The sequence below is a fragment of the Bos indicus x Bos taurus genome, chromosome 8 (assembly GCF_003369695.1).
Source record: "Bos indicus x Bos taurus breed Angus x Brahman F1 hybrid chromosome 8, Bos_hybrid_MaternalHap_v2.0, whole genome shotgun sequence".
Taxonomy (NCBI): domain Eukaryota; kingdom Metazoa; phylum Chordata; class Mammalia; order Artiodactyla; family Bovidae; genus Bos; species Bos indicus x Bos taurus.
The window spans coordinates 79,435,244-79,507,332 of NC_040083.1; the positions used below are offsets into that span (position 1 = coordinate 79,435,244).

The 72,089-nt window shown below is 37.8% G+C and overlaps 1 protein-coding gene across 11 annotated transcripts; it reads right to left on the reverse strand.

Annotated features, from left to right (window-relative positions):
- Positions 1 to 1,275: 1,275 nt before the first annotated feature.
- TUT7 (terminal uridylyl transferase 7) lies at positions 1,276 to 59,973 on the reverse strand. Of its 11 annotated transcripts, XM_027550159.1 has the most exons (30): positions 59,840 to 59,973; positions 58,130 to 58,680; positions 53,925 to 54,106; positions 53,469 to 53,585; positions 52,795 to 52,972; positions 50,988 to 51,076; positions 48,918 to 48,969; positions 47,875 to 47,944; positions 46,964 to 47,090; positions 45,472 to 45,591; positions 38,384 to 38,536; positions 34,792 to 34,972; positions 32,295 to 33,391; positions 31,796 to 31,946; positions 30,629 to 30,715; positions 29,981 to 30,081; positions 28,160 to 28,217; positions 23,983 to 24,086; positions 23,252 to 23,341; positions 22,351 to 22,464; positions 22,099 to 22,176; positions 21,312 to 21,489; positions 18,742 to 18,789; positions 18,566 to 18,657; positions 17,256 to 17,371; positions 15,499 to 15,824; positions 12,734 to 12,810; positions 12,330 to 12,393; positions 11,083 to 11,169; positions 1,276 to 2,293 (listed from the first exon to the last, which is right to left on the reverse strand). In XM_027550159.1, exons 2-29 carry the CDS (start codon positions 58,647 to 58,649, stop codon positions 11,087 to 11,089), a joined length of 4,653 nt encoding a protein of 1,550 aa, XP_027405960.1. In that variant the 5' UTR covers positions 58,650 to 58,680; positions 59,840 to 59,973; the 3' UTR covers positions 1,276 to 2,293; positions 11,083 to 11,086. The 11 variants fall into 11 exon arrangements, 6 of the variants coding, with proteins under 6 accessions (XP_027405960.1, XP_027405961.1, XP_027405963.1 ...); XM_027550160.1 differs by lacking the exon at positions 11,083 to 11,169; XM_027550158.1 differs by lacking the exon at positions 1,276 to 2,293 and having other exon boundaries at positions 6,677 to 11,169.
- Positions 59,974 to 72,089: the final 12,116 nt, after the last annotated feature.

Below are 72,089 nucleotides of genomic sequence, written 5' to 3' on the forward strand. Positions count from 1 at the left end.
CTGGCAAGCACTCGTCACTGTCCCACTCATGCAGTGTGAGGAATTGAAAAAGCTATCAAATTCATTGGACAGAATCTACTCTAGGAGTCAGAATAAAATGTACGGAACTTTTAAACATTCTTAAAAGGATATATGAAAATGGCATCCTGAAAAGAAAGATAAAAAACTAAAAGACAGGAACAGGAAGGTGATGGGTGGTAAGTTAGGTAAGTTCAAGAAAATTAAATGTACAGTAATAAAAAATTAATGTGAGAAATGGCAGAATGACACTAAAAATCAAGCCAGTCACCTGGAGATCAAGCTTGACAAGTTTTCCCAACAGAAAGGAAGGAGATGATTGGGAGAGGCATTTCAGAAAGAAAAATATTTCTGAGAAATAAAATTATGAAAAAGATATATTCTAAAACAAACAACAAAACTTAGGTGGGGAGAGACACTGGATTCACTTTTGTTTCAGACAAAAGTTAATGTCAAACCTTTGTTTGATACAAAAGGTGTAAGGAGAAATAAACACAGAAGCATCCAAACAGAAAAATAAAACCTATAAGGGAACAAAAATAAGATTGGTTGTAGTCTTCTGTGACTATGCCAGAAGACAACAGAATGGTATCAAATCTTTTCAAGGAAAGTGACTAGAATTTTATGTCCAGTCAACTTTGCAGAGCCACACAGCCAAAAAAGAAATGTGTGCGCGCGTGCAGGCTCAGTGGCTTCAATCGTGTCAGACTCTGTGACCCTATGGACTGTAGCCCACCAGGCTCCTCTGTCCATGTGACTCTCCGGACAAGGTTACTGGAGTGGGCTGCCATGCTCTCCTCCAGGGGATCTTCCTGGCCCAGGGATCGAACCCGTGTCTCCTGCACTGCAGACCGATTCTTTACCCACTGGGTCCTCTGGGAAGCCCTCCCCACTGCCGCCCCAAATAAATAAAGTTAATTTTGATATGATTCTTCTTCAGCTGGAAAATGTCTTCAAGGAATTTGTTTAAAAGAAAAGCATACAGGTGTGCTCCTTTCGAGCCCTCTTCTATCTGGGAATGCTTGCCCAGCAAGCACCCCCAGCAGCCCTCCCTATGCATTCATGCCCTGAAGTCTGTGGGACTCATCTGCACACTCCCGGGACTTGGCAGGCACTGGCTGTCAGTGAACACCAGACGGCAAGAGCACATGGAGATGGAGCGAGGAATAAAGGGGAGCAGAGCTGTACCGCCCTTAATCCTTCACCTGGTTTCCTCATGAAATTTAGGACTCTCATTGGAAAGTAAGGTGGATAAAATTACAGGTTGAAATCTTGATTTTATTTCAAAATGATAATCCGAGGCATGGCTCTGACCACTTCTGAAGGGCTCATGAATTAGAGAAACAGTTTCATGAAGGCTCCAGTCAGATCAAAATGATACCAATCAAACTTGTGATTGGTAGAAATAGCCTCTTTAATCATCAGGGATTTTAAAAGTCATCCACCCTGATTTCGGAGTATCATAAAAAGTAAAAATTACTTTTATTTTGTCATTTTTCCTTTGCAAATGTTTTTAGCAGCAACCAGGACTATTGTTTTCCTTCATTTTTATGACCATAGTATTTATATGTCTTTTCATTTTTATGACCATAGTAGTTATATGTCAACTTAAAATTAGAGAGGGAAAAAATCAAAAGCCCTTCAGTGGCTCTGCTCATCTGTAGGAGGCTCACATAATAGGTACTCATGTTCACGTTATCAATTCTACAAATATCAATAAAATAAGGTTTGTAAATCGTAAATACAGCAGTAGCAGTTCACACGTTTGACACGCTTTCACAAGGATTCAGTTGACAACAATAAATATAATTTCCCCTCTTTAAAACAAACAAAAAGGATTTATAAAGGATTAATTTACTTGGAGTTTATCAGCCCACTATTTTTAGTGTGCTCTGAAATAATTAAAAAGCTTGAAATTGTATTCAATGAATACTGGCCCATAGTTACATTTTTTTTTAAACCTGTCTTAAATACATACATCATGGCTTTCTATTGAAATCCTTAAATCTATAGGGATCTGTAGTAGGTAAGACTATATTAAACATTTTTTCCTCATTAACAATTTCATTAAGTTAAAAAAATCTGACATTTCCCTTAAATGTTAAGTCGAAGCCTGATCTATGCTGCTGTGTCCTGTGAAATGAACCTAATTTTCAAAGTGAATAGAACGCCTGAGTGGCCATTTAGAATGCGGCATTTTCCTTCCCTCATGATTCCTGCTGGGTCCTCTTCGCTGAGGCTTTTCCCTGAGTCATATATTTACTGGAAAGGCTACCTAGAGGAGGGGAAAAAACAAAACCCAACATAAATGAAACAGGCCTCACTTTATCGTAAACGCTATACAATTACTTCTTATGGTTAATTATTTACAGAAACCTCATACTTGTCACTTGTTTTGAATCAAGTCATCTGGCTAGATATAAAAAGGTATAACAAAAGCCTCGTCATATTCTTTCTAAACGCAGATGAGCTGCTAGAGTGACGTCATGTTATGACATGCATGCTCACTACTGGTACAGAGGCCAGGAGAACTTCTTAAAGCTCTGCTTTGCATCTGCAACCAAACAGAATAAACTCTAAAGAATTCTTTGGTCAGAAATAAATATCTTGTGTCATTACTCTGCAGACATGAAGCTGTGAATGGTGACATGGTAGCCATAACTTATTGATTTAAAAGAAAAAAAGGAAATTTATTGTATTTACAGCTGCAGGACAGAAATGAGGACTGCTAATTACATGCACACCACAGAACAGTTAATAAATTTTGTTTTGGAGTCAAAACAAATAGTTCAATGAAACAATAAAATTGAAAAATTCTTAAGTGATTACTTACAAGAAAGTAGTATCTGACAAAGGATATACACACATTGATTATACACATTTCAAACCAATGGTGGAAAGTATGGGTTGTTCAAAACTGGTATTTTGTCAAACAAGTAATTTTGGAAGGAAAGGGATAGAGAAGTTTCCTTCCTCACATCATACCTTTCCTCCTCACCTAATTTCAAATGAATTATAGAATTAAATATGAGAGAGTCAAAGTATAAGAAGTAGTGAATATTCTGGAGGGGGAAAGAGTTTCCTCAGTATACCACATTATGCTTTACTTATTAAAAGGGCTTTCTATTCTTAGCACTAAAGAAATTACAAATCCATAGAAAAAAGACAAATACTAATAGACAGCTGGTGAAAGAAAAAGCAACATATGAAAGAGAAAAAAAAGCATGTAAGTAGATAAAAATTAATCAATATCAGTGGGTAATCAAAGAGATGCAAAGTAAAACAAGGTATCAATTCTTAACCACTAACTGCTGAAAGAAGAGCAGGAGGACAGGTAGGTACACAGAAATTTTGCTAAAGGAATATTCATATAAACCAGAGAAACCTTGTAAAGCATGCAAATAACTCAAATGTCCAGAACTTGGAATATGCCTAATTATATTATAAACACAATAACATATTAGGTATGCAGAGAAGGATAATTAATAACATGAAAAATGAAGGTTATAAATCCTCAAGAATTTTCATTAAACTAAAAATTAATTAAAAAAACACATTTGAAAAACACCACTAATCAGATATGTATTGCCTCATTTTTGCTTATCTGTAAAATGAAGACAATAATACCTATCCCCCTTGGAGTTACTGTAAAGATTAAATACATTAATATAGGTAAAACAACCGAACAGTACCTGGCACATAGAAAGTGCTCAATCAATGCTAACTATTATCATTACATTGATGTAAAAAGATGGGAAGATTTTATCTCCAAAACTGAAATAATAGTTAATGCTCTAAAATGGGACAAGTATAAATGGCTTTTATTTTCAATTTGCCTAAACTATACTTTCTAAAATGTCCAAAGTCAACTTATTAAGTATGCAAACAAACTTATGCCCCCTCGAAAGCAAACTTTCCAAAGCAAGATATCCTGAGAGTCAACTCACAGTGAAAAATCAGTGATATGGCAGGAAGAATCAAAGTATCTATAGGTATAAATACCATATTCATACCACAGAGTGTCTATTGGTCAAAAATACCCGTCTGTGACATTCTAAACTGCATGAAGTACTGAGGAAAGGCTTTTCACTTAAGGGACAAAAATTTGTATCAGTACCTCATACTCTACATACAACCAGATAGAATCAAGATCTAAATAAGAAAAATAAAGTTTTAAAGCTATTAGAAAAAAAATATAGATGGATATCTTTACAACTTCAGGTGAGGAACAATTTCTGAAAGACAACCCTAAAATCATGAATCACATGTTCATGAAAACTAATCAGGGAAAACCAATCATCTATTTCAAAATTAAAAACTGAAGTGATGTAAGACAAGATATACTGGAGGAAAATATTTAGAATGTATATAATAATAATACATGGTATTCACAGCTAGTAAGCACATAAAAAGGTGCTCAGCATCACCAGAGTTAAAAAAAAATCCATTAGAACACCACAGTATTTTTTTCACTCATCATATTTGTATGAATAAACACTGTTGATATAAGTGGCAACTGTTTCAGCCAATGAGGGGGTATCTGACAGTATCTAACAAAGTTGAAAAGGCACATATACACATATGAAAATGCTCTACGACACAACAAATTGATTTCTCGGAACTCAAATCCTATACAATCTCTCAAATATGCTCAAGAAGACTCACACAAGAGTGTTCGCTACAACACTGCTTAACAGCAAAACACCAGACATAATCTAAATGCTCATGTACTAGGTGATGTTTACATAAAATATTTTGTATTCATAAGATGCAATACTGTAAAGAGAGACTAAATCCATATATAACATATATAAATTTCAAAATCATTTTGTTAGATATAAAAAATCAAGTTATAAAACATTCATATTATATAGTGAGTCATTTAAATTTAAAAATTCACCAAGGATATGTATATTAAAGGATACATATGTTAAAGGATACATATGTAAGAGTTTAAAAAAGAATGGGTACCTGAATTCTTATTAATAATAAATGAGTGAAAAGAAAATATGAAAAAATAAAGCCTATTCTCTAGTAGATGAGTAGTTGTTATATTATTTAGATCTTAAAAAATTTTTTGCCCAAATGTTAAGAAACCATTCTAATAATACTTATAGTTTTATTACTTATCACTTAAACATGTAACCCCCTGTGTGTGTGTGTATGTGTGTGTATATATATATATATATATATATATATATATATATATATATATATATGGGTGTGTGTGTATATATGTATATAAAAATCTCAACATACCTGAAGAAGCTTCATGTAAAAAAATTTACACATAAAAAGATAAAACTATGGGACTTCCCTGGTTCAGTGGTTGGGACTCTGTGCTTCCACTGCAGGGTTTGATCCCCTGGTTGGGAACTAAGAACTTGCATGCCACACGGTTCAGTCAAGAAAAAAAGATAAAACTACTATAAATAAAATATGAATTTTTATGTAATCTGGGGGAAGAACATGAAATTCTTAAAAATGTGTAAGCATGACTCGAAACTACCATAAAGTTGGCTAGATCAAACTACTAGAACAAGTGTATGCATGGCAAAATAAATCATAAATGAGGCTGAAAAAATAATAAACTGGTGATGAAGGATACTGTAACATATTTGACAAAGCATGAATAAATTTCTAAGTAGAAAGAACTAAAGACAAAAATGAATACTCAAAAATACCAAGATGTAACATGAAGAAATACAAATGAAAATGTGGGAAATTGTTAGCATTCAATGGTAATAACAGAACTTCAAGCAGACTGGCAAAAAAAGACTATTCTCAATGATGCAAGCGTGTGGGAAAATTGTGACTGACTCTGAAACTGTCCACAATCACAATGTGGCATTATTGGCATCACCATCAAAGTATGGTTACTTTTAAATCTATTATTCTCCTAAGTGGGATTTGTCCTGAGGAAATAACTAGACAAATATGCAAACTGGCGTTGCAGTGTTTTATATAGACAGTGGTCTTCCACCTTGGGTACATGGGATTAAGCTATTCCTGAACAGCGTAAGAGGACAAGTGGGTAGAGTTTTAAGAGAGCTGCCCACATGCTTCAATTTTTATCTGAGTTCTTTCTGAGAATGTCTTTGTGGACCAGGCTTTGGGGTGGTTCTCAGGAATCATACCACTTTCTCTTTACCCTTTCACAAGATAGAGAGAGAGAGAGACAGGTGTGTTCTAACCATTCATCTCTTAATGTGGCACATTACCCTAGGGTGAAAAAAAAAAACCCTTGGGAGGCAGAGAAGCACACAAAATGCTGGGATCTGTAGCAAAATGGGAATACATCTAATAAAAGCCCAAATTTTAGCTTTCATAAAATTGCACTGATAGCTGATGCCCATCAGAATAACTTCTGATGATACGATTTACGTGATTTTTTGGTGATTTGATTAAAAAGGAATGGAAACAACTGAGTGGCACTGCTGTGTCTCTTCCCCTCCCAGACTCCAAAACCCCTTTCTATCCCTTTTAATATGCCATTATAAAGACTAATGAGGCTTCACAATGTTTATGAAGTATAAAACAAAAAGATTAGGAATAGAAATGATTCACTGTTTCATTCATGCAGTAAGCAGTACTACTCCGAAGATAAATGAATGCATGGGATAAAAATCTCATCTAATTAAATGAAAGGCATTTTCAATAAGTAAACATAGGAAGCAATTTTTAATCAAAATTTGTAACATTGGTTTTGGTCAATTATATTCTTCTACCAACTATAAAAACAATTTAGAAGACATTTTTACACTTTGAGATTTAACAAAAAGCTGAAAAATTCAATTTATATGAACACTTTTGTGGGCCAGTCAATAAAATGCTTGAAATATATATGATAAAAATATATCATCTTAAGATAAAATTCCATGGAAGTGAAACAAAAGAATTCAAGGAGAAAAAAAAAGATGTAAAATTTCTGCAATAATATTTATATTTCATTTGATACATTTAAAAAGACTGATTTAAAAGTTTTGTTTTAAAAATGCCAGTATTTTTAAAAAAACCTCCAGAAATTACATGTTTTGCAACTACGATGAAAAACAGATGTCAACTTAAACACATACAAGGAGATTTATGGGTGGTTCAACATTTTGGGAGCGAGTATGCAAGCAAAAAAGTTTTGAAGACACTGATATAACAAATATTTGAAGAGAACTAGTTCCATTAATAAAGAATGGTTAAATACATAATGTATGTTCATATACTGGAATATCAAGAAGGGTATGAAAAACAATGATCTATATATTCACTGATAAGATCTTCCCATATATTCACTGAATAAAAAGTGCTTCTATTATTTTAAATTTACTGTCATAAAGACCACTGTGCTTTTGTTTTTAATAAGTAAGCTATAACATTCTCGTCAAGGAAAAAAGTATACATTATCATAAAGGAGAAAAGATATTCACCAATCTCTTATAGCATCTCCAATATTTAAAATTTCAAACCCTTGGATTAAAATGGAATAAACAAAGACACAGAGGTAGTTTCTTCTGAAAAATAATTTTCTTTCCAAAAAACAGTAGTGGATTAAGAAATAGAAAAATGTTAGTCTTGAGATTCTCCATACCGAACAGTTTATGACTATGGTTCTTCAATCTCCACATACTCTTCTTTCGTTAAAAGTTTTCATTATGTATTTGTCCTAGGAGTTAGACAGTCAGAGCATAGTTGGAGACTTTCTGTTAACTACAGCAATAAGAGTAGTAATAATTTATCGAGTGATGTGTGCCGGATACAGTGTAAAGGGTTTTACATATATGAAACTAATCCTTACAGTTGCCCTGTGAGCTATTAGCCCCAATTTATGGACAAGGAAACTGAGGCAGAGAGGCTCACTAACGTGACAGAGGTAACACAGCTAGTAAATGATTGGGCTGGATGTCAAACTAGAGTAAGTCTGACTTTAAAGCTCATGTTCTTGATCACAGTCCCACTCTTCTTTACTCTGTCAAAATGAGTCCACCTCTAATCAATAAAACTTACTGAACATCTAAGGCACTGTTAGTGTGTGTATGTGAGGGAGGGAGGAAAAGAGCAAGGAAACTTGTGGGATCTTCTATCTACTGCTGTCTCATTTGAGACTCAGAACAATATGCAGCTTAGTGGAATGGAGGAAGTATCAGGAGAGGAAAGAGAACCTGGTTGATTATTGGATGTGGGTGGCTGCTTTAAGCACAGCAGCCCGAGACAGATGGTGCTTTTGCCAATTTTATAAACGGGACACCTGGAGCTCAGAGGAGCTCACCTCTGTCTTCTAAGGTCAATTCAGCTATTGCGGAAGAGCAGGGGCTGTACACACTAGCAGCTTCTCCTTAGGAAACCACCCACGCATCACAGATAAATAGTCTGTGAAAAGAAAGAGCTTTCTGGAAACTTAATCCTACTTAATGTTGAGACATTTCACATAACAACATACATAACTTGTATAAATTTTTCATGGATAAATTTGACAGTATTAACAGTTGTCATTAACTTGAAGAGTTTATTAGAAAAGATAAGTTTTAACCACCTGTGATTTTTTTTTTTCCTGGTAGAAAGCAAATCTTATTTATTGCAATAACATTTTTTTTTCTGTAGTAAGCTTAAGTTTTATGGTTACTCAAAAGATTTATAAATATGTAAATCTTTCACTCAGAAGATAATTTACTGAAATCCTAGCCTACTGTCAATTGGTATTGCCATTTCTAGGTATATGTCTAACATCTGTACTTATCCCCCACTTAAGAAATTATATTAAAATTTTACTTTCAAGATGCGTAAAATCTTTAGCATAAGCAATGCTGACAGATGTCCTGCAGAACACCAAACGCCACTGGCGCCCACCAACCTCTGCTCTCAAATCATGCAGGTACTGTTCTAAGTGCTTTTACATAGATTTTGCAACAGTCCCACAAGATTAGTATTATTATTATCCCCTTTAACAGAAGAGGAAACTGAAGCAATGGAGGATAACATCACAGCTAGAAATCACACTGTGCAATCTGACGGCAAAAGCTGATATTCATAAACATCTTATCTTTGACAAAACAAATCTCAACTAAGGACGGACCAGTATTTTCTTAAGTAAAGTGTTCTGGAAATGCCTATTCGAGGCTGAAGCTTGTAAAAACAAGTCTTTTGGCTTCTTTACATCTGTTAACTATGTGACCTTCAAACTCTCAGAGGATCTATGGGAAACAACCCCACAAACTGCAGTGGAGTCTGTCTCCAATACACTTGCATTTGCCAAAGTAGCTTCCAAGGCAGCTTGTCAATCTCCTCCTCCATGTTTCATGGCTACTCCCACTGTCAATCAAATCCTCTCAGAACAGACCCCATTCTCATTTCACTCTATTTCATTTTCAGGGTTTTCCCAGTAGAACTTTTTTTATATTTAAGTCCATGCATTCCAATGAGAACAATTACAAAACCTTCCCAGGAAAGAGCTGCTCTTGCCTGTTCTTATACAATCTCCTATGTCTTCACCTTTCATGGATACCACGTTCCCCTTTTGGGTAAGTGTGACAATTCTTTGAAGATTTCTGTTTCTCTTTGGGACGTCCTACCTCAGTCTGATTGTAGAGAAACTTGATGCCATTTTGAATGTTTTTCCCAATCATTAAAAAAACACAACTGTAAAATATTCACGTATTATAAAAATAAATGCCTATTTCTAAGTAGATCATTTTATATACTTGAGATAATTCATCTTAAGAAGTACTTAAATAATTTAATAATTCAATTTATTTTCCTTGTTAACATTCGAAGTAGAGACAACCAAATGCCCTTCGCCTGGAGCTTCCTTAGCTTTCCCAGGGTGAGACCACAGCGCCCTGGCTTATTGCAGCCTGGGCTGGCGACAGCAGGGAAGAGCTCTTATCTGCTGCGGAGCTGGGGAGGCTGCCGAGGCTCTGGGAGCACTCTCTCTCAGAAACTGACACCTGATTGGAGAGATGGCTTAGCCTCTTCATTCTTTATAACTAACACAGGCATCTCTCCAACCTACAAGCAAACATTATTTGCACCTTAGCAGTAACATACAACACGTAAAAGCTGACCACAAAATAGGCGGCTTGTTTTACATTATATATAAAACTGTCAGGTTTTATCAATGAAGCTTTAAAATTTCCAAAACTTTTCTCACCAACTATACAATCAATTTAAAAAGAGTACACATGCTCTATTTCTTTTAAACAATTTCCCTTCTTTAATCCTACTTTATTGAAAATTAGAGAGGGGAAGAGAAAGAGATATTAAACAAAACTAGTTAAGTGTCTAAAGGCCAGAGGTTTGCATCATGATTTATAGTTTCATGTCCTTAAAAAAAAAAAAAGCTGAAAAAGTGATTCATTATATGTTAAAGTTACTTTGATTTTTCTTTTACTCTTCAAATTTCTCCCTTCTATTTCAGGATTAAAACTACTCTTGAAACACCAAGAGAGGCCTTCATAGCATCCTATTTTCCCCTCCCTTTTAGCATCTTTCCTTGGGCCTGGGGGGACTGGGTAGGGATGGGGGCCCTGGCACTATGCAGCCATAGCTGAGGTCAGGTACCCTATAATTCTTCCAGCACTTCTCAGCACAACTCCCTACAATCAGGTTTTTCTGCCCCCTATTTCAAAGAAATGGCTCTTTTCAAAGTCACAGTGAGGGACTTCTGTGTTGCCAAATAAAATGCAGCATTCTCAGTCCTCGTTGAACAGACCTGTCAGAAGCAATTTGCATAAAGCCAACTGCCCCCTCTTTGAGGCACTTTCTATATTAAAACTCCATTAAAAGATCAAACTTGCTGCTTCTCCATCCCCACTGTTAAACATTTTTTTCTGGGGGTGTGTTTCTGTCTCCTTTATTTTGCCTAAGCCTCTACATGCTTTTCTCTTTTCTATCTGCATGTATTTCCTACGTGACTGCAGTCAGATCCAGGGCTTAACTATCATCAATTACATACTGATCATCCTCAAATTTGTATCTGCAGATGGGACTTCTGTTCTAAATGCCAGGCTCCTTCCTATCTCTACTTGGCTATTCAATACCTCTACCACAATATCCAGCAGGTCTCTTAAAACTTACACATTTAAAGCTGAACTCTATTTCTCCCCATAATCTGTTCTTCCTCATGGTTCCTCAGCACAGGAAATTCAAACTTCACTCTTCTAGCTGCTCAGGACAAAAAATCACAGTGTCACCTCTGAGTCTCAAAATCTCACGATTTTCTGTCATGTCTTATCATCCAACTCATCAATTATCATGTCGGTACTACCTTTAAAGTCTCCAGGAGATGAGCAGACCTCACTTCCTCCATCCCTTCCACCCCTGTCCAAGCTGTCCTCATCTCTCCCCTGAACTACAGAAGGAGCCTCCTTGTTGGTTTTTCACCCTTGCCTCCTCAGCAGTCATAGTGAACCTTTTAAGACAGTTCTACCACTCCTTTGCCTCCAACAGCTGCCCCTCTCATGTAGAGAAAAAAACCCATCCCTGCCACTGCTGAAGGAGCTGTGTGACCCACAGTCGTGTACCCTGACCTCAGCTCCAGTTACCCTCCTCTCCCTCATCCGGCTTAGTGTCACCACTTGGGACAAAACTGTTTTCAGCTCTGTTGTAAGAGTCTAAATCCAAGTTCTTGACTTGCGTCTTCCTTTTACTTTGATTCTTTGCTGAAATGTTACTTTATCAGAGGCTGCCTCCTTCCCATCATTCTCTTTTCCGTTTCCTTCTTTATATTTTTTAACATCTGTCGCCACATGAAATATGTCTGTGTCTTTTCTGACAAGAAGGCAGAGTAAATGAGAGAAGGGGCTTTTATCTTCAGTATTTAGGCCCACACCCCACACTTGGAGGGGGCGGGTGGGTGGGAGGTGTAGCTTAATATTTGTTGAAGGAACCAGAAAATAAGTGACATAGTTGAGACAGAGTGTTCAGGCCCACAATTACTTTCTTTGGTGGCAAATAATCTCCATGAGGAGAATACACTGCTGACAAGACAGTGGCAATTTCAAAGCAGAAACAAAAAGTGTAGAAGAGGAACAAATAATTAGAGACTATGGTTCCCTATGGTTCCTATTCAAGGATGGTATAATATAAGAATCACCTAGAACATTTAAAAAGAAAAACAAAAACAGGCTTAAGCCTAACCCTCGAAGAATCTGATTTGGGAAATGAAGGTCGAGGGCAAGTGTATTTTTAAAAGCTCCCCAAGTTATTCTGATGTCCAATCGCTGTTAAAACCACTTATTCAAAGGAAGTGCCTCAAAAGGCATGTGGTACGCTATGCAGTAAATAAAACAACACACATTTGTTTTTTTAAAAAGCCCACATACCTGACTGGGGACTCAAAAATATAGATGTTTTTTGTTGCTTTTGGTCTTCATGTAAAAGCACTGCCTAAAAAACGAAATAGACTGGTTTACAAAGTCGAAAGGAACAGCATCTGAAACAGTCTGAAAACTGTAACCAAATCCAAGGAGAGCTGAAATTAGGCATGTGGGTGGCAGAACTTTGCAAGTTAATCGACAAGCAAGACACATCTGCAGGACCCCGAAAGGCACGCCGGGCAGCCGGTGCACAGCAAGCTCACCGCACACGGCACCTCAGGCAGAGCGGAGGAGCCACCTGAACTGCCCAGCCCCTCCCGAGCACCTGGCCCAGAGCTGCTCGTACTCAGAGTGTTTGCGGGAGAGGCAGAGACGGGAGGGTTTCCTGCTCGGGTCTGAGCTAGGTTTACCTGAACAAATGTGCCAGCTGGTCTCAAAGGGTTAGGTGAAGAAGGGGATCCAAATACACAATCTGATTTAGACAGACCTGAGAAAGAAATGAGCACTTTTTGTTCCTACTTTAAACTGAAAGCAGTGGCCCTGTTTCAAACTTTCACAGAAAGATTTTCTGTTGAGATGACAGAAGCTCTACTCAAATTATTATGTGGACAAAATTCTAATGTATTAGAAGAAATGAAATGGAAGAACATAATCTTTAGACAGAAGCTGATTATTTTTAATTGCTATTGGAGGAAATTCACCATACTTTAGCTCCACTCCTCTTTTAATTCCTTTTACTGTGTGTGTGTGTGTTAGTCGCTCAGTCGTGTCTGACTCTTTGTATACCTATGGACTGTAGCCTGCCAGGCTGTTCTGGAATTCTCCTGGCAAGAATACTGGAGTGGGTAGCCATTCCCTTCTCCAGGGGATCTTCCTGACTCAGGAATTGAACCCAGGTCTCCTGCATTGCAGGCAGATTCTTTACTGTTTGAGATACCAGGGAAGCCCTTCCTCTTTTTGTTTTACATTATGACTACCCGATTTAATATGAAAACATGGCAGTCTGAAGGAACCAAGATTCTAGTGTTTTCTGTACATTTGATAATACCTCATCCGTGTCCCAGGACATTCCCTGTCCCTCTTGATTGGCTGCTAACCTCTAGATGGCCAGGATCATTGCTCTATGTTTTAAAAATTTTGGTAGGATCTTAGTTCCCTGACCAGGGATTGAACCCAGGCCCACGGCAGTAAAAGTGCCAAGTTCAAACCACTTGACCGCCAGGGAATTCCCTATTTTTACTATTTTGAGAGCTTTACTTATTTTATTTACTCCACTTACTACTGGCAACTTAAAACTTGCTACGAGCTAGTAAGAAGAGATCCATCCAGCCGGGGGAGTGCAGGAGCATCCCTGCACCACTTTGCTGTACCAAAGAGGAAGGCAATGCCCATGTACTTCCTGCTCTGAGTAAAAGCAGATAGTGAGCTGTTCTGAAGGGGAGCCTACAAAAGGAATTTTGATGAGACTGTATTACATTTTATCTATATATACTGTTTACAGTTTCCTCATCTGTAACTGAGGATATCAAAATAATACCACAGTTAATGGGGCTCTGGTGAAAATTAGACGAGTTTACCCATGTAAAGTACTTAAATAGTGCCTGACCCACTGAAAGTGCTCAATGAACGTTAGCTATTGCTTTTAATTTCTTTTAAACATTTTACCCTTATAATTATAACATCATTTTATTCTGCTATATGTCCCTTGTGAGGGCAATAAAAGTTTGAATTCCTTAGAAGTAGGACAAGCTGAAGCTGTAAAAACATTTCATAAACATTTACACTGTATTTTAAAATTAATAATAAAACAATTTAAGAACTTTTTATATAAAGCTCATTTAAAAAAATAAGGATGGCTGATCTAAACTTTCCTATCTTAAAAAAAGAGATACTATATTGCTGATATGGTATCATAAAGTGGAAGAGAGGTATCAGTGTTTCCAGGAACGACAAGGACTAGAGTGAGTATTTTAAGGAAACTTTCAGTGCTGACGTTTTTTATGCTGTCCATGAACACTTAACAGTTGAGGACATGAACAGAGTCACTACTTTAATAAAAAAACATTATTTCTCAGGGTTTCATTTTTATGCTAAATAAATTTCATCCACTTTCACAGGTTTTTTCTGAGAAAAAACTGAGAGTGTATAAACTGCCTTGTAAACTGTAACTTACCCTCCCCTCTCCAAGGTACCCTTACTTTTAAGTCTGTTAAAAATACGCCCCAAACAGATGCTTCACCCATTTCATAGAAAAAGCAAATTAAGATCCAACAACTTACAGGGGCAAGATCTATGGATGATGTTCAACTATAGACAGAAAATACTTTCTTCCTCATTGTAAGAGTAACATGCTCACTGAAGGAATGATGAGATGCAAAGGGAATTGTCTGCAGTAGAGGCACTGTTAACTCTGTCACCCTTCTTCTACTCCCCTTTTTAGCTGTGAGCACATGTGTTTACACAACAATGTAAGTGGCTCCTGCACACAAAGTATGGTGTCCTGAGATCACTTCAGCTATGCCTACCCATGGCTCTTCCATTTCAGAAATGTACATAATATAGTTGGGAAAGCTCAAGTAAGTGGTAGCTTGTTTTCTGGTCAATTAGGTCAGCAGTCCCTAACCTTTCTGGTACCAGGGACCAGTTTCATGGAAGACAATTTTTCCATGGCCTGGGTACTGGGGGATGGTGGACGGTGGGCAGGGCGGTGGTAGTTCAGGAGGTAATGACAGCCATGGGGAGTGATGGAGAGCAGCACACGAAGCTTCACTTGCTCACCCACTGCTCACTTCCCACTGTGCAGCCCTGTTCCTAACAGGTCACAGACCAGTACTGGTCCATGGCCTGGGGGGTGCTGGGGACCCCTGTCTTAAGTTACATTTTTTAAGTACTGGGGATTACTAGGTCTTCAATTCATTGATAATCTTATCTGAAAAGTCAACCAAACTTATCCGAATCAACCAGACTGACAAGCCTCTTAAAAAAACCAGGAGTAAGTGTTTAAAAACACATAGAGAATTAGAGTAAAGGTGGGGGAGGTGGGTTTACCTTCTGAAAAACAAAATCTTATCCAGTAAATAGATCTGTACATATAACTAAAATAGTTAAGAACCCTAAAAAACAGATTTCCCTTGAGATGTGAGTGCAAACATCAAGGCATGATGGGCATCCATACCTGAAGAGCCTTTAAACTGAGGGCATTCCTTTTTAATGTGCCCTTCTCTTCCACAAATAAAACAACGTTTTTCTCTTAAGTCTCTGTCCTCCTGTCTCTTCCACTTTTCCACTGGTGGCCTGAGGATTTTTTCTCTCCCTGGCTCAGCAGCTGCCCTCAATGGCTTGGCTTTCTGAGGTGTACACTGCATGGGTTTATCTTCTTTTGTTGATACCTCTCTCTCTGTGTACTTGTTTTGAATTTCTTTATCTTCTTTGCTTCTTTTGTCTTTGTTCTCGGGGTATCTTTGGTTCAGGGTATCTTCCTGATCTCGCCGTCGCCTCACTCTGTAGAAGATATAATACTAGTAGGAAAAATCTGAACAGAAACCTAACAAAGTATTAAGACCCCTCCAGGTTAGGAGACAACTAGATACAGAAGGCATCAGAGGGAAAAATAAGAATTTAAGTCCATCTTCTCTATTAACATATTTTTGACTGGGGGATTTCTGCAGAAACTATCACCTGTGGCATTAATACGTCTCTGGTTAATAATGTGTTAAAAAGTACCCTCAGAGCTTAAGGGTGTAGTTGTTCATTTTCACAATTACTCTAATGCTGTGAAACCAGTTTTTGCAATTAGCGGAACTCCTTAATACCTACTCTGGTACTGATGTTATGAAACTCAAATTATCTTTGGAATGATTTCTTAAAACTTTCTGGCCCACTAGGGGTTGCTAAGAGTCGGACACGACTGAGTGACTTCACTTTCATTTTTCACTTTCATGCATTGGAGAAGGAAATGGCAACCCTCTCCAGTGCTCTTGCCTGGAGAATCCCAGGGACAGGGAGCCTGGTGGGCTGCTGTCTATGGGATTGCACAGAGTCAGACACGACTGAAGTGACTTAACGGCAGCAGCAGCAGAATTCTTTACTAGCACTGGAAACTTGAGACATAAAACTTTAGGTTCACAATGGAACAATGGTTAGAAGGAGCTTTGTGCTCTTAAATTGTCAAAATTATTTTTTCCTTTCCCTACAGAATCAGTGGCTATTATCTGAATAAAAAATAAAAGTAATAAATAAGAGCCTCGAATTCCAGATGGTGATTTAAGTACCATGTTTTTAAATGAGAATATTATCATCCACTTAAAAATACCACGACCACAAAACATGTCCCAAGCAAGCAACCAAAAACATCTCCCTCTGCTCTCCTGAAAACATTATCAGAAGAAAGCATGATGACCAAATCGAGTAGGTCACCACAACAATTATTAAGAATTAAAATGAATACAAGTGAAGGGTCCTATAGCACAGTACAGTATTACTGAGTCTAAATTCCCACACAGTACACCCCAGATATTGTGCATCAGAATATAACTGAGATCCTAAAAACAAACCCATTTTACTTTTCAATGACTGAAATGATTCTGGACTTCTCACTGCTGTAAAATGGAAGAATTTCAGTTTCCTCTTCTGCTCTTCCATCCTTGTTGGACAGCGTAATAATCAAATGATCAAGGGGTGATTAGGGATGTGCCCAAAATTAGGAAAAGGGATGAGGCCTGGAAGACTGTCTCCTGTACACTCAAGTTAATCCTAGCTATCTGACTTAAAGCCAGGTTTTAAATCACTTCATTTTCCTTGTAAAAAATCTCAAAGTTATCTGAGAACTTCTGGGTTTAATATAAGTTTATTTCCTGGTACAAGAGAACCTCATTTGAAAACTGGTACAGTAAGAAAATAAAAACAAAACCACCCTTTTGAATGTTCACTTACTTTCTCCTCATAGGACAGTCCTTCATGAAGTGTCCGATTTTCCCACAAATGCGGCAACATCTATCATTTGGGGCCAGCTCTCCTTCAGTTAGTACATCTGGATCAAAAAAGTACTCCTAGCAGAATATAAATACATAAAAACCTAAACTACTAATATCAGATCCAAACACAAAAACTAACCAGTATCAATCAGGGATCTTATATCTCAACACTGACAAATCATTATTTTTAATAATTATTATTATACTGTTTAAATCCAAAAATCTAAAATCACTAAGAAGTGTAATTCAGGATAGGTTTACCTGAATTCATTTTGGTTCATTCCTTTTCACCGTGAAGAACACTTTAACCCTATCTTTTCCCTCAGCACAACTCTAAACAAGAGCATTACATATGCCTGTGAGTCAGTTTCCTAGGACTTGGGGAAAACTGCGGCCAGGTACAAAAACTTCATTTTCTCATAAAAAGAAAAGGCTAAAACCTAAAAAGAAAGAAGCTATGTGTTGCTTTGCTGTGGCTTCTGAAGCAAAGTATCAGAGGAAAGGAAAGACAAGGGCCTGGATTCTAGCCTCCTTACCACTGAAATGAAGCTGGGTACCAGCAGAGGTGGCATCACCTGGGGGTTTGCACGACATGCAGTATTGGGCCCCACCCCAGACCTCCTGAATTAGACTCTGCATTTTAACAAAATCCCCAGGTGGTCTGTTAGAACAAGTTTCAGAAGCAGGGTATAGAAGACTGCCACAGTAATATCTAGCAAAAGCTAGATGCAGAGATGTGATAAAATGCTGAACATGCTTACACACCTGATAAGGTTCATTTAAAAAGTCTTAATTAGGAAAATTAATGCAGGAGAAAAACCCCTTTATTTTTAACACGCAACACTCTAGTTCCTAGCCCCTTCCCTTTTTTCTCACTGAAATGAATTTTTATAATGTAATTTTATTTTGCTTTTATTGAGTGTGGTTCCATAAAAACCTGAGTATCAGGTTATATGAGGACAGATTTTTAGCACAGGGAGCACTATGTCTCTCCTAGCTTCATTAAGGTATTTCTTACTCTTTGCAAGCAGACTGGAAAATTTAGATTTTCCTAAATCTAGGAAAATCCACCCAAACTTCACTTCTGGCTATCTCTCCCCATGCTGCTGACAAATGGCTTCAAAATAGCTATGTTTATGAAAAGGCTTTCATCGTGGCTAGACTCACCAAACTTTCGAGTATTTAGGTTATTATTGAAGTAATGTATACAAATTAGGTGCTTAAAAGGTTTTTGGAACTGGTTTTTTGGTATTTCCAACAGACACTTACCATTTTTGAGGGGTAGTCCTTTGGAAATCCTTTGACTGGAATCCCAAATACTCTTCTCCCATTAATAAATGCTTTCATTATAAAATTTGTCACTAGAAAAAAAGAGTAAAGTCTCAATTAAATGGATTAACAGGAAAAGAGAAAGCATTATTATTTAAAAACAAAGCAAAACTTACTTTTCCTGGATAATCCGGCTCCAAGATTATGATTCAAATCAAATGGATCTAAGTAAAGAAAATTAATGAAAACAAAAAAAGGATAAATAGGAAATACCACTATTTATACATTAAGTGAAGTCTATATAACAAAAAGAGTTACATACTTAAAAGTATTAAAATGAGTGCCTTTTTAATGAGCTTCAAGTCTATAATACAGCTAAGTGCTATATATTTCTAAATATATGGAAAGTTTTTCCCTAAAAGTATCCATCAAAAATTAGGATATTGCTTTATATCTGAATTCTTAAAGAGTCCTTCATATTATGAGAAGGCGCTTCATTTTGGACAACAAAATACTATTTGGAAAAGACATTTAAGTCTGATATCACCAAATCATACTAGTTTTAGAGGCATATAGAGGACACAAATACATTTAAAACATTCTACCACTGAATGTTCCTGCTAATTAACAGCCTTACAAAAAATCATTTTGGAAAATACATTTATTGGGACTTCCCTGTTGGTCCAGTGGTTAAGAATCTGCCTTCCAATGCAGGGGACTAAGATTAGATCCCTGGTTGGGGAAATAAGATTCCACATGTTGCAGGGCAACTAAGCCTGTGTACCACAACTACTGAGCCCACTTACTGCAAGTACTGAAGCCCTAGAGCCCATGCTCCACAACAAGAGAAGCCACCATAATGAGAAGCCCTTGTACTCTCTGCAGCTGCAAAGTGCCCTGCAGTCTCCGGAACTAGACAAAGCCTGTGCATGGCAACAAGACCCATGCAGCCAAAAATAAATCTTAAAAACAAAACAAAACAAACAAAACAAAACCAAAAACAAGCAAAGGGAAAACAAAACAAAACCTTTTTTGAGGATCATCTCATTACTTAAGAAAATGGAGGATGTATACAGTACATATAAGAAGAGTAAAGAAGTAAAAAGAGGCATCCTTCTGGTTGTCTTGCTATGCTTCTAATGTACAGTAACTGGGGTATACCATTTGGGATTTAGACCCACTATGAGTTTACTGGAGAAAAGCACCCTTCACTCAGTTTAACCCTATACTAATAATTGCTATAAGGTTACCTTTCTAGTAGGTTTGGTCATGCTTTCCTCTGGTGACTTTATGTGTGTGCTACATGGAAGTGTTTTTGGTGTTTGCTTGGTGTAGCAGAGATGCTACAATATTAGTTACTGTATAAACACTACAAACTACCACCATTGACATTTCTCGAAAAACTAGTCAGAAGTCTTCCTTCTAAGACAGCCTATTACTAATGGCTCATTTATAAATAAAGTTAAAAGCAAAACGTAATGAGGCTTCAAAAATTAAAAAAAAAAATTAATAATTGGCAGACCGTAAGAATCCACTGTGATAATGGAAAGGTTTAAGACAAAGTTCTGTATTTAGCTATGGGATACTAAAAAGTTATAACCATAGCCACAATCCATGGTCATCTGAATTTAATTTTGTAAGTAGTCACTGTATTTTAATAATGTCAATAAGCAGAAGTAATGACAATAGAACATCTAAAGTAATACATTATTTAGGTGATAACAGTTGAAAAAATTATAAGACTAAAATCAACAAAACATTTCAAGCATTTTCAATTCCATTTTTAAGCATTTAATCTCCATTTTGTCTTTAAAATTAAAATCACACAAATTGATCACTTACAGGTGGAATCTAAAAAATAAAACAAACAAATGAATGTAACAAAACAGAAACAGACTCACAGATATAGAGAACAAGCTAGTGGTTGCCAGTAGGGAAAGTGAAGTGTGGAGGGGCAAGATGAGCTATGGGATTAAGAGACACAAACTACTATGTATAAAATAAATAAGCAACAAGAATATACTGTACAGCGCGAAGGATACAGCCAGTATTTTATAATAACTTTAAATGGAGTATAATCCATAAAAACACTGAAACACTATTGTGTACACAGGAACTAGTATAACATTGTAAATCAACTATATAAATCAATACTGAGCAACCACTGAAAGTAATTTGGTGTATAGACAGAATAGAGGATCAAAGTAAAACCATTCAGTGTAAAAAGCAAGTCTCAGAATAATGACCACAAACATCTAAAAGAAAAAAGTGTATGTATATATAAATTTATCTGGGTACATACAAATATATATAAAGTCAATATAAAAAATCTACAAAGATAAAAACAAAAATCCCCCAAATTGGAAATAAACAATCAAATACAAACACAAATGGCCCAGGAATCCTAGCATTCAGCATGGGCAAACTAAATGACAAATTTTTGAAGCTGGCTTATCTCTACAGCAACCTTATTCTGCAGAGCTTGTTAAACAAAGATAAAGGACTTATTATGGTGAACAAAGATTTTTGGATTTGTAAGAAACCCCACACGAAGGCATCAGTCATTAAAAAAAAAAAAAAAGGAAACAGATAAGTCTGCCTGACATGGACAGTAACGGGGCAACTGCTAGGCGCATTCTGATTAGTGGCTCATGGTGGCGTGGGAAGAGCTCTGCAAGGACCAAGAGTACCCTCAACAGTTCAATCCCTATATTCTATTCAGTTTTAAGTTAGATTTTATTAGTACCTTCAATAACAATGTATTTTGATGTCCACTGTTTCTTAAAAGTTGTAAGCAGACTTTTTCTCCTGATGCTAATTACATGTTCTTTAAAATCAAATTCCTCTGTGTAGAAACGAAGAAGTCCCAACCATAGCTGCCCAACAGATTCTGTATTTTTTCCATATTCTGGCCAATAGTTGGGCTAGAAATAGAAGGAACAAGAGATATCATGCTCTATAGTAAAGTGTTAATAGTCATTTGTATCTTAGGGAATAAATCTGGATTTTAATTAACTAGAGTTAAAATATATATAAAAACAATTATAAAACTTTTCTATTTTAAAGTATCATTTACATGAGTTTATTAATCTGTACCCTATGACCCAGAGACAGAAAGTGCTCTGGGTTTTAAAGGTCAAACCTCAGAATGCATGTCTGTGGAAGAATCTAGAAATAAATTTTAGAGCCTTGGTGACACCTAGTTATTATACCTCTGTAACTCAAGAGTTTTTCTAAATTCTGTAGGAAATCACAGAGCAAATTATTTGTTCATTTAGAATAAAGCTACTTAACCTTTTGAATTATTAGTCAGTAAAGAAGTCCTGGATACAGTCCCTAGAAACTCACCTGGCTTAAAAAATATTTTCAACTTCAAAGGAATCATCTGTATATGCTAGTTTTTTTTTTTTTTACTATCACAATATAAATAAATATAACAAGTGATAATATAATTGTTGACCATCTACACTACAGCACAGTATAGCTAACTTTCAGTCAAGGATGTAAAAAATCTTTACTATTAAAATACGTACCAGTTCATCTATTTGATCAAAAAAATAAATATTCCAGCCATCAACAAATATTTCAGGTTTCTTTTCACCTTTGTATATCTGAAATTAATTTTTAAACTATTAGTATGGATTACAAACTTAGCGCATTGATACAAAAACTTGTAGGAAAATAGTAAAAATTTTAACTACAGAACCACAGAATTTTAGAGAAGGAAGAGGGCTCAAAAATCATCCAGCTCTACAGATGACAAATACAATTTCCTTTACTAATACCTCTTGAAGAACAGGAATAACTGGTGGATTCCTCTGCTGGAGAAAATATAGCACCATGAGCGTATATGCGTATGACGATAAGCTGCCTCTAGAAGCATCGCCAATATCGCACATCTGGGGGTAAGGAAAAGGAGGAACAAAGGCAAGATCACCAATGTCTTCTGCTACACTTGCAGCTCTTCTATTGTCACTAAAAGTAAGGTGCTTCTAGAGGGCACTAACATAAAAATCACACTTTTCAAATGCTAATATATGTCAACAAAACCAAATAACACCAACCAAAAAAAAAAAAAAAAATCAAAAAGTAAAACAAACCCCAACAAAGCTGTGGAACTATCAGCCACAAGCAATATTAGGTTATCATGTAAAATTAAGGTAACATTTTCGTTTGTTCAGTAGGGCTTCTCAAATAGTAGGCTATGGTTCTTTAAAAATATAGGCCTATGTTTTCTTTTTTTTTTTTTAATTGAAGTATAGTTGGTTTACAAGATTATATTAGTTTCAGGTGTGTAACACAGTAATGCAATATTTTTATACTCCCTTTTAAAGTTATTACAAAACAGGGAACTGTCTGGTGGTCCAGTGTTTAGGACTTTATGCTCTCACCGTGGAGGGCCCAGGTTCTATTCTTGGTCAGTAAGCTAAAATCCCAGAAGCTCTGCGGTGTAGCCAAAAAAATAAAAGTTATTACAAAACAATGGCTACATTCCCTACATATCCTTGTTGCTAATTTACTTTACATATGGTAGTTTGTCTCTCTTTATCCCAAAATATCCCTGTCTCCCCTACTGGTAACCACTAGTTTGTTTTCTACATGACTGAGTTTGTTTCTTAGGTTTTCAACAAGGTTTAAAGATGTAAAGAAATCTCCTGAGGAAATCTCAGGAGGAAGCATACTTACCTTTGTAAATACTTTCATAGTATAGCACAAATATTTCACTCTGGGATCAATGGCTGAATAAGCAGATAAGAGTCTTGTGTTATGAAGGGCCTGTTAAAAGGGAAATTATACTACCTTAAAAAAAAGTTTTAAGGTGAAATATTCTGAATAGGTTTACAGTGTAATTCATTTAAATTCATTTTTAAGATGAAGTCATTTAGACTGAAACTAATATTTTTCCCCTACAGAGTAGCTTTACTAACTTACTAGATAATAATTACAAGTGACATCTGATCTCAGGCCACCTTAGTCTAAACATACCTAGAAAATATGGGCTATAAAAATAATCAGTTCCCTTTAACTCAACATAAGATCTGTATCCCTGCCTATTATTCATATTAAATGTCCTTAGGGGCCAGAGAGGTTCCAGAGAGCCTCGAAAACAAACCAGGTCTGAGACCAAAGACACACACATACACACACACCAGAATTAAACAAAGTTCAAGCAAAAAAACAAAAAAACAAAAAAAACTTGCCACTCTGACCTCATTTTTAATGAATACTAATATTAACTCAATTCTGTGTTATATCCCCAGTCTCAGAACACTGCCAGACACTTAGTAAACACTAATAACTACTAAAAGAATGAATAGGATGAAATGAATGGCTTAATTTTACTTAAAGACTGAGTAAATTAAGAGATACTTCTTCCCCTTAAACCCCATAAAGAAAAAGTCTAGGGAAAATCTCACCAATGTGTTATACAAACTGATGTCCACTTCCAGACCGCTTCTCAAATGGAAGAACTTTACGATTGGCACCTTTGCTGTTGTAATAGGCAAGATGTTTCTCAATCCTAGGTTGGGAAACAAGATAGTATTATTAAACAAAGCAGCAGAGGGTATAAGTTGCTCTTATGTTCCAACATAGAATGAAGTAAACCTGGCTTTGGCTTGTCTCAGTGAGTCACTAAGACTAGTCAAAAAATTCTGTTATTAACAAACATGATACTTCTGGCAAAGTTTACATTTGTTAAACACATGAATATCTGAAGTACAAGAATCAATAAGGCAGACACTGCCCTTCAGGAACACTCCGGATCTTGTGTATGTGTATAGAGCTGTCAGTCTGATAAACTTCAAAACAGAGGAAACTACTACAGAATCTGGACTATGTGTGCCTTATGTATTCACACATTATATGAAGAAAAGCCCTACATCATATGAGTAATCATCTGAATGCCCAAAACAAAAGTTACTCATCATGGAGCTAGAAGCTATGTCAATGTAAGAAAAGAATCAGTGTCAACAGGAGAGAAGGATATTGCCTCAGCTAGGTTTTCACTATAGGCAAAAAAAGAGAAGGATGAGGGAATTTACCAGGCAAGGAAAACTGCACAGGGAAAGGGGAGCTCCCTGAAACAGAATGACAAGCTCAGGGAACTTCCATGGAATTGTGCTTGAGGGAAAGAAATAATGAATAACAGGATAAATGGTAAAAACTGAGAAGAGCCCAAATATGGAACAAATATATCCTTGGAGGCAAAGAGATGCCAATGAACTGGCAAAATCTGGGAAGAATCACTGACCATTGGAGGCACCGGGAAGAGAGACAGGATGACCATTATAAAAATTGACCTGGGATTGAATTATAATGGTGGCATGGGAATGCAGAGAAGCAGCAAGACATGTTTGAGAGCACCTCTAACTGGATGGGTTGGGGAAGAAGAAGTAGGGGAAAGGAAGGCTATAACAGAAAGAACATTCCCTGAACGCCCAGATTCCTTTACAAACATCACCATCTAAGACCATTCACCCTCACCCCAAAAATGACACAGACCCAGAGAAATGAACATGCTTAGGAATATGCAGTTGGTGAACTGTGGAGTGGGAATTCAAATCTAGGTATGTCTAACTCTATTGAACCTAGTCTAAGACAGGTTAATTATCACTTCATTCATTTCGGTGATTCCATGGATGTCAATGTCAACAACCAAGAAAGAGGATGTAGAAGGAAGAACAGCTAGTGGCGGTTGTAGCAGAAGGGAAGTGGAAGAGAGAAAGATGTGTTTATTCTGGGTGCTAAGGTCCGAGCTCCTTTTGAGAGAGTTAAATGGTGACATCTAGAAGGACAGATGCCTAGTGATCTGGAATTCAGAAAAAAAAGTATGCAGATGAAAGGAATTTCAGCAGAAAAGGTCTGCATGGGAGACAGAAGAAGTCTAACTTATACTGATGGGGAGAAGGGGCAAGGAAGCTCCTATTTATTGAACACTCAACAAGTCAGGCCTTGTACTGTAATGTATTATTTTTCTTAATCTTAAATCCTATTGTTGTTGTGCCCGCTTTACAGATGAGAAACTGAGTGCTTACAATGAAGGTGAGTGACTTTTTGGAATCACACAGCCAGCAAGCAGGGACCCAAGATTTAAAATTAGGGAGTCTGATTTTAGAAGCCACCATTAAATTACTTTGCTATGGTGGCTTTAAATTAAGTATCCTTTTTTTTTCATCTCCTTCCTAGATGGAGAAATTCTAGAATTTGACACTGTTAATTCACCATTATGACATTTATAAACCTGTCCTCTAGGATTTATTCACAGTATATCATCCTGGTTCCTATTTTACCATTCCAACAGCTCCTTTTTCAGTGTCTTTGCTTAATTTCTACATTTATAAATTAAAGCTTGGTCCTCAACCTCTCTCATAATCCCACAGAACTGTTTTATTCTTGGCCTCTTCCTTCAAGGTTTTCAATACAAAACTGTTTCATTTTGTTCTTCAATCTTAACTGGCAACTCTACATTTCTAACTCTACGTTTCTAACTGCTTGCTGGACTGTTGTTAACTCTTAGAGATTATAGCTTCATGGCAAACTATCACTCCACACTGGTGTTCTCTACAAACATTCCCATTCCCATTTCTTAGTTCAGATATCAGCCTAAACCCATATTTCCTACTTGCAGGTTCTGAATCTAGGAAATATGCCTTTGGAATCTCTCATATTCTCTTCCTTTTAGGATCACTGGCATCTGGTTAAGATCCTTCTGCCCTGTCCCTTAGACTGTATCTTCCCTAAGAGCATACCAGCTGCCTAAAAAGTTCTGCTTTTATTGGGTTTCTTCTCTCGAACACAGTTCATTCACATTTTCTTACTAGTTCCCACTTGAAACTCCTCTCAAAATGTATCAATCTTCTCATTGTCCTACAAAATTGATTACAGTGATTCTCATAGACACATCCATGCATCTTTGGAATGACTTCTCATCTTATCCTTTTCAAATCAAGTTCATCAATATCATGAGATCAGAACAAGCCCATCTCTTCCATGAACCTTCCCTACCCAACTCTTTCCCCAAATCTCTCTCTCCTCATAAGTTATTTAATACTTACTGTAGGCTCTACAAGTTATTTTAATAAATGAATACCATCATACATTATTCCATACCCTATGAGAGTATCTTACCTTTGAGATCCAAAAGTTGTCAAAGGAAAGACCTGTAGACTTATTTTTCTATCCTACCTACATGCCCAACACAGTGCTGAGCACATAACAAACACCCAATAAAATATGTGGGAAAATTGCTTTCTTAATCACTGCTTTCTAGCTATTATTCAATTTTTGCTCCATGCAATCTGTATTACATTGTAATCTGCATATAAAAGTCATTTTCAGTCTAAAAATAGGTCTAAAAAATGACCTATTTTTAACATGGTTCATTCTTAGAAAGTATAGGTTTTTTTAGGAGAAAGGGAAGTGATGTCTGCAGCTTAATTGCAAACGGTCCAGAAAAAATTACGAGGAAGCAAGAGATAGGATGATAAATCAAATGTGGTAAAATGTTAACAACTGGTGCATCTGAACGAAGGGCAGACAGAATTCTTCGTACAATTTTTGCTGATTTCCTTTACATATGAAATTATTTTAAAATCAAAAGTCAAAACCTACCTCACTATGAAATATCTAATAGTCATGGCAACATAGCAATCTAGTTTCTTTGTATAATCTTCAAAAACAAAAATAAAAAAGCATATAGTTTTGAGAGGTAAAATTCCCATAATGCTTATTTCAATGACCATAAAAATTATATCAAAGCACATTAAAAAAAACACTGATGCTCTAGGTTACTTTTCATTAGGAATAAAACAAAATTAAGATTTTTCCCCCTGTTATTTAAAATCACATGGTATCCTCTTTAAACTCCTGGAAATCAAAAATGCAAATATAGGGGGTACTCCAGGTGCATACTTATGTGTGCATGCCCATGCTGTGGATTTAAATCTACTTTTGACTAAGATATAAGAAAGCGTTTTATGGATGGTCCGTAGATTTAAGTTTCACAAAGGCAAGGACCACATCTTGCTCACTTTCATTTTTAACTCTTAGCACAGACGTTTGATGTACCACATTTTAAAAGACTCTCACTGTTAACAGCATCCACAGCTACCTCTGACAAAGAGAGGCAGAAGAATATGTTAATGGCATTTCAGCTCTGTGCACAATTACAGAACCTGTACATTTTTTGCAGCCGTAAATACTTGTCCAGGGTCATGCACAACTTGCTGAACAGCTGCAAGTACAATCCATCATCCCAGTCTGTAGCACTTTTCACTAAACTTCACGTCATGGCCAGCAACCTCTACCTACACTTTGATTTACACTATGTTGATAAGGCAAAATGATTCCCAAAGTTTCTTGTGTGTATAGTATACATTTTGTCATGAAATAAAACCAAGGCAACAATATGCATACAAATTATAACCAATTCCTCAGTTTTTCATACTTAACCACACAGATTTGTTTCAAAGACACCAATGCTATAAATGTTATATGAGCCACTACACTGTTTCAGTCATTTGTAAATTTTAAGTATGCAAAACATTAATAAAAAAGATGAGAATATTTTTTAGATAAAGCTTATAGAGGTACCTGAATGCTTTTTGAGGACTCTTGCCAATTCTTCAATAGTTCTTACACAGTCCAACTCCTGCAACAAAAATGGCAGAGACTGAATCAAAAACAGAAGACAGGTTCTTAACCCTGTTTTGGTTTCATTTCCTCCAGAAATAATAAAATTAAATTCAAATTGTTGTATATTGATTTTTCTTTTTTAGGTGAGCATTAATCCCTACGCATAGGAATATCCTAAGGATATAGAAACCCTCATGCACCCTACTTGCTAACTGCTCTTAAAAGAGCAGGAAAGGCTGAAATCAGTGTCCCCAGAAAAGTCTCTGAACCACTAAGAACCTCCAATTTCTTTCCTCTATGTGACAGAATTAATAAGAGAGAGCTTCTGTGGCCTGTCTTATTCATTCTGGGTAGATCTTCATTATAGCTTAATTAAGAGCTGATGAACTGCTTTGGGGTGTGATTAAGCTCAGATTATTTCTCCAGAGGACTAGTTGAACATATAACACACAAAAAGAAAGTTCTACAGCAAATATGAGTAACATTTCAAATATTTAAAAACATTTGGGCTGACCTTTTTAACATTAAGTCCTTTTGTTGGTTAGTTGGTTATATACTTACCAGAATTTGGAATTTAATTTAGAAATGCCCTCACAACTAGTTTATTAATCATGTAAAAATTCAATCTCAATGATGTATAATCAGATCATTCATATACTGGACCCAATCGTCCTTATCCACCTTATTCATCAAAGTCACGCCAGATAACCTGTGGCTATTTTCTCAAATCAGATGCATCGTCAAGGGACAAAACCCCGAAACTCAGAAAAGGCATAAGAAGATCCAGAGCAACAGCAGCACCACTGATTTGGATGCCCAGTATTTGGACTACTGTTGTAAATAAAAAAGGCGATGGATTTAGTACTTCTTAAACTTTACACCTTTTCACAGTATTTTATATTTGACAAATGCCATCAAGGTTGGCAAATCTTTTCTGCCTTGTGGGCCATGTTGCAAGGACTCAATCCTGGAGTTAGAGTGAAAGCAGATGTAGACCATACATATATGAAAGGGTGTAGCTGAATGCCAATGAAACTGACATAAAAAAAAAAAAATAAAATAACAGGCTGTAGGCTGTAGTTCACTGACTTCTGACATACACGATCCAAGCTGAGGTGCACAACAACCTTCTGAGGCAAGGGAAATCTCATTTCTGTATTAGAGATAAGCAACCAAAGACAGACAAGTCTGTCTTGAATCCTAGCACTCTTTTATCCCTGTACCATGGGCTTCCCTGGTGGCTCAGCTGGTAAAGAATCTGCCTGCAATGCAGGAGACCTGGGTTCGATCCCTGGGTTAGGAAGATCCCCTGGAGAAAGTAAAGGCTACCCACTCCAGTATTCTGGCCTGGAGAATTCCCTGGAGTGTATAGTCCATGGGGTCACAAAGAGTCGAACACGACTGAGTGACTTTCACTTTCATCACTGTATCACACTGGCTGCCTGCTAAAACTTCACAGAAAACCTTATGTGGGTGTACTTATGCACCTGAGTCAGCCTAGTGGCTATGCCAAAGGGACACTGGAAAGGTTAGTTTGGCTTTCTAGAATTCCCAGATGTGGCTTTCATATCCAGTTTGCATTACAGGTTGGAAGCACAAGCCTTTCTACTCCTCATGTTCACCTCTAAACTTCTAATGTATTTATTTGGCCAGACTGTGCCAAATGGCATACTCCATATGATATACCCTGATAAATTAGGAAAATACTATGCTGAATTGTGAATCAAGATTGTCAAAACACACGCCACAGCAAATCCAAGTTTTATGTGGTCACTGTACCTCAGCAGTTTCAAGTCCGTTAATTGTCATGCAGACATCAAGGTCACTCTGTTTGAACCCAAATCCATTTTTGGAGGAGCCAAACAAGCTCAATTTAGTTCCTGTTAGGGATACATGAAAAGTAACAACTAACCTGAGTACATTTAATTTTCTGATCAAAGCAACTCTCTTATGAATTAAAAGTACTCAGTTATTAACTGTTCTATAATAATCTCATAATAATTATTTTCTTTTATTAACTAGTCTTTTATTATAAATTACTTCCTCTCAAAATTTACTATAAATAAATACAAGCTATAGAAGACACGAAAGACTATCAAATGTCACTTTATTGTTAGATGCAAGGCCATTTCAAGGAAAATGTGGATCACCTCAGCACATTTAATAATGTAAGCTTACTACTTTCTAAATAAATTCACTTTTTAGAGGTCTGAACCTTGACTCTCAACTAATAAATGAAGTTCACATGTATCTGCTAAGTGAAATACTACACTGCAACTGTCTTCTCCATTGGCAAACTAGGACTGGACAGACCTAAACCATCCTAGAAGTATCACAAAACAAAGAGGCCCTGTCCCCACCATCACTGCAAGACTGCCCTCTTATGCTCAAAATTAATGCTTTTACTAAAGCTAAACAATTATTTACCTGGAAACTCCTGCCTTATGAAATTTTCTAGGTTTTGCCGAATATGTTCACGTGCCTGATCTTCTAGAACAGTTGGAGAAAAATCCTCTGTTTAAAATAAACAGATACATTCAGAAACAAAGATTGTTCACATTCTCTGAAAAATATTTTTCAATAAACCTAATTAGCTAAAACAAACAACCAACCAAATCCTAAATTTTGTGTCTTTTTAGTAGACAGTATCAAGCAATGTACAATAAAGATGCCTTTTTCAAAGAGTCTATCACCAAGAACTGTTCCTGAGATGGAAACCAGTCTTCACAAGGTTTCTGTTCCTGGGTTTCACAGAGGCCAAAAGAGCCCGAAAAAGGCAGAGGGTGAACACAACAGTTTGTGAGCATGTATTTATACATATATATAAAACACATTTTATATGTGTGTGTGTCTGTGTGTATATATATATATATATTCACATTTTTCCCCCTAAGGAGAACTAGTAGTTTTCTTTCATCACTTACACTCTCCAAAGAGATTTAAAGAACAAATCTCCAATTAAGAACAAGTGACTTATGGCACAGACAGACATCTTAACATGCAGCAATGTAATGTGTCATAATCTTCCACTCTTAGCAGCTGCATGCCTCTTCATCAAATGGTTTTCCTTGTAGAACTTAAACCTCAGCACACCAACACTTCCCCAAACTGATGTTCCTTAAAGGTTATTAACTAGCATTAATTAAAAAGTATTCTAAGCTCACATTTTAGAAATATTAGTTATTAAATAAGCTTTTTACCTAAACATTTCCAGGAGCCTTTATCATGCTAATATGCCCTGAAAATCTCTAAGGGAGGGGGCAGGATATACAGTTATTCCCCCCTGACATTTGGAATACTTCTTGTTACTAAATACTATTAATGGCAGGTACCTAGAAAAGCATTTCAAGGAACACTAGTTGGAAAATGATAGTACTCCAATCATAAGACTTAGAAGATTCTCCTTCCCTGTCTTTAACAAGTATTTATTGCATGTCCCAAATGGAACACGATACACTGAGTACTATGGATACAATACACAATGCCAAAGACTTAGTCTGGATAATGAAGCTAATGGGTTAGTGAATTAGATTAACTCTTGAGAAAACATCAATTTAATATTTTGACAAATAAAAAGAAATGTTAATAACTTACTGTAACACTGAATGCAAACTTGATCTAAGATATTTGAAAATTTGGGTGTTAATGGTGGCAAAGGTTCCAGCTGAATTCTTTTGAAGTCTTCAGGACAGTCCTTCTTTAGATGACCCTCTCGTTTGCATAAACTGCAAACTACTGTAGGAGACTGCAGGAAGATGGCAAAGCAAAATAACACTTAAATAATGGAGCCTTGAATCTTTTTTCCAAAGTACACATTGTCCACCTCACATTCCAAAGGAACGAAAATATAGTGGCATGGCCACTCCAAACACACTCAGGAGAAAAAGGTAGTTATTTTGACTACCAACAGCATTTCCTTTCTCCTCTGCAAATTCCCAAGAGATTAATGAGGGCAGTGGACCTAGTGGCTGCACTGGAGTGAACCACTACTGAGACAGGTGAGAGCCCTGGTTTAGTACATGAAAATCCAAAGTACATGCATTAAAACTCTTTCAAATCTCCTAGTTCCATGTATAGGAGTGGTACTGATTACCTTGCCTCTGGTGAAGGTGAGTTTACTAAATTCATAGAAGAAATCAGACTGGTTCACAGTTGAATTTTCCTCACATACACTTTCTTCTTTAAGGCTGATTTTATTAAGTTCCGTTAGTAGGTTTCCATCTACATGGTGTTTTCCACATTCTTTCAAGTCTTCATACTTAGCAGATCCATCTAATTCCACATCCTCTTCAGACAGGGCATCCTCATCACCTGATCCAGTGAAGGTGTTGTCTAATTCATCTCCATTAGCAATGTCATCCTCATCTTCCCTTCGGGAAATGGAGAGCCGGGGTTCTTCTTCCTCCTCCTCGTCCTCCTCTTCCTCATCAGAGTGAAGGATTCCTGATATCTGGCTCTGTCTTAAAGGGGTAAAGTGGCTTACAGCATCTCCAAGTTCATTGGTACCTTCTATGCTTTCTTCATCAACATCAGCCTTGGCATATGAAGGAGGAAATTCATCATACTCTGTAGCTATAGGATTTCTGAAGCCTTCTAGATCCAAAGTGGTATCTGTCTCCTTAGTTCCTGAGCTGCCACAGGTGACAAGCGCTCCACACTTGCTACTACTTAAAGCCTGATCATCAGCAGTCAAAGGATGCTTGCTTTCCTTTCCATTTTTTTCTTTCTTATTTTTACTTCCTGTTTCTTGATGATGTACTTCAATGTCCTTAGAGTCACCAGAACTGACTTTTGCCTTAATACAGTCAGAGTTTTCCAGGTGGACACTGATGTGTGAGTTTCCCATTTTCTCTGCTGATGGGCTTTCAAAGTTTTCATCAGTCTCTTTAAGAGTAAGTGGCTGGGCCTTGCAGGTGTTTGCAGTTGAACTGGCAGCACCAGAACCTTGAGCCAAAACTGAGTTTTTGAGTTTATCACCTTTCGCTTGTACCTCTGGATCATGTTTTGCTATTTCTTTAGAACGTTCAGAAGTACAGCTGACAGTACTCAGAGGCTTTGGAAGGCTGGATTTCATAACTTTGTGTGGAAGAGCAAAATATTTATATGTTGTCCTTAAACAATGAAGTATATATTCAAACACAGGTTGATTATTTAGGGTCCTTGCCACATTTCTTTTTATAGAGTAGGGATCTGTAATGAAAAAAAAAAATCCACTACTTCACACACTTCTATTTTATGTTTTAAAAACCAGCCTGCTACATAGATAAAGACAACAAATAAGAAACAGTACAACTTATCATTTATCTTATGCGCTTTTTTTTAAAAACTGGGGATGGGGAGTAAGAAGATACAGTTTTAAAAACAAAAAGAAATGCTTTCTTAAACATCTGCTCTATGAAGAGAACCCATTCTATTCAGAACCATTACCCCTTCCCTACTCTGTCCTATGACTGTGGAGGTAAAAAAAAAAAAGTCATCAGTGTGGCTCTCATGCCCTTGGGAAGCGGGGTCTTCCCTCCGGGCTCTGCTGAGTGCTCTGCCTCCCCACTCAGCCAGGCCCTGTGGTTTGTAGAGCTTACCTCCACTCTTCTGCCCTGGGAAGCCCCATCACTGAACTGGCTGGACTGAATTCAGGGGCGAGAGGGAGGCACCAGGAGGAGACACCACTTCTCTCAATCTTTTCTCCTCCCCTAGAACTCCAGCAGGTTAGGCAATTGGCCAGAAGAGCTGAGCCAGAGAAACTGCAGGGGAGGGTTTAAAAATGTGAGATCCCCATGACTGCACACAGAATTTATGCAAAATGCAAAAAACCCTCTTATGCAATATAAGGCTTGAAAAAAATCAAGCAAAAATAAGAGAATTCCATTTAGGAGGTTCTTTAAATTATTTGAAGGAGGAGAATTAAGATTTCTAGAGGGGTTCCCATCTCCTGACTTTGTAAAGCTGATAGGAGCTCGTCCACTTAAAGGAGTCTACAGGGCACACCAGTATGTCTTTCATATAATGGTTTCAAACTCATTTAAGAGCTAAGTGTTTTTAAAGAGAAAAGGTGTTTTTATGAATAAGTTCTAAATATTACTGCAGGTATTCCAAAAACAAACTCTCTCCATGGAGAGAAATTTAATGAAGAATGCTGTTTTTCATGAGAAAAGGTATTTTCCTCAACCTCTGTAAAACTAAACAACATCAATAACAATTCATGAAAGGACTGAATCTAAAGATTCAGAAATGATAACAGCGAAGAGGAAAGGGGGATTTACATGTCACTTGGAAAAGACTTTTTAAGCATTTAAAGTTATTAAGCAATTTACAAAGAAAATAAGGACACAGACAGCTATTCCTTTTAGTTGCATGAATAATTATTTTTTATCACAGCACTTAAAAAACTCAGGATGAACAATTTGGTCCCTTGGAAAGATCTACTGTAATGCATGCAAGATTCTCGCTATCTACTTCACCTTTGGGGTCAGGCCTACCTTACACGTAGAAGCTGAAAAAAGATCGAAATAAAAAAGCATGCTGTTAGACTGATACCTTAAAAAAAGGGGGTGGGGTGGGGATGGGAATTAAAGATAAATATTTTGAGATACCTTCAATGGCAATGCGTTTTTTGGGCCAATCCTTTGATTCACGAGATATCGATTCTTTGACACGGATACTTATCACTAAATCAGCCAAATTAAATTCTAAAGCATAGAATCGAAGCAATTCCACCCAGAGTTGCCCAATTGGTACTGAAGGCTGCTGTTTTGAATCAAATATTAATGGTACCTATTAACAGCAAAGAGAAAATACACAGGTTATTTCAGATGTCAGTACAATCTGAAAAATCAGAGATCTTCAAGCATCAAATTAAATATATCTGAAAAACCTTAGCAAGGATATGAATCGGCAGTCTATCTTGATAAATCACATTCTAGGTTCTATTTTGATTGTGAGGAACAGCATTCCTTCACTGAATTCCGGGATTAAAGTTATGTTAAAACCTAGTCAGTATCATAGGAATAGACAGGCAGCACATAACCAAGCAGCACTTCTAATTTTGAAGTCTTAAGGGCCGGTGGAGAGAACTGTGCTTCACTGCTGCTACTCTCAGCACTGAGTTCTTCCTGTTCCTGCCGCCGGAGGGCGCCTTTACACCGTTAAGACACAGAAATGGACTGCAGTTGTTTGCATAGAGTAGAAGGAAAAATGTTCCTCTCACTTGCTCTGAGAAGTTACATTAAGTTCATTGGTTCTTCCAGCAGCAACTGATTTTAAAGTCGAATAAATAACCCTTGATATCAGAAATTAATACAAGTTTTCCACTCACAGACTCATGATGTGACATACTGTGATATAATACAGTGGAAAGTTCAAAGGACTTAGAAAAGAAAAAGAGGGTCCAAATACTGACTTTGTCACGTCACAGGTTTTGACTGCTTTGTGACTTAGCTTCTTCATTCTTGGACTGGCAGTATAGCTCAGAAGCGAAGAGAACTGGCTTTTGAATAGTACATGCTAAGCTTTCAAATCCAGCTCTTACATTTACTAGCTGTGTCTGATCCTGGTGATGGTATATAAGCTGTCTAAGCCTCGGTTTCCTCATCTGAACAATGAGGATCATAGTACCCACCTCATAGGGCTGTTGGGAGGACTGAGTGAGAGAGAGGCTGTTAAGAGCTTAGCACAGTGCCTGGCACACATGTTCAAAAAATGGTCGCTATCATTATCTGCAGAGTAGGGATGATACCACCTATAACACAGGATAGTTATGAGGATTAAATCAGAAACAAGGGAAAGCATCTGGTAGACTGGTTGCTGTCTGTATTTTTTCATTTAGATATAGTCTTTTTAAATACAAGAAATCCATTTATCATTGAAACCATGTCACAACTGTAAGATGCTCTTAAGAGGTAATTTAGTTCAACTCCCATATGCTACAAGAGAAGGAACTGAAACCCAAAGAGTTTATGTGGCTTGTGTGGCAGAAGAACAACGTCTCCTGATCCCAGGCCAGTGCTCTTTCACCACACTATGAAATGTCAACACTGTCCAGACCTCACTTAATTTTAGAAGTGGCAGCATGATTAATCTCTCCAATTAGCATTCAAATGCGAAGATAAAAGTATTTAAGTAGTCTTTCAGCAGTAGCCTTTCCTTCTAGGGTATACAAATTTGCTTCCAGTTGCACTTTAGTATATTAAGCTTCAAAATAAGTGGTGTGGTCACAGATTTATTCAGTAAATCTCAACACAAAGGTTCTGTGAAATAAAATCATCAGGTGGATTTAAAAACTAAACCAGATTAAAAATGTAGTTGTTTTGGTCCCACAAACAACAGTTGAGGACACGGAGAAAACCCCAGAAATGGAAAGTTCCATTAGATCTCACCTCTTTATCCATATATTCAACATCTCATATTGTGAAATGACTTCACAATATCATAACACGGAACTTAAGAGACCTCTGACATACCTAGACTAGTGGTACTTACATTATTGTTATTTTTTTTAAAACAGAGAACACTGTATTTTTCAAATAAAGTAAGACTAGTAGCTAGCATTTACTAAATGCTTTACCATATACACTTCATGGGAAATAGATGGGGAAACAGTGGAAACAGGGTCAGACTTTATATTTTTGGGGTCCAAAATCACTGCAGATGGTGACTGCAGCCATGAAATTAAAAGATGCTTACTCCTTGGAAGAAAAGTTATGACCAACCTAGATAGCATATTCAAAAGCAGAGACATTACTTTGCCAACAAAGGTCCGTCTAGTCAAGGCTATGGTTTTTCCAGTGGCCATGTATGGATGTGAGAGTTGGACTGTAAAGAAAGCTGAGGGCCAAACAATTGATGCTTTTGAACTGTGGTGTTGGAGAAGACTCTTGAGAGTCCCTTGGACTGCAAGGAGATCCAACCAGTCCATTCTCCAGGAGATCAGCCCTGGGTGTTCTTTGGAAGGAATGATGCTAAAGCGGAAAACTCCACTACTTTGCCCACCTCATGCAAAGAGCTGACTCACTGGAAAAGACTCTGATGCTGGGAGGGATTGCGGGCAGGAGGAAAAGGGGACGACAGAGGATGAGATGGCTGGATGGCATCCTTGACTCAATGGAAGTGAGTTTAAGTGAACTCTGGGAATTGGTGATGGACAGGGAGGCCTGGTGTGCTGCGACTGGTGGGGTTGCAAAGAGTCGGACATGACTGAGCGACTGAACTGAACTGAACCACCATATGCTCGGCACTGAGTTAAGCATTCTATAAATCGATGACCCTATGAGAAGGTACAGTATCATCTCCATTTACAGGTGAGGAAACTGGGACACAGAAAGATTAAATCACCTGCCCAAAGTCACAAAGCTAGAAGTGGGTGAGCTGGGATACAAATTCAAATATTCTGGCTCCACAGTCTGTGCTCTTAGCCAACACTGTGCCAACAACCCACACAGACAAATGACACAAGTGGTGTGTTCTGGTGGCAGCTCAGGTAGGTGCCACCACCATTCTCTTCCCCTCAACAAAACCAAGAATATGTGATTCACCAATATCTCCCCATTTTAGGCCAGAGTAAACAAGGGCTACAGGAGTGACATGACCTCTTTGTGAAGAGCTAGGATTAGAATCTGAGTCTCAGAGGTATTTTGTGGATATTACTGTCATTTTATCCCAAAGGGATATGGGAAAGCTCATGGAGTCAAGGACTGTTTACCAATTTGGGTCAGAATCCTACTGTTATGTTGCTTAGATTTTTGTTTGAAATTCTAATGACAGCTTGTTCCTTGTTCATAAATTCTCCTTCTCACTACTAACTGTATGAGTAAGGACAAGTATACTAGCATAGGCTTATTCACTGTTATTTTAGCAATTTGAGGTTAGTTAACTTTTCTTATATTTAAACCTCATAATATAACCTAAGACCTAAGCTCTTGCAGGATAGATAGGAACTTATTTTTGAATTCTCAGCCTCTTTCATAGCACCTTACACAGAGAAGAAACCACGTAACTGTGGATTCAATGATTTGCAATTTTACCTTTTATTCCTTGTCTATTCAAAGAACTGAACAGACTAGAAATTAAACAGTTATGAAATAATTAAAGATAGTTGAGAAAAGAAGAAAAGAAGACTAACACATAAACTCCACAATTAACAACTGAATTAAAAATAAATGGTAAGACCAGACATGACAGAGAACAGACCTGTCCCCTTTTAATGGCCATTTCCTTTGGTGCCTCCTCTTTTGTTGAGTCCACATCCCCTGCAACATTATCAGTGTATTCCCAGACCACAGAGTCTTTCTCAATTTCTTTAAGGTTGAAGTTTCCTAATTTGTTTAGTGAGAATCCTTCAATCTAGGAAAAATTAAACACACATTACAAGGCAGAAATGATTTTTAAAACAATCAGAGCATAAATCCTGGAAGAAATGAAAAGTAACACAGTTCACTGAAAATATGAAAGGCATCTTTTATCAAAAGATTATCTTTGAGACATCTGTAAATTTAAAGAGAAAAATTCAAGGTTCTGATTTACAAAAGAAATGGTGATTTTTGGAAATAGTGAAGTGAAAGTTGCTTGGTCATGTCCAACTTTTTGCAACCCCCATGGACTATACAGTCTATGGAATTCTTCAGGCCAGAACACCAGAGTAGGTAGCATTTCCCTTCTCCAGGGGATCTTCCCAACCCAGGTCTCCGGCATTGCAGGTGGATTCTTTACCAGCTGAGCCACAATGGAAGCCCTTTTGGAAATAATTTTTTAGTAAATAGTCTAACAGACCACGGCCTAGGCCTAAGGCCATGGTTCTGGTGTAAAACCACCTAGGCCCAAACCTCACTCTCTTAGGTGCTAGCTGTGACACTTTCAGTAAGGTCCTTGTTTTATGTCTCAGGTTCTTGTAAAAAGGGGTAACACTAGCATCTCCTTAATGGGACAGTTATGGAAAAAATAATGGACATAAAGCATTTAGACAGGGCATGGCATATAGTAAGCGCTCAATAAACATAAAGCATTTCTTTGGACATGGTTAAGATGCTAAAGAAAACCATAGGCTCAAAAGGTCTAAGAAATGTGGAACAAACGTGAACAGATTTCTTTACTCTAGGTATAGTGGGATTTTTCACAGCCTTTAAACATGCTAACGTACATAATGAATTATGGGTTAGGGTATGACTGTGGTAGCCTGATTCTCCAATGTATTTTCACATTAAATGGACAACTTCTGTGGTTTACCTGACAGAACAATCCCAAACCATAAGACATCATGTCGCTCCCCTGCTCAAAAAAATTTCCTTCTAACTCAGGATGAAATGTGGTCTTTTCTAGGGCCTAGGTGGTGCTTCCCAGGTGGCTCAGTAGTAAAAAAAGAGTTCATCTGAAATGAAGATGTGGGTTCAATCCTGGGGCTGGGAAGATCCCTGGTGGCAGGAAATGACAACCCACTCCAGCATTCTTGCCTAGGATATCCCACAGACAGTGCAGCCTATAACCCTTAGTAATTGTCCTGCAACTCTTAGATATTCTATTTCTTATTCATTCTTTTCTTCATCCTTGCTTTTCAGTTTAAGAAGTTTCTACTGAGTAAAGTTTACTGATTTTTTTTTCCTCTAGAGCCCTAAACATATTAAGTCTTATTATTAAAATTCCTGGTGAAATAATTCCAATGCTTGCTGTTTCTTCAAACCTATGACTTTGCCTTTTAGTACGCCTTATAATTTTTTTGTTGAAAGCTGGGTAAAACCCTGTGGTGTGAGGTTTTTTTCCTTTATCTGGCTGGAGTCAGGCAATGTACTGTTTTTGTAGCTGTAGACATCAAGGGGCTATAACTTCTGTTGGTATCCTTGTTTTTGTCTGCTCTACTGTTTTTGGGTTTCCCAAGAGACTTCTTAAATGAACTTTCTACTGTAACCTCATTATTACACAGTATGCCGAATGATGCTGCAGTGAGCTGTGAAGAGAGGGGAGATATCCTACAGTTCTATGATGTCTCAGTCTTTTAGTGAGACTGTGATCCTGGGCTCAACCGTCACTTCGTGTTTCTTAGTAGTCCTGCCAATCTGAGGTGAGACAGGGAACAACAGAACGTTGGAGTCGGGTATTTTTCCTTGCCCCAGGTCAGTCAGGCCCTGATAAATCTCAAGGTGGTTCAGTTCAGATTAGTTGCTTAGTTGTGTCCGACTCTGTGACCCCATGGACTGCAGCACACCAGGCTTCCCTATGCATCCCACCTCCTAGAGCTTGCTCAAACTCATGTCCATTGAGTCGGTAATGGCATCCAACCATCTCATCCTCTGTCATCCCCTTCTCCTCCAGCCTTCAATCTTTCCAGCACCAGGGTCTTTTCCAATGAGTCAGGTCTTCACAACAGGTAGCCAAAGTACTGGAGTTTCAGCTTCAGCATAGTCCTTCCAATGTATATTCAGGACTGATTTCCTTTAGGATCTCCTAGCAGTCAAGGAACTCTCAAGAGTCTTCTCCAACACCACAGTTCAAAAGCATTAATTTGGCGCTGCTCAGCTTTCTTTATAGTCCAACTCACATCCACGCAAGACTACTTGGAAAAACGATAACTTTGACTAGATGGACCTTTGTTGGCAAAGTAACGTCTCTGCTTTTTAATATGCTATCTAGGTTGGTCACAGCTTTTCTTCCAAGGAGCAAGCGTCTTTTAATTTCATGGCTGCAATCACCATATGCAGTGATTTTTTAGCCCCCCAAAATAAAGTCTCTTACTGCTTACATTGTTTTCCCATCTATTTGCCATGAAGTGATAGGACCAGATGCCATGATCTTAGTTTTCTGAATGTTGAGTTTTAAGCCAACTTTTTCACTCTCCTCTTTCACTTTCGTTAAGAGGCTCTTAGTTCTTCTTTGCTTTCTGCCATAAGGGTGGTGTCATCTCCACATCTGAGGTTATTGATATTTCTCCCAGCAATCTTGATTCCAGTTTGTGCTTCATCCAGCCTGGTATTTCGCATGATATACTCTGCATATAAGTTAAATAAACAGGGTGACAATATACATCCTTGACGTACTCCTTTCCCAACTTGGAACCAGTCCATTGTTCCATATCTGGTTCTAACTGTTGTTTCTTGACCTGCAACAGATTTCTCAGGAGGCAGGTTAAGGTGGTCTGGTTTTCCCAATCTCTTTAAGAATTTTCCAGTTTGTTGTGATCCACACAAAGGCTCTGGCATAGTCAATAAAGCAGAAGTAGATGTTTTTCTGGAACTCTCTTGCTGTTTTGATGATCCAGTAGATGCCGGCAATCTGATCTCTGGTTCCTCTGCCTTTTCTAAATGCAGCTTGAACATCTGGAAGTTCACAGTTCACTTACTTTTGAAGTCTGGCTTGTAGAGTTTTGAGCATTACTTTGTTAGTGTGTGAGATGAGTGCGATTGTGGGGTTGTTTGAACATTCTTTGGCATTGCCTTTTTTTGGGACTGGTATGAAAACTGACCTTTTCCAGTCCTGTGGCCACTGCTGAGTTTTCCAAATTGGCTGGTATATTGAGTTCAGCACTTTATAAGGAGGTTCAGTTCAGTTCAGTTGCTCAGTCGTGTTCGACTCTTTGTGACCCCATGGACTGCAGCACACCAGGTCTCCCTGTCCATCACCAACTCCGGGAGTTTACTCAAACTCATGTCCATTGAGTCGGTGATGCCATCCAACCATCTCATCCTCTATCATCCCCTTCTCCTCCTGCCCTCAATCTTTCCCAGCATCAGGGTCTTTCCAAATGAGTCAGCTCTTCACATCAGGTGGCCAAAGTATTGGAGTTTCAGCTTCAACATCAGTCCTTCCAATGAACACTCAGGAATGTTCTCCTTTAGGATGGACTGGTTTGATCTCTTTTCAGTCCAAGGGACTCTCAAGAGTCTTCTCCAACACCACAGTTCAAAAGCATCAATTCTTTGGCGCTCAGCTTTCTTTATAGTCCAACTTGGCTCTGGTAAAATTGTTCCCCTTGAGGGCAGGCTTTTACCTAAGACAGCAGAATGTTCTAGGCAATGTCAAATTGACAACCTATTTCCTGGATAGAGGATTTTTCCTGGATCTTTACCCTGAGAACCTGGTGGGTATTTCTGGAGATAAAACTCATGAAATGAGCACCCTATGAATGGGCCCTCTGCTGTTTTTCCACTTTCACACTTATCCAAACTGAACTTCCAGAATCACAGTTTTTTTTTAGCCTGGTAGTCGTTCCAGTGGCAGGATTCTGTTCCTGGGTTTCTGCTCTGACAAGTTATATACCTGCCTGTCTCTCCAATTTGGGGGCCAGTGGTTTTCTCCATGACCCCACTTCTCTGAAGGATCTAATAAGAGTTGTTGATTTTCAGCATGCTCAGCCTTTTTCTTTTTGTGAGGATGGAGTGATGACTTCAAGATCCTTATATGGTACACTGGACTGGTCAACAATCAGTCAGAGATGTGCTAAGTTGCCAGAAAGAATTAAGGGTTCCACTTCTCTGTATTTTCCCTCTTTGTTCTTTTTCCCCTTATTATTTGGTGGCCCAAGGTCCTCTGCCCAGAAAGAGGAATGGGTTTTCTACTAGTAAAGCCTTTAGGGTAAAGCCACTGAAAAACAGGAACTCACTGTGTTGGTCATTTGCTTAATTTTTGGCTTCTCTCTAAAGTCTGTCTGAGTTTTTCAGTCTCCAGAGCCTTCAGGTTGTTATTTTATGTGTTTTGTTGAGAATTTACAGCTGTTATTTCCAGAAGGATCACTTGTTTAGGAGTTCAAGCCTCCACCCAATAAGAGGAACTTGACTTTCTACTGAAGGGGAAAAAGATCACATCTGTTCTCCTACCTTGTTCTAGGAGTTCCACATTCATGATCTCATTTCAAAATTTCTCAGATGAGTCTTTCCCCAAGGCTCAGAGATTAAACAACTTGCTCAAGGTTATAAGGATTTTAGTGGCAAATCCTGGGTGACTCTCAGGGCTGGCAAACTTTTAACACTTGACGCTGCTCTTCTTTCTACTGTATTATCTGGCATTCTTAAAGCGAAAATATTTGTTTCCTAAGGGTTAACTTTATATAATCTAAAATAAGAACAATTCAAAAAAATATTTACTAGGAGACTAGTAAAATATTGTTGTAGGGGATAAAAGAGGCTAAGAAGACAGGGTTACAGCTAGTCATCATTCACAACTCACATATCAGTATCAAATGATAATAAAACGGAAATTTTAATTGGGAGTAAAAGGTCAGAGAGACAGTCTCCAACATGAAAGAGACCTGAGTAGGTTGGGAGAGAATGGCCAAAAGATTTTGAAAACACAGATCAGAGCACAGAAATATGATATTCTAAACTTCTTGACAAAGAATCTAATATTATTCACTCATGTATTACTTTCAGGGCTTAGTACAATGACTAACATACAGAGTGATTTAAAGATTTTGAAGAAGTTAACAGTTTGGATACTTTCATATACATAATTTTGAGGTTTTCAGTAGATTTTCTACAGAAACAGTGATAAAAAATATTTGGCATGAACAAGGCACTGAATTTCTTTTCTGTCACTTGCTGTATATTTTTGATTAATACTCTAGCAGAAACCAGCACACCGATACCTGACTAGTTTAAAAAGCTGAAAACTAAGATCACTTTGGCTCAGGCAGTAGTCTGTCTTATTTGATATATACAGTTCAATCCAGTGTTTGACCACTATATACTTGTTTTTGTCATTACATTTTCAATAAATAAATGGCATAATCAAAACCAAATTCTGTCATCTTAGAGAACTTCTAGTATTACTGCCAAGGAAATAATACACTTGGCTATAGACAAAGGTATTCAGGCTTCTCTTAAGCAAATCCTGAGGAGATTCCCATCACCAGAAGAGAAATGCTTTTTTTCCTGCATCTTCACATCAGTGATAGATGCCCACTTCAGAGATGATGAAGACACAAGAAAAGGCAGATTTCACTAAAACAGCAGTGATATGGCAACACAGCCAACCTCTTCTCAGGCATTTTTTTTTTTGCCCAGGAGTCCAACTGGTTTGGTTGTATCTTAAACTCCTATCTCTCTTGGATCAAAGTGAAAAGAAAAGTTCAAAGACTTTTTCAAAGACTTTCATATCAGACTTAGGTCTGATGAAAAGGGTTATTTGTCAACTAAGGGTTGACTTTGTTCTCTGACCCTTTTTTTCACCAGAACAGACTAGAAAGGATACCCTGAATTTTTTCATTTCAGTACCACAAGCACAAGAGAACTCCCTTTAGGCAACTGGGTTGCAGCACAGCAGACTGCAATTCCTAAAGCCAGGACAGTGTTTCTGTTTCAGCCTTTGTTCTCAGGGCCTGCCTGATAAAGGTCCTTGCTTAATTCTCAACATATTTAGTGTAAAGAAAAAAATTCTGTAAAGTCTTATTTTATATATATATATATATATATATATATATATATACACACACATAATATCCATAATTAAGAACTACAGCTCTGGAACATCTCCTCCTTAAATGATGAGAATCCTGCATATGGTAAGAAGACAAGTAGTTAAAATATTGGATGTATCACAGTAAGCTTTTACCAAGTGAGGCTTTTTATAAAATAAGGATACACATAAGACTTTTATGAAGGAATTTTACCGAGGGATTAAAAGTGAGGCATTTCAAGAGAATGAAAATAACCTCATTTTGACTTTGAGATGGCTCCTTCTTAAATCTTACTACTTGAATAAATCAGCTCAACTTTAATTTATCCAGAAAGAAAGAGTGGTCACCTTACTGAAGTCTTTTTCACATTAAAGATTACAGCAAAATATTATTTAAGAGGTGACTTCTAAGTTCTGCATCTTGTAGTATGAGTAGCAATCTCAGCACTTACATTTTCTTTTGTTTCACAGGGAACAGGATAGAAAGAGAACAAAAAGACCAGTAAAAGAAAGTGATAGCCAACTGAATGCTTTCTATGGTCTGTCTGGAGGTGATACATAAATTCAAGTATCAAATTATAAAACTGTACCCAAAGAAAATGTGTAGCAAATGACAATGTAGGTTCACATTCTTTGTCTGTAAACCTCAAGATCATGTGCTCCATAAATTATAAGTTTCTTCAGTTTAGAAAAGTAACAGTCTCCCTAGCAGAGTATATGGCAGCATCTTGTAGCCAAATACATTAATATTTCAGCAGTGAGAGGCATGAATTTTCACAATAATAGGATAAATAAATTCATGTCAGTTCTGGTTAGGTTTTTAGACTTTGAAATTACGCACAAGGGATTGTGGCCCCATAATAAAATCAATATTGGATACATAAGCAAAAAATGTTTTATACCCATGATCCTAGATAAACAGGCAGAAGGGGTTCTTTCCTCTGTTGAAGGAAGAAAATAGCCATCAGAGCAAACACATAAGGTGGTAAACCTCCTTCTTCAGGGCGATCTATACTGCAAAGCTACAAATGAGAGAAAAGAGGATAAGCATTCTTTTGTACCAGCTTGTCATTTATGCAATCTGGTCTAAAATCTGTTAATTCATTTCCATTTATCACGTGATTTACTCTTCAAAATGAAACTCCACAATGACAAAATACCCAACTTCCTTATACTTGTGTTGTAAACACATATTGTGGTTTTCAGTGACAGTTCCACTTCAAATTTTTCATTTTGTTAACTAAACTCACTTGTGAAAGGCTCTAAAAATCTATTTATTTTTTGATATCCATGCTAAGTCCATTCACTTGGTTCAAAAACTTGTTAATTAAGTCAAAATAATGATTCATAAAATAAACGTAAGCCAACTGGCTTTGCTCAGTTTAATGGCCCCCTCATGCTTAGCTGCTACCTCGAAAATGCATGCTTTGGTCAGAACCATAATTAGAGGAAAGAAAGCAGACAAACCGATTAGCATTAGCAGAAAATAACAACTTAGTGATGAAGCAGGAGGCTGCTTTCAAAGCACATCATATTGTGATTACCAATTCACTCACTTAAGAGTGGGGCATCCTCTGTCCCTGTTGCATCTTTGACTCAAGCAACAGGAATTATGTATTGTCACTGCCATGTCCGAATCCATAAAGCCTCTGGCTTTTTTCTACACAGAATCTCAAGTTTATAATCGTGATGGGACCTTACATTTTGGAGAAACGTTAAGATACTCTGGTGTTCATCTGAGCATTTCATTAGGATACCATGTTTAAAATACCGTAGAAATGTAAAGCAAGATTAGATAGTGGCTTTCATTTTTTGGGAGTCTTTGGGTATATTATCGGGGCTTCCCAGGTGGCTCAGTGGTAAAGAATCCACCTGCCAATACAGGAGATGCAGGTTAGATCCCTGGGTTGGGAAGATACTTTGGAGGGGGAAACGGCAACCCACTCCAGTATTCTTGTCAAGATTCCACGGACTGAGGAGCCTGGAGGGTTGCAGTCCATGGGGTTGCAAAGTGTCAACATGACTGACTAAGCATGGGTTTATTACTGGATGGTATGAGAGACTTTATCTCAATTCTCCTGTATCTGAGACTCACTTCAGGAAACTAGTTAAAATGTAAACTTGTAGGCTATAACTCAGATTTGACCTACAAATCTAATTTTTAATAAGTATTATAAATCATTGATCTTTTGAACAATATGCTATAGTCAAACAGAAACAGTACGTTTTTCTTTCTATATATATATTAAAATTTCTAATACTCAGATGCCAACTCTCTTGATGTCTATAAATATGCATCCAAACATTTAAGATTAAATGAACCACGTAAAAATCAAAATGTACTGCTTAGGCATATGTAGAATGTATTCATTCATTTAAAGAACTCAAACCTACCTTTGCCCAGTACCTAAATGCAATCACCAGAGGAACCAGCTTTGATTCTAGTTTTCCAAGGGCAGTTAAATGATTTGTTGTCAGACAAGCATTTTCATTTCCTGCACTCACTTTACAAAGAAGACCACTGGTGGGGGGTAGAGGGTGACAATGGGAAGGAAAAAGAGAAAGATAAAGTGTTATACAGGTATCAGGTTTCTTTTACACTACCACCAACTAATTTACACTGAAAATAAATACCTTAAAAATGAAAATAAAAAACTCATTAAACCCTTATAGGTCATTTAAATAACTGGCTTTAAAAAGATAGGGCAGCTATTTTCTGGGTAAACTTTTTTTTTTAAGAACTAAAACTGTCACGTTTTCTTATATTAAAACAGTTTTTAGGGGGAAATACAAAGAAGTGTAAAATGTTTCAAACGGGAGTATGAATTCATCTTAGTAGGAGCAAAAGTGTTTTCCCTAGCTGGAGGAATCTGCTTGATGGTGACTCATTACAGCCTACAAACCACCCATCTACAGTGGGAATGGGAGTGTTTCCAGATGGAGAGAGAGAGCTGGGTGAAGTCATACCAACTATTTCCAGTACTGTTTAAAATGCTGCTAAAAAGAATGGCAAATAAAGGTGATCAGAGCAAGTAACTATTTGATAGTTTTTTTTTTTTTTACTGAAATGGATCAAAATGCTTCCTTTCTATATTTTTTCCTTTTAAGTACTTTTCTTCTTTTTAAGATAAAACACTTTTCCCTCTTGGGTTAAACACCAACAGTAGAGGGAGAAAGCTAATAGTAAGCTTATGAAATTAACCACATAGGAGCTTGTAATTCTAGAAACTGGACATTAAGATGTAGTAAAGTACAAGTGCTTTTGGCAAGCTGATACTTAATAAACAGCTTAAAAAGACAGAGACCTTTGCTTTTCTCTGCACACCACCACTGGCACCCGAGCATGGAAATCTGCATCAACATCAATAAAAGAGTCTGGAAAAAGAAAAGAATATTACACAGATTAGTTAATTAAGCCTTTGTATAAAAGCACAATTAGATAAAGTACAAGTACCAGCTGTGCATCATCTGTTGGGTCTTTCAAAAGACCATTATGAAATAAAGCTCTTAAGAGATGATTATGAAATAAAAATGACTTGAAAAGGAAAAAGTATTCTACTCAAGAATCAAGTAATCACATTAATTTAAAACCCTTATTTTACAAAATTAATGTCTGATTAGAAATGGCTACATTATTGAACTAGAACATTTAAATGTTAGGTCAGTAACATAATTATAAATATGGATAGGACAATAAAAAACAAAACTGCTGCAAAAGCTACTAAAACATGTGGGGTCAAAATACATACTGACTGAAGTAAGAAGAAAAGTTTAAACATTTCATTCAGTCAAAACAAAAAGGATGGGAAAGACTAATTCAGGGATGAGACGATTTAACCAGGCCTATGGAAAGCACACAAGCTGTCAAGTCCCAGTTGGACATTACTTTGGACATATGATAACATACCTAGGAACAATTATTTGCTGATTCATTAATCTGAGTTGAGTCACACTATTTATTATTCATAAAGTATTAATTTGAGCCATGGAATACAGATGAACATCCTTTAGTTTTAACCTCAAGAGTAAATTTTACATATTTTGACTCTTATCAGTCTTAGGCTAGGACCTGTATAATCTTTACAAATTGTGACATTATCACCAAGCAAAAAGCTTTACTTACAAAATAGTTATTCTGCATAGTAGAACAATTGCATAGTAGAACAAGACTCCAATTAACCTGCTAATAATTCATGGGCATTTGCTTTAGTTTTTTTCTTGGCTATTACTCATATAAGTAAATCAAAAAACACGACTTCCTATTTTCAAAGCTTGAGAAATAAGATATATTTAAATTATAGACAAAAAAAAAATTTAACAACAAAATGTGGAAGGAATTTGGCCTTACCATTGTTCTTTAAACATTCTTGGACAAGTAAGAGAACATCTGGCTGAGACATCTAGGAAATAAATCAATGAATACATCAAATAATTCATAAGTACTTTGGCTTCACTGAGATAATACAGTCATCTGAATTTACCCAAATGCCTCTCCAAACTAGAAAGCACCTTACTACCTGAGTAAAGGAACTAATCATTATGCTATGTGCACACAGTCAGACACAGAAAGATGAGCACTGAAAGATGACGACCATGGGCAAAAAGACTGACTACTCAGTTAACTCCTGATTCACTAATTCCTGAGTTAATTAGCCTCTCAGCAAATCTCCCACGTTGTGGCTGCTGCTGCTGCTAAGTCGCTTCAGTCGTGTCCGACTCTGTGCGACCCTAGACGGCAGCCCACCAGGCTCCCCCGTCCCTGGGATTCTCCAGGCAAGAACACTGGAGTGGGTTGCCATTTCCTTCTCCAATGCATGAAAGTGAAGTCGCTCAGTTGTGTCCAACTCTTCGAAACCCCATGGACTGCAGCCTACCAGGCTCCTCCGTCCACGGGATTCTCCAGGCAAGAGTACTGGAGTGGGGTACCATTGCCTTCTCTGAAGTTGTGGCTAGAAGCTGTCAAACTGTTAATACTATACTATTATTCTGTGAGACTACTTCAACAAATTGCTTACCGGTGTTCACTTCTGTCTTGCCTTTCTCTAATCCTTGCTACACAGGGAACCAAAACCACTTAAAACCATGCATTAGATCCAGTCCTGACCCTCCTTAAAACTCTCAGTCTGGCTACTTAATGCCTTTAGGCCAAAAGGAAATTCCAGCTTCCCCTATTTTGGGATCCAGGCTACATCTCTATCCTAATCTTATGCTCCTCTTTCTCTAGGTCCCTTCACAGCCCTAACAATTTTCCCTTTAGCTCCCTGAACAGGCCATGCTTAATGCCTGCAAATGATGTGCCCTCAAGCTAAAACACTCCTTCACTCTCTCCATCCCTTTTCATCTTTCAGAGTTCAGCTTAAATGTTATCCATTCAAAGGGGCTTCAGGACTGCTTGTATTCTGTCACAGAACCTTGTTTTCCTGAATTGCTCTTATTATAATAAATTATCTATACATAATTACTTATCTCCTTCACTAGGTATGAATTTCATGAAGAAGCAATCATACTTTTTTTGTCCTCTAGAACCTAGTATAGTGCCTGGCATATCACACAGACTCAAAGAATGAATGACATGAAATCAAAATAACTGCCATGCTGATAAAATACTAATTAGAATTTAAGATTAAAAGAAAAGTAAAATCTTGGTCAACTGACCAGGTAGCTATAGCAATTGGGAATGGCAAGGAATGAGAGAGTGTGAAATAGAAGATCTGGGGGAGGAGGTCAGAAATCTTTATTTCTATTTTTAAGCAGTAACCCAAGTAAATGGGCATAAACCATTTGCAAACTGGCCTGCAGGAACCACCAGTAAGTAAATGAATAACCTATTAAAGTGCCTTCCAGTTTTAAAGTTCTGACTCATTAACATCTTTCTGAACCCTGTTTAAACCAGAAATTTAGGCTAGGTGCAGTTCTTCAAAAGTGTAATTATTTTTACAAGGTGGGTGTATGTAAGAGGGAACTCAGGAACAAATCGAGCTTGCAGGTCTTAAATGTTTATATATATATATGTGTACATATATACACACACACCACACCCGTTTGAAATCTGAAATCCTTTGCTGCCACTGCAAAGCTGAATTGTCAAGACAATGTAATCTTTTCAAGTTAATAGAGCCAAGTAACACCATCAGATTCACATGGTTAAAAAAACCAGTGTTTGAAGAAAGCATGAAAGATATGTAGAATAAGAAGAAATACTCTTTAAAATTGAAGGCATGCATTAGAACCTTAAAAAAAATTTTTTGGGAAAAAACTATACTTTTAAAAACAAAGTAGTTTTAGGGAAAAAAAACCCAACATTACACTTAAACTGTCCTCAAACATCTAAAATATATCCACATATAGCTCACATTTAGAAAAAAAATAGAACTTCCATACCACTCTGTGAAAATTCTAAGATTTATTTTGTACTTACAATGGCTGGAAATTGAATGTCAATGTTTATATCCGAATTTTTGAAACCCAATCTGCTACAGGATGACCCATATAATCTCAGAGAACAATCTAAAAAAAAAATTTTTTTTAAATAAATAGAAGTCATTTATAAAGTAAAATTTCTCAAAAGTTAATGCAAGACACTGCTATTTCAGAAATGGAACCATCAATTAAAACTACACACAAAAGAAAAACAGTATTCAAGTCTGGCACAATGAAAGGACACGAATGGGTGACTCTTTGCTCTTGCTTTCACTGTTATTTTATTTAAAAGGGAAGACTGCATTGAATGCAGTTTACTTTAATAGCCACTCTTTTCATACCAGTTGTAAAATACATTAATACTTCCTTTATTACTTCACATTTTTCAGAGAAAATACTGGCTGAAATGATTTTTAAAATATGGAAGTCGAAAAGAGATGTCTAACTTTGTTATATGTTTATAAACCTGAGTACACTGAAGAGTTAATGCAGATACTTCATTCACCTTTTTGAAAGCATACATAGGTGTAATTTACTATAAAGATCATGGTTCAGTAAAACAATAATCATAAAAATCAGCATTACATTATTTTCAATATGAATACTCATTATATTATGAACAAAAAGTTTAATTTAACATAATACAATCTTTTCAGGAAAACTTTAGAAAGTGATTATAATATCACTGATATAACTTAAAATGTTAGGCAGCAAGTGAGTCACTCTTTAGAGGAAGATATGTGTATGGGTACCACCTATATTTATTTTATGGCATTTCCCCCCCAATGTTTTACTACTGTTGGGCCAAAAAAGGGAACTTTGTATCTTTTCTCTTTCCCAGGTTAAGTAAAGTAATTTATTTGGGTTTTAACAATTTTTTCCAAGACAAAGTTCACTCAATTTTACAATGGAAATCTATGAAAAAAATCAAAATTACAAATGACATCTCAGGAACTTGTCTACAACATCAAAGATGAGATATCTAATATAAGGAAATGAACAGATTCTTGTTCTTTATTTTTCTGAACACAAATATATGAATATGAATCATACTATATGAATATTTCAATAAAATGAATAGTTTGATGGGTAGTCCAATGATAAACTCAAATAGTGATTTCAACCCTGGCTGTGTATTAGAATCACTTGTGGTGCTTTCTATAAAAAAATAGTTTTTCATGGCTCCATAGATATAACTTAGAAACATCAATTCAACAGTGCACAAAATTTATCATACATTAGTTTTCAAAGCTCATTTTAGATGGTGCAATTCTTTTAAGCATGGTTAAACAGAACTTTTTCTGGAAAGAGATAACTTGAAAATGACTCCAAGACACTTTAATTCAAAATATTCTGTCAATGTACATAGGTAGAAAGGTGTGGTGATCATTTTGTAATGTATAAAAAATATTATCACTATGCTGGACACCTGAAACTGATATACTGTAAGCCAATTATACTTCAACTAAAAAGGGAACTGAACTTAGAGATGGAAAATAGAAAGGTAAACAAAACATATACACAAGAGTCCCACGGTGCTCTAATAATGTGGGACATGTACACGAACACAATGAAATTCACAATGAAGACAGGTTAATAACAACATATGTAAAAGTCTTTGCTACCCTAGAGTAAGCCAGGAAAAACAAAAACATAAAGAGCTTCAGTACAAAAACATAAAAAACAAAAAACTGAGAGCTTTAGAACATGGCAAATTGATTTCTATTAGGCAAAAATTACTAATGGTAAGAAAAATGAATGGGGTATTTTAGGTAGCTAAAAAGAAAAGCAAATCTAGAAAATACCTGGTAACTTGTGTTGGAACACATTTTCCATGATACGTTTAATTTCTAGTCTCTGTTCCAAGTTCTCATTGTGTAAGCCAAACTCCTGTACCACTTTGTCAATGGCAATACCAATTGCATTTATCTGGGAGGGTGTAGGCGGGGGTAACGTGGTGAGCAACTCTTCCTCGTGCTTCTCCTTTTAAGATCAATGTTGAGATTAAAAATGACTCACACCATTTTTACCTTCTACCAGTCACTGAGACAACACCCTGCACAGTACCCTTGAATATTTTTCTCAGCCCTCCTTCTCCCTTTAGCTGTGTTAGTCTTCATCTTATCAAACACGCACACACTTCTTTATGCACATAAAATGATAATAGAGGGAAGGGAGGAATAAGGAAAAAGTGTAAGGAAAGAACATTAGAAACAGTAATGGCAAATTATTTACTTTGTTATTACTGGCATAAGGACACATATCTAGGTCCTAGCATTGGCTTCATTTGTCCTGATACTGTCCTAAGGAAATTCACAAGACTACTCAGCAAAACTATCTGACCAGTATAAAGTATTCTGGTTAACATAAATTCAGTAATATAAATAACCAAATTATTAGTATCACAGTCTTAAGGAAAGTCATAAAGATGACAAGTAATAATTGACAAACATATGTGTTTAGGTTACATTACACTTACCTTAATGTTTTTCTTGTGCCTCTTCTCTTTGATATGCTTATGAGCAAATGCAATGGATTCAATTAAAACAGCACAAAGTTTGCAGGTGTACTTTGCTGTAGGGTAGTTTCTTGGTCGCTACAATTTGAAGAGATTTACAGACATGTATATACTTGTATATAAATACATATTTAGAGAGACATGTAGAGAGAAAGATGTACAGAGACAAAATACAGGTAAACAAAAGCTGGCCAGAAGATGATTTCCTGTACACTTATTAAATTGTTAATAAATTACTGTCACTATCATTATGCTAATGATTGTTTTTTAAAAGAAATCCTAAAAAAAAGAATATCACTTTTGATCTATAGTGCTTATATACTAAAGTAGGATATATAATTCATTAAAGCACATGTTCCAATTACTAACATAGTTTAAACCAAAACAAGGATTTTAACTAACAAATAAAGCTGTTACCCTTTTCAGCCTGTCAATGCAGTCTCTTTTCAGCCGCTCCTCAGCCTGCTGTAAGCCCAGCAGCTCCTTCGTTGAAAGCACAGACTCATCGATCACAGGGCCTTCCAAGTCTCCATCCTGTTCGTTTTCATCATTTCTAGTTCTCCGTGGCTTCCGAGGTCTGGACCTCGGTTTCTTGTTTTCTTAAGTTAGGGGGAAAATATTATTGGCAATACTGAATAACCCCAAGTCAAAAGCAGAACTTACATATTTATTCATGAACTCACGTGATAGCTGAATGACATCTGAACACAGAGCAAAAGGGAAGGTACACCTCTCCCATGGATAAAATGCTTAAATGCTCATTAAGCACCTCAACATGTGGATATACTAATCCATGGAAGCCATCTTTTTGGAAAACAAAAGACTTCTACTTCAACCATAAAATCTGATTCTATCATTTCTTCCCGGTATACTGCTGAGCTTACTCAAGCAATAGTAAAAATTATCACTTGAAAGCAAGTACATCAGTAATTCTAATGTAATTAATATATCATAATATAATGTATAATGTACATATATTTAATAATTTCTATTTAATAATTTCTAATATACCTGGAAGGATACTTGGTATTCAAAAGAAAACTGTCCACATTTGCTTTCATTTTTTCTAAGTAAACAACCCCAACGGAGTAAAGATGGACAGTGTATCTCCAAAGAACTCAGAAATCAACTTCATTCTTATCTGGAGTGAAAGTCCATCACTAAATTGTAAATCATGCAATCATAGAATTGGGCCCTCCCCCATGTTAACCTCAAGAAATTGAAGCCAAAATTTTATCTACTGAAGACAACTATTAACCATTTTATCTTTACTTTCATTTTAGCTTCTTTGATGAGCCTGCACAGAGCACATTTCAAATGAAAAAACAAAAACAAATTAGCAATTGAAATAAAAGTTTTCTGCAAATACAGACTAATTCATCTGGTTATAAACTCTGCTGTTAGTTCTATAGTCCTTATAATAAACAAAATCTGTTCCTTTTTTAAGACTTAGGACTTTTCAACTTCAGTAAAACTGAAGACGTTTGTGCAATTCATCTACAAAAAAAAACTGTTCTAAATAGCTTTGGTAATTTCCAACAACTTCTGAAAATGAAGTTGCTAGTACCATATAAAAGTAAAATGAAATTCATTTCCTCAATTAAAATTATGATTAAGTGGACTGAATAGTTTTTAAATGGCTTACCAAAAATTATTCTCTGAAAATATAAACCAACTGAAATGCTCTGCATGAAGCAGCTGCCACGACAGGTTTTCAGTGGAACTCATTCCTTGTAGAGCAGGTACAATGAATCAGTTAATTGAAAAGAAATTATGTCGGGAAAGGGAGGTATAGGGCCCTTAATTTAGGAAAAAAAGCTATCACCAACAGCTCTGAAGGAAAAGCAGCACACATTGTACTCAAACTACCCTGAGATGAATATAATGAAATTCTGCAAACAGCTTCGATACGACAATAAAGCAGCAATTAAAAAAATAAAGAAGTATTAGGACAAATAGTTTTTTTAAAAAATAGGAATCAAAATAGACCAAACAAAATAGTAAAAGACAAATAGTTAAGATCAGTCTATTGCTTTTTAACACTCCCTCTATTCACAACTAAATTAGCATAATCTTTTAAGCGTGGTACTCCTGGTCTGAATAAAGCTTTGAGGTAAGCAATTCTTTTAACTCAGAGGTGTGTCTATTCTAATTTATCATTACAAACTCTGAATAACTGCATCTAACTTCAGTATTCCAGGCAGAAGTTTCTTAGGCAAAACTCTTTAAAGATTTACACTGACACATGTAACACAATCAGAAAAATCCACTGTTGGTTCACCAAAACAAAAATTGATATGGAACCAAATTACTTTTTTCACTTCTCTCTCTCGATTACAAAGGCTTCTTGCTATATTTGCTATATAATTTTTCTAGAGAGAGTGACTTTAATTTCTCTTCAAAAGTAGTTAACTTATTTTACAAAGAGAAATGGAGGGCTGCAGAAATTTTGCCTGATGATGACAACTGCAGCTACCAATACTGAGTATTTTTTCATGCAACAGATGCAACGTAAGCACTTTAGGTGGCTTCAGATTAATCCCTGAAGTGATCCTATCATGGATGCTAATATTATCCCCAGGATACAGATGCACAAAATGCTGGTCCAAGAAAGTATCTTGTCCAGGCACACATGACTAAAGTAAATAAAGGGATTTGAAATAGAGATTAGCGCATGGATGGAATTCTGAAATTCATCTATATAACAATACAAGAAAAATATTAATTAAATTAAGCAGAACTGACAAGGTTATAAAAATCCTAAACTGAATCTCATAGTCCTGCATGGTAATTAAACAGTCAAATAGCAAACCTGGGTATTGCTAAAAAAAATTTCCATAATTACTTAGAGGAAGACTACCTGGCTCCTCCCAGGCTCTAGGTAAGTAATATGAATTATCTACATACAGTATTCCAAGTTTCTCATATTTTATTTGAATATGGTCCATTATGCCATTTACAAAAGACACATGTATTTGAATGGATGTTTCCAGCTAAGATCATTAATGGCACTGTCCCAACTATATTAAGTTGGCAATCTAGGATATTTGAGGAATGAATTTGAGGTAGGGGCAGTAAAGTGAACTGAAAAATAGAAACAGTATCAAAAAACAAAGCAATGCTACAGTAATTTTCATTACATCTTTTCATATCATTTAATAGAACCTTTGTTATTAAGGTATAAGTTTGATTTAAGAAAATTTCAGTTCCTTTAATGAGAGCCTTTTAAGGATACTCTGAGTATCCTTAGGTTATACTTTAAAGTTTATACTTTAAACTGAACTTCTTGCTACAGTAAGTAATATTATCCAAAGCTTAATATTTTCTTTGCGAAGATTTTTAAAGGAATAAAAACTGAACAGTCCTTAATTTCCAAACTGAAAGCAAACGCCTGTAATTTCATTATAGAGAAAACACTGGCATTTTGGATTGACTTCAACAAAAAGACAGTAAAAATGCAGGTCCCATTCAATATCACTTAAGGTTTCCTTTTAAGACTAGACAGGAATACAGAAAAACAGATTTTCAGTCTCTTATAATATCTATCTGGTGGCAAACTTTTGACTTGTAAACCTTTCTTTTTATAATGCTGCTCAAAATCAACCTTTTCTGAAAGACCAACAATTGGTAACTAAATTAAAATGTCCATGTCCCACTTGGACACAGTAATAAAGAACTACTTAAATATACACAAACTTTGAAAGCCCAGAAATTATGAATACATGTTCATTTCTCTCTGTCAGATTCCAGGTCAGTGAGGCTGAGTTCATGGCCAGAGCAGCACAGTACATGATTTCAGTTTCACTTCCTCATCTACCACTTTGCGTAAACAAGTGGGGACAAATTTAACCTCACCAGAGACATAGCTACCTGCTCTGTAAAACTGTGATTCTACCTTTGATACATCATGACAGCACTGCAATTCCTTCAAGTTCTTTTCAGCTTAAAGATTTACAAGGCTGTTTGATTATTCTGTTTCTCTGCTACGTGGACAAAATCTATTTGTGTTTTGGAAGAAGGGATCTAAAAGGCAAAGCTTTTAACTGAATTTCCAACTTTTTAACCAATGTTTTTCAACCTGTTTGCCATGTTCACTTTTGAGAAAAAAAAAATCTTGCACTCTCCTCCTCTAGACATTGATACTTCACACAAAAGATGTGTATTCCTCTGTACCAGGAGATACATGCAGTCTATACTATGTTTTTATATCGAATAAGTTTTTTTTTAAGCTTTACATTCTGTCATTTATATTATGGATACATACATAATTCAAGTACAAAATTACAATATATAATTTAGAAAACACATACATACCACTCAGAAATTATGATATATCCCTAGGGGGATATGATCACACCCTCTTCTTTAAAAAGCACCAATGGGAAACATACTTTTTACTAAGGTAAAATGAGCCTTGTGGCAAAGTTAACTTTTAAAGGGATCAATATATGCAGTGTGTTGAAGCTTCCCAAATAACGTGATTATCCTTAAAATAATCACATTAAATAAGCCAAAACTATGAAAAATTGGAACTGCATTGCTGAAAATAATAAAGCTCCTCTGAATGAAAAATAAGACACTGCTGACTTCAGGGTTGTAACTTGACAAGTTGGAAACATTACCAGGGCTTCCCGCTTCCATTTCTGACATGGTGTCCAGGTTTGTCAGCTCTTTATGAAATAGTCGTCTTACAGTTCTGCAGCCTCTTCCATCTTGCCACCTATATCCATCTTCACTTTCTTGAAAAGAGTCTCTTCTTGGTCGGTTTATAACAGGGATTCTAGGTCCAGGTTTGTATTCTCTCCAACTGTCTGAATTATTGGCAAGTTCATCAGATAGCCATCTCTTACTCTGATCTCTGTGGTTGTCATTGATCCAAGTGGGTTGACTGTAAATTGGGTTCTTAAATGCATATGGATTGCTAGAAACAGCATAGGGTCCTTTTCTGGGGGTATTCCCATAGTTCCCCGGTGTTACTTTTTTTTTGGGAAGGCCTTTTTCCATTTTACTGCTATGGCCTTTAGCATAATCATCCATTATTAAATAATCTTGTTGGGGGTGACCCCTTCTGAAATCATCATCATCTGTAGTCCCTCGCTCTTTAGGACGTCTCACAAAATAAGGTTTTGTGGCATCTCCCATGGTCTTTGACTTCAGTTTTCTTCCTCTTCACCTGAAAGAAGGTGTTTTGGAGAAACATCAAACTATCAATATAACAAGGCATCATATCAAATTCACAAAATATCACACACATTGTACAGATGTATTAAAGCCTGCAAGAAACCCTTTTCCTAATTTCCATCACGTTCCAATAATCAGTGCATTATGTTAGAAGTGGGAGGCTTAGTTTTATAATATCTTCATAGAAATTAGTACTATTTAATATGAAGATAAAACTAAATCTGTCTTAAAAACTGTAATATTAAAAAATGTCACTCATACCAAGCTGGTTGGCGTTTACCTATATAACGAAAGCTCTTTTCTTCAGAACCTCCCCCCCTCCCCCATAAAAACCAAATACCTCACCCCGAGCCTATACTTCAGAGAACTCCCCAGTCTTTTAAAAAACAAGCTGGCAATTACTTTTAAGTGTTAATAGAGAGTAACCGAAACTTTGTGAAGGCAGTACTTCTCTCAACTCCACTTTTCAGTCCCTTCTCGGTACCCTGGGGCCTCGGCTCCGCTCGCCTCTATTCAGACCGACAGGCTCCGATCGCTTGGGCTACGGGAGACGCTGGGCTTCCGACCAAGGCTCCGCTCCGGTCATAGGGGCTGGCTTTACGACCAAGGGTCAACTCCCGGTAACCACCCCAGTTCTCATTTCCCCACCCCAAACAACTTTGGTTTTGTCATGAAACAGCAATTCTCCTTCCTCGATCCCCAAGTGACCGCCCCACCCCCGATCTGCCTCAGTTTCCATCCTTTGAGTTGGAGACGGAGAAACAGGAGGCGTCTCCGCACTCCTGGCCACGAAGCCACCGCGGGGACCAGGAAGCAGGAAGTGACCTGCCTCCTCGATGGGGTTCCGGGGTGCCCCCCAGCCGGACAGGGGGCTGGGGGCGAGTGCCTCCACCCCGATCCCTTTTCCTCCAGTCCCCGCAGGGTTTGACACAAAGTGAAGGTGCGGACTCAAGCCTGAGAGCTCAGTCCTCGCCGGCCTGGGGGATCCCTGGTCCTCGGAACTGAGGCGAGGAGGCCGGCAGAGGATGTAGTCAACGTACCTCTCGGGCCAGGCCCGCCCTCAATTCTGGAGACCGGAGAACCCACCGGAGAGCCACCCCGGACGCGAGTCTGAAAGGGACACAGGGGAAAAGGCGCCCAGGAACACTCACCACCTCCGCCGCGGCCCCCCGCCTCTTCCTGTCCCGGCCGGGCTCCCTCTCCGTGTTTTCCTTCAGCCCCACTTCCGGCGCTCAGCGCTGTCTCATTGTGCGCGATTGGGAGCCGGCGGTGCCCCCGCCCGAGCGCTCCGTTGCGCACGCCGGAAACGCCCGCCTCACCCGGAGGGCCGCCCACCGCCCGGCCCCTCCCGCTTCCGCCGTCGCAGACGCTGCTGCGCCCGCACGTTTTACGGGTGTCGGGCGTTCGGTCGGGTTCGGGGCTTCGGCTGTCAGCTCTTGTTCGCTTGGAGGTGTACTTACCTCGCTTCCTTTTTCTCCTGGACCTCGAAAGCACCGGGAAAGCGTGCGGAGGAAGCCTCTGGTTCTCCACGGGGAGACGCGAAGCTCGCGGTCTGGGCGCAGCAATACGCCCGGGTCGGCTCGGAGGCTCGGCTTTACCCCTGGATGCTTGGGGTTGTCTGTGGGCAAGTTCAGCCTGGGTCTGAGGCCTCGTAGCACTTGCTGTTTTTCTGATAATTCGAATAACTGACCGTCTCTGTGAGGTCTTAGTTACCGACTCTCTAGAAACGCTAACGTTTAAGCGTCCACTGTTCACCCAGGTCTCCGTGTGGCTCAGGGAGAGACACCCCCCACCTTAGATTGTGTGCGAGTTAGTTTCTTTTAAAAACAAAATCTTCTTTTGAAAAAAAAAAATGTATAATCGCGTAGAATGACCAAGGAGGACATTCATACACGGGAATTTTTGAACGGAGAATTTCCTAATGGAATAAGCAAACAACCTGTGTTCCTTTTTCCCCTCTCTCTTTTCTGTTGAGTTTACCTTCCTTGCTATCTGCCGCGTTATAAATACTTTGAAAGCCTCGCGCAGCTAATTAGGGAGTGTCTAGAAAATGCGACAGTTTTAATTTATCTGCTTTTTAAGAGCATTTAAATTTGAATCCTTGAGATTCTGTGGGGATTATAGCCTTAATCCCCACACGTACGTACTGGCTGTTGCCAGGCACCGTTGTGAGTGCTTTACAAATAATTACTCATTTAATCCTCACGACAGCTCCACTGGGAAAATATCATTATCTCCATTTTAAAGGTGGGGAAATAGTGTTTATGGTGAAGTAAATAGAACCACTGGAGTCCAAACACTGATAAGTCTGTTCTTAACTACTTAACCTTTAGTATAAAGGTGATTTAAAACGGGTAGGTACAACTTTTGTATAATGCTTTTTCTAGATGCTTTGGTTCTGAAAATATGTGACAAGCCAAGGATCTGACAGGCAGACTGACCTTTTATAAAGAGTCCAAAGGAAGTGTGATGATACATAACTGCATTTATTACATGGGCCACCACACCTAGTCGAGTAATTCTATATGGAAGAACTGGTTTAGGAAAAGTTGGTCTTGACTGTTTAGAGTTCTGGAGGAGTAGTAGAAGATACATCTTTTTAAGAGTCTAAAGTATTTGTATTTGCATTTTTAAGTTTGGTTTGATTCCTTTTGGGATGTCATTGGAGGGAATACTGAGTTTCTTTGAATCTTTGAGGGCTTCCCTTGTGGCTCAGCTGGTAAAGAATCCGCCTGCAATGCGGGAGACCTGGGTTCAGTCCCTGGGTTGGGAAGATCCCCTGGAGAAGGTAAAGGCTGCCCACTCTAGTATTCTGGCCTGGAGAATTCCAAGGACGATATAGTCCATGGGGTCGTAAAGAGTCCGACAGGATTGAGCAACTTTCACTTTGAATCTTTGAGATGATTGCTTCATGGTCCAGACGTGTTTCCAACAATTTGAATTAGCATTGTGGGGGCTAACTGGTTTAGAGGTCATTAACAAATTGCAAAGGTCTAACAAAATCTCCTGCTTCTGCCTGCTATAAAATCTCTTAGGTAAATTATTTCAGGATCTTATATTTATGATCTAAGAAGTTGTGTAAAGTGAAAAATTTTATTTCCAGTATGTGTTTTTAAACCTTGGGAAAATTGGTGTGTTGGTATATGCAAATAATTAAAACCTAGACTGTACTGTTCCAGAATCAGCCATTTATTTAGGGTCATTCATCCTTTTCGTTTTTTCAACAAATGTTGAACGCCTGATATGTGCCTGATATATGGAAATAGTCTCTGTTCTCAAAGTGTTGAAAAATACAGTAAAGGTACAGAATGTCCTGAAATTGAAAATTTAGGACTTTGCTTAGATGAATGTACTCCTCCCACCCCACCCCCCAAGACCCCCCAAAACTGAGCTAATCTTACCCTGGGCTCTCCTTCCCTCTGGGAACTATGAGGAAAAAATTTTAACTTGTCAGTTAACATATCTCAAGTCTTTGCTAATTTAAGTGACATCTTTGATGATTTGGTTTCTTGGATATATGCCCCATAGTTCACATTTCTTTCTCCATTCCCTTTGCATGCCATGTGGGGTTGTGATGATCTGGAGTCATTGAAAAGAAGTGTCCTTGGATGCATATCCACAAGCTCTTTAAGGGGTTTTCTTGCTTCTCTGGTCTTTCCAGTCTCTGTTCTTTGCCTTGTTGCTGGGTATCTGATACTGAAGTGTGATACTCAGGGACTCATGGTTAGTTCACCCAGCTTAGTCCATCTCCAGTGGTTTGCCAACTTTGACCCATCCTGCCCTTGATGGCATCATGCATCTCTCCTGAGATCTAGCTGCAACTTCCAGGAGATTTTCAGTGTGCGTGGTCAACTACTTCCTAATTGGCAGTCTCCTGGCTGCTTTACCATCTGTCTTCCTTGATATCAAGAAGAATCCAGAAACATCTTAACTCTTTTCAGGGACACATGAAATCCCAAGATACGCCCGAAAGTGCCAATTTCAGCTTCCTCTGCTTGACTTTAGGTTCCCCACAGCCCTGCTCTGCCAGGGCTTTTTTTGGGTTTAACTTCCCAAGAGGCCTCAGCATTCACTGAATCAGGAACCTGAGAATATCCTTGGCTTCATATACTTACCCCATAGAGCCTGCAGCTCTCCCATTGCAACTGAAAATTGGGGGTTATCTGAGGCTGCAAAATTTGTCTCTAGGCCATCTTTGTCTTTACAGACTCAGCCCACAAAAGACACCAGGAAGCTGTTGCATCTCCTTGCCAACCAGCCCAGCACAGATGAGGTCCTTTCTCCCAGCACTGGACACAAGGCAGTGGAGGGAAATTAGCTATGTCTTCAAAAGGAGATAGAGCTGGTTGATGCATAGGTCTGTGGCAATGTTGGTGATACAAAAATGAGAGAGGAAGAAAGGAAACTGCTACTGACTGTGTAACCAACTGGGCTGAGCAATCAGTACTGTGTGTCTGATTTCTCACAATTCCACCGTTCCTGAGTTATGCCAGGAAACAGGTTCAAAGGGTAAAGTCATAGGCGTATAGTAACATGGCTTAACTGGTCTGTATGCAATGTGACCACAACCTTTAGCACTTCACTTTTTTTTTTTTTTTTTTTTAATTCTACCATGCACCAAGCTTCTCTCCCCTGACTGAAGCCTGATAAAAGAGACTCATTTCCTAGGCAGGTTGATAAGAAGTCTAGGGGTCTCCAAGGAGAGAGGGGTCTGGAATTCTCAAGGAGGAAGAAAGGATAAACTTTTTTTTCCTCTACATTCCTTAGGATTGAAAGTGAAGTTGCTCAGTTGTGTCCGACTCTTTGCGACCCCATGGACTGTAGCCTATCAGGTTCCTCCGTCCATGAGATTTTCCAGGCAAGAGTGCTGGAGTGGATTGCCCTTTCCTTCTCCAGGGGAATCTTCCCGACCCAGGAATCGAACCTGGGTCTCCCGCATTCTGAGCCACCAGGGAAGCCCCTTTCCTTAGGATTATATAACAATTCCAAAGAATATCTGAAGGTTGTAAAGACTTCACCAGACCTAATTTACATTTTAAGAACAGAATTAGCCAGGTTTAATCCAGAGACTGTCCTCAGGCAGGATACATTATTGTTATATAATCCTTGTAAAGACCAGACCTACTCCCATAATTTACATTTTAAGATAACAGAATTAGCCAGGTTTAATCCAGAGACTGTCCTCAGGCAGGATACATTATTGTTATATAATCCTTGTAAAGACCAGACCTACTCCCATAATTTACATTTTAAGATAACAGGATTAGCCAGAGGGTTTAATCCAGAGACTATACTCAGGCAGGATATATTATTGTTCCTTAGGATTATATAACAATAATATATCCTGCCTGAGTACAGTCTCTGGATTAAACCTGGCTAATTCTGTTATCTGTCCATAGTTCATCAGGCACTCTATCTATCAGATCTAGTCCCTTAAATCTATTTCTCACTTCCACTGTATAATCATAAGGGATTTGATTTAGGTCATACATGAATGGTCTCATGGTTTTCCCCACTTTCTTCAATTTAAGTCTAAATTTGGTGATAAGGAGTTCATGATCTGAGCCACAGTCAGCTCCTGGTCTTGTTTTTGCTGACTGTATAGAGCTTCTCTATCTTTGGCTGCAAAGAATATAATCAGTCGGATTTCAGTGTTGACCATCTGCTGATGTCCATGTGTAGAGTCTTCTCTTGTGTTGTTGGAAGATGGTGTTTGCTATGACCAGTGCGTTCTCTTGGCAAAACTCTATTAGTCTTTGCCCTGCTTCATTCTGTACTACAAGGTCAAATTTGCCTCTTACTCCAGGTGTTTCTTGGCTTCCTGCTTTTGCATTCCAGTCCCCTATAATGAAAAAGACATCTTTTTTGGGTGTTAGTTTTAAAGGGTCTTGTAGGTTTTCATAGAACCATTCAACTTCAGCCTCTTCAGCGTTACTGTTTGGGGCATAGGCTTGGGTTACTATGGTATTGAATGGTTTGCCTTTGAAACGAACAGAGATCATTCTGTCATTTTTGAGATTGCATCCAAATACGGCATTTCGGACTCTTTTGCTGACCATGATGGCTACTCCATTTCTTCTAAGGGATTCCTGCCCACAGTAGTAGATGTAATGGTCATCTGAGTTAAATTCACCCATTCCAGTCCATTTTAGTTCACTGATTCCTAGAATATCGACGTTCACTCTTGCTATCTCCTGTTTGATCACTTTCAATTTGCCTTGATTCATGGACCTGACATTCCGGGTTCCTATGCAATATTGCTCTTTACAGCATTGGACCTTGCTTCTATCATCAGTCACATCCACAACTGGGTATTGTTTTTGCTTTGGCTCCATCCCTTCATTCTTTCTGGAGTTATTTCTCCACTGATCTCCAGTAGCATATTGGGCACCTACCGACCCGGGGAGTTCTTTCAGTATCCTATCATTTTGCCTTTTTATACTGTTCATGGGGTTCTCAAGGCAAGAAGACTGAAGTGGTTTGCCATTCCCTTCTCCAGTGGACCACATTCTGTCAGAAAAGAAATGCAAAAAAGCAAAATGGCTGTCGAGGAGGCCTTACAAATAGCTGGGAAAAGAAGAGTAGCGAAAAGCAAAGGAGAAAAGAAAAGATATAAGCATCTGAATGCAGAGTTCCAAAGAGTAGCAAAGAGAGATAAGAAAGCCTACCTCAGCAATCAATTCAAAGAAATAGAGGAAAACAACAGAATGGGAAAGACTAGATATCTCTTCAAGAAATTTAGAGATACCAAGGGAACATGTCATGCAAAGATGGGCTCGATAAAGGACAGAAATGGTATGGACCTAACAGAAGCAGAAGATATTAAGAGGTGGCAAGAATACACAGAAGAACTGTATAAAAAAGAGCTTCATGACCCAGATAATCATGATGGTGTTATCACTCATCTAGAGCCAGACATCCTGGAATGTGAAGTCAAGTGGGCCTTAGAAAGCATCACTATGAACAAAGCTAGTGGAGGTGATGGAATTCCAGTTGTGCTATTTCAAATCCTGAAAAGATGATGCTGTGAAAGTTCTGCACTCAATATGCCAACAAATTTGGAAAACTCAGCAGTGGCCATAGGACTGGAAAAGGTCAGTTTTCATTCCAATCCCAAAGAAAGGCAATGCCAAAGAATGCTCAAACTACCGCACAGTTGCATTCATCTCACACACTAGTAAAGTAATGCTCAAAATTCTCCAAGCCAGGCTTCAGCAGTACGTGAACTGTGAATTTCCAGATGTTCAAGCTGGTTTTAGAAAAGGCAGAGGAACCAGAGATCAAATTGCCAACATCTGCTGGATCATGGAAAAAGCAAGAGAGTTCCAGAAAAACATCTATTTCTGCTTTATTGACTATGCCAAAGCCTTTGACTGTGTGGACCACAATAAACTGTGGAAAATTCTGAAAGAGATGGGAATACTAGACCACCTGACCTGCCTCTTGAGAAACCTATATGCAGGTCAGGAAGCAACAGTTAGAACTGGACATGGAACAACAGACTGGTTCCAAATAGGAAAAGGAGTATGTCACGGCTGTATAATGTCACCCTGTTTATTTAACTTCTATGCAAAGTACATCATGAGAAATGCTGGGCTGGAAGAAGCACAGGCTGGAATCAAGATTGCCGGGAGAAATGTCAGTAACCTCAGATATGCAGCTGACACCACTCTTATGTCAGAAAGTGAAGAAGAACTAAAAAGCCTCTTGATGAAAGTGAAAGAGGAGAGTGAAAAAGTTGGCTTAAAGCTCAACGTTCAGAAAACTAAGATCATGGCATCTGGTCCCATCACTTCATGGCAGATAGATGGGGACACAGTGTAAACAGTGGCTGACTTTATTTTTTGAGGCTCCAAAATCACTGCAGATGGTGACTGCAGGCATGAAATCAAAAGCTGCTTACTCTTTGGAAGGAAAGTTATGACCAACCTTGATAGCATATTGTAAAGCAGAGACATTACTTTGCCAACAAAGGTCCGTCTAGTCCAGGCTATGGTTTTTCCAGTGGTCATGTATGAATTTGAGAGTTGGACTGTGAAGAATGCTGAGCACCAAAGATTTGATGCTTTTGAACTGTGGTGTTGGAGAAGACTCTTGAGAGTCCCTTGGACTGCAAGGAGATCCAACCAGTCCATCCTAAAGGAGATCAGTCCTGGGTGTTCATTGGAGGGACTGATGCTAAAGCTGAAACTCCAGTACTTTGGCCACCTCATGCGAAGTGTTGACTCATTGGAAAAGACCCTGATGTGGGAGGGATTGGGGGCAGGAGGAGAAGGGGATGACAGAGGATGAGAAGGCTGGATGGCATCACCGACTCGATGGACATGAGTTTGAGTGAACTCTGGGAGTTGGTGATGGACAGGGAGGCCTGGCGTGCTGTGATTCATAGGGTTGCAAAGAGTCTGACACAACTGAGTGACTGGACTGACTGAACACTAGCAAGCGGGTACTCTTTCTACCCTCTTCTTATGTCTATGTCAGAAGCTTTCTCTATCTCCTTTATACTTTAATAAAACTTTATTACACTAAAGCTCTGAGCGATCAAGCCTTGTCTCTGGCCCTGGATTGAATTCTTCTCCTCTGGAGGCCAAGAATCCCTGCATCTTTGCGTGATTCAGCAACAACCTTTCAGTACCCACAGGAGCCAGTGTTTCTGAATTCTCCTTCCTTGAGACCACTGTCTGAAACTGCAGTTTAGTCGTCTTGGGCCATGGCTTCAGCTCTGCCTCTACTTTGATTTTCAGCAAATTATCTTCCCTCGTGGTCTTCAGGTTCCTTGACTGTAAGCATGAAAAGAAACATAATGCCAATCATCCAGTCAGTATTCTTGACTGATTGTGAACAGCTCAGTTCTCATTAGTAACTAATTTTGGGGTGTGCATTTTAGTGTATATATATATATATTAATAATGACTTGATTATTTTAAATCTAAGAAGATTGCATTTATGTATTTGAGGTTTATTTTTAGATTATCTTGTATTTATGATATTAAATCTTTCTCTATAGCTTTGATATAAAATCTTTTTTTCAAATAATATGAGTTTAAAAAATCTTACCCATTTAAAGAAAATGTAATAATTATTGAGGGGTTTCAAAAATGAGGATGATATACATATGATTGACCTTTGGGAAGCACTGGACCCCAAATGGAGAGAGTAAATGCCCAGAATTAAACACTGAGGCTGTCCAACAGTTAGACATTAGGAAAAATAAGATAAGCTGATAAGACCAAAGAAGGAAGAGAATCAGTGATAAGAGGGCTTTTAAGAGAGTGTAATGAGCTGTTCTGGCCTGATGGATGCCAAATGTACCAAAACTGCTATGTTCCCTTAGAAGGGGAGGATCCCTAACCAGCCTAGGTCAAGACATTTAATAACACTGGGTTCTGTGCTTTGTTGTGCTTAGTTGCTCAGTCATGTCTGACTCTTTGCGACCCCATGGACTGTCCAGGCTCCTCTGTCTATGAGGATTCTCCAGGCAGTAATACTGGAGTGGGTTGCCATGCTCTCCTCCAGGGAATCTTCTCAACTCGGGGATTGAACCCAGTTCTCCTGCATTGCAAGCAGATTCGTTACCATCTGAGCCACCAGGGAAGCCCAGTATTGGGTGGGGTTAACAAAAATTTCCTGAAGCAGTCCCTGCCAAGTAACATCTATTGCTTTGCAACTATCCTGTCTTGGGCCAAACAGGTGGAAACAGAAGGGAGAAAAATGAAGGGGATGGGAAAAGTATTTAGAAGTCAAAGTTGGTGGAAGTGTGGGAAGGTTTTGCAATGCAGTGAGAAAAATGAAGCCTAAATTAGGATTGTACCAACAATATGTAAGGATAAAGTATAACTTGAAGAGTAGTCTTCATTAAAGAAAATGGAGTAGAGTTTGATAAAAATAGTAAACAAAAATATTAATGGCTCTAATCTTGAACTGTCCTAGTATTCTTTAACTGTTGTACTTTATCCCCTAGGCATGGAACAGTCTGAAGTGCTTCTCAGGGTGGGGCTGCCAGATAAAATACTTGGGACATACTTATATTAAAACAATTGCTTGTTTAGCTGAAATTCAGACTTTACTGGGTGTCCTGTATTAATTAGTTAATTTTTTTGTTGCTAACTTTGGCTGTCTCCAATATTTCTGGGAGGCTTTCTGCTAGAGCTTAAACTCTAGGCAAAGATCCGCCAAACTGGAGTTACTTGTTGGTGTCACATTTTCTTCCTTTCCTGCTGTTCCTCTTTTCTTCCCTTTGTACATATGTATATTCTTCAGCTGAACCATTTCAGAGTTAGTTGCAGATATCTGGATGCCTTGGCCCCCAGACTCAGCATGTATCTTTTAAAAGTGAGGATATTTTCCTATGTAACCATAATGCAGTTACCACTCTTAGTATTATTGATGTAATACTACTTTTTAAATATGCAGTCCATATTTCAATTTCTGCAATTGTTCCAGTAATGTCCTTTAGCATTGTTTTATTATTTTTTTTGTATTAAAGATTTGAGAAAGGATCATACATTGTATTGGATTTATTTTCATGTCTTTTTAGTATTCTTTATTATAGTACAGGTTGACAGTATTTTCTTCTTTTTTTAGTATTTCATTTGTAATATTGATACTTTTGAAGAGTCCAGGCCCATTATTTTGCAGATGTCTTAAGTGTTCCCCATGGTTAGACTTAACGTTAAACATTTTTGGCAGGAGTGCTACATAGATGATGTATCACACATCTTGAGTGTCACAACATAAGAGTGATGCATCACACATCTGAGCGTGTCACAACAGAGGACGTAAGACGCGAGTATGTCTTTTTAATGATGATAAGTTGGATTATTTGATTAAGGTGTTATCTACTGTTTTTCTCCATTATAAAGACTCCTTTTCCCTTTGTCATTAATAAGTGACTTGTGATGGAATACTCTGGGCTATGTGAAGATCCTGTTTCACTGTATTTCACCCAATGGTTTTAGTATCCATCATATATTACTGTGGTGGTTATGAAATAGTGCTTTTTTATTTCTCTCATCTCTTTTATGTTTATTGGCATTCTTCTCTAAAGGAGGGCTTTCTCTTCTAATCGCTTCAAAAAAAAAAAAAACCACCACCACCACCACCTGTGGACTCATGGATTCTGTTTTATTTAGTGTGTTATAATCCTGTCATTATTTACCTTGATGCTCATATTGTCCCAAATTTGGCAAGTGGCAGCCCCTTAAATGTGTTCTTATATCTCTGACATATCTTCCTCAGTTTGGGGTACTTCCTTAATTTCTGGCACAAGAAAATGTTCCATGCTCACCTTGAAATTAGGAATTTTCCAAAGGACTTGGAGAATGGTGTTTAGCTTGAAATTAGTTTTCCAAAGGGCTTAGAGAATGGTGTTTAGAAAACACGCCCTTGTGTGCTTATTGCTCTGGAGTGAAATTGCTTTTAGGTCCTCTCAATGGACAGGACTAGAAACACTTAAAGATCATGAGTTCATAATGATGCTGTAATTGATACCCAATCTGATAGAATTCTACCTCCATTCATGTTTGTATCTTTGTCTCCCACAGTGAACTCCCTGCTTCCTCGGAGCATCGCTGTGTTTACTCATTTGCTCTTTTCTACAATATACACAAAACAGTTTCAGAACTGCTTCATCAACATTATCCAAAACAAGCTTACCAAGTAAAGGTCAAGATTTTTTGTCCTTAGAATATATCCCACTGAAAGTGTATAGTCAGAATAATTTGTTACTATGTTCAGATGTTTTTTGGATTCTTTTTTCTTTGTAATTGTCTTATTAACTTGGTTATAATCAAGCTTATTCATTTGTTTCACTTTAAGGTCCTCCTACCCACCCATTCTTGTTTATTTAATTTATTTTTTTAATATATAAAATGTTAACATGGTTCAAAATTGGAAACTATATAAAAATTATAATCAGACAGGTCCTGTCCCCTTTCCATCTCTTCCATTTTATTTCCCAATCCCCATAGATAATCAAACTTGTTTCCTGTTAATCTTTTCTGTGTTTATTTTTTGTATAAGTAGTGATACATGTACCCCAACATTCATTGTATCACTAATTACAATAGCCAAACATGGAAGCAATCTGAATGTCCAATGACAGATGAATGGATAAAGAATATGTAGCATACGTACACACACACACACACACAGGAATATTACTCAGCCATAAAAAGAAGGAAATAATGACATAGTAACATGGATGAGCCTGGAGATTATCATACAAATTAATCAGAAATAGACTTGCAGACATAGAAAACAAACTTATGGCTATCAAAGAGGAGAGGGGGAAGTGATAAATCAGGATTTTGGAATTAACATATACAATTGTTTGTTTTGTTCTAGTTGCTAAATCATGTCTACCCCGCCAGGCTCCTCTGTCCATGGGATTTTCTAGGTAAGAATACTGGAATGTGTTGCCATTTCCTTAGGATATCTTCCCAACCCAGGGATGGAACCTGCGTCCTGCATTGGCAGATGAATTCTTTACCACTGAGCCACCTTGGAAGGCCAACTACATAAAAATTAACCAACAGGGTCCTATTATATATTTGAACAGAACTTTGAACAGAATGGCACCCCACTCCAGTACTCTTGCCTGGAAAATCCCATGGACGGAGGAGCCTGGTAGGCTGCAGTCCATTGGGTCGCTGAGGGTCGGACACGACTGAGTGACTTCACTTTCATTTTTCACTTTCATGCCTTGGAGAAGGAAATGGCAACCCACTCCAGTGTTCTTTCCTGGAGAATCCCAGGGACGGGGGAGCCTGGTGGGCTGCCGTCTATGGGGTCCCACAGAGTCGGACACGACTGACGTGACTTAGCAGCAGCAGCATGCTACAATCAAATGAGATAAAATTTTCAGTCTGTCTGTAGTTTTATGTGGAGAAGGCAATGGCAACCCACTCCAGTACTCTTGCCTGGAAAATCCCATGGACGAAGGAGCACGGTGGGCTGCAGTCCATGAAGTCACTACGAGTTGGACACGACTAAGTGACTTCACTTTCACTTTTCACTTTCATGCATTGGAGGAGGAAATTGCAGCCCATTCCAGTGTTCTTGCCTGGAGAATTCCAAGGACGGCGGAGCCTGGTGGGCTGCTGTCTATGGGGTCGCACAGAGTCGGACACGACTGAAGTGACTTAGCAGCAGCAGTAATTTTATGTACAAAAGAATAAGTTTTATAAGGAGATTGAGGGCAATGACCTTAAAGATGAAGCTTCATTTTGTAACAGTATTGCAAAACAGTTTGATAGGTTAAAAATGAAACGTTTTCTGATTTAAGTAAGTTGTGTATTTGCTTTGCAGTTTGGTGAAAGGTTAATAATAATCTACTTGGTGTTACAAAAGGCTCTCACTTTAATTCTGTGAGGTACATTGGGCAAGAGTTATTACCCTATT

Bases quoted from the DNA above. Each gene is read 5' to 3' on its own strand.
- TUT7 (XM_027550159.1), bottom strand. From the start codon at position 58,649: ATGGGAGATGCCACAAAACCTTATTTTGTGAGACGTCCTAAAGAGCGA. The intron at 53,586-53,924 runs GTAACAGCTTTA...TTCAAATTGTAG, and splicing joins GCATTGACAGGCTGAAAAGG to CGACCAAGAAACTACCCTAC. The intron at 18,658-18,741 runs GTAAGTTTTGCT...CTTTTTTTCTAG, and splicing joins AGCCGGATTATCCAGGAAAA to TGACAAATTTTATAATGAAA.